The sequence below is a fragment of the Empidonax traillii genome, unplaced genomic scaffold (genome assembly GCF_003031625.1).
Source record: "Empidonax traillii isolate 1590-97213 ecotype Southwest subspecies unplaced genomic scaffold, ASM303162v1 scaffold8:size5222938, whole genome shotgun sequence".
NCBI classification, from domain to species: domain Eukaryota; kingdom Metazoa; phylum Chordata; class Aves; order Passeriformes; family Tyrannidae; genus Empidonax; species Empidonax traillii.
In genome coordinates this window covers 4252419-4324507 of record NW_020955201.1, presented here as the reverse complement: position 1 = coordinate 4324507, position 72089 = coordinate 4252419, and the positions used below count along the sequence as shown (strand labels likewise).

General features: G+C 38.9%; 1 protein-coding gene, 1 long non-coding RNA gene and 1 pseudogene across 5 annotated transcripts; 1 reads left to right on the top strand and 2 right to left on the bottom strand.

Annotated features, from left to right (window-relative positions):
* Positions 1–19310: 19310 nt before the first annotated feature.
* Positions 19311–52444, bottom strand: ZNF366 (zinc finger protein 366). 4 transcript variants are annotated; one of them, XM_027883488.1, is made up of 6 exons: positions 52317–52444; positions 36844–36913; positions 31029–32357; positions 28747–28938; positions 22957–23131; positions 19311–21061 (listed from the first exon to the last, which is right to left on the bottom strand). In XM_027883488.1, exons 3-6 carry the CDS (start codon positions 32325–32327, stop codon positions 20526–20528), a joined length of 2202 nt encoding a protein of 733 aa, XP_027739289.1. In that variant the 5' UTR covers positions 32328–32357; positions 36844–36913; positions 52317–52444; the 3' UTR covers positions 19311–20525. The 4 variants fall into 4 exon arrangements, with proteins under 4 accessions (XP_027739289.1, XP_027739298.1, XP_027739307.1 ...); XM_027883497.1 differs by lacking the exon at positions 52317–52444 and adding an exon at positions 51112–51225; XM_027883506.1 differs by lacking the exon at positions 36844–36913.
* Positions 42914–54514, top strand: LOC114057353. The gene is made up of 3 exons (XR_003571195.1): positions 42914–42924; positions 46815–46818; positions 54433–54514. It is a non-coding gene; the product is annotated as an uncharacterized LOC114057353 (long non-coding RNA).
* Positions 54515–65052: 10538 nt separating this feature from the next.
* Positions 65053–65573, bottom strand: LOC114057536 (annotated as a pseudogene).
* Positions 65574–72089: the final 6516 nt, after the last annotated feature.

Below are 72089 nucleotides of genomic sequence, written 5' to 3'. Positions count from 1 at the left end.
TTGCAAGAACTGATGTCATGCAAGAATAATGTTACAGGAGCTATTATTCTAATACTCTTTCTGCAAGGTACAAGGAAGCAAGAACAACATCCTGACAAAGAATGCCATGAAGATTTGTTAGAGCATATCAGGAATTTACGAGATCACATGGACCTTGGAGACATCACACAACAATGTTAACATTTGTAGGTCTGTGTGGCTCTCCTTCATTATAGGGATCTATAAGGAAACAAATGGACTATCCACACCCTTTGATGTGTTTATAATAATAATAATAGTGACAGTAGAGGTTTATACTGCGTCTTCAAACATTTACTTGAAACATTTATTTGAATAGTTGCAACAAAACTTTGAATAGTGGCTTCATATCAGACTTAGGGTGATATAATTTTTAGAGTGACTTGGGGCATTATATAAAGGGTACATAAGTGTCATTAGTTCTATCTTTGTTTTTAAATAACAGGATTTAATTTTCTACTAGGTTCCAGGGACTCACCATACCTACCCTCAGCTGCCAGATTGGAAATATCTTCTGGCTAAACTGGTTTTCGTGGGAAAACTAAATTTTTTATTACTTTTCCCTCAAGGATTTTGTGTCTTCTATGAAGAAAAATCAAACTGTGTTTTTGACAAATAGGGGAATTCATAAAAATCAGCAAAGGTTTTCATTGAGGTTGAAGTTTATCATATTTCAACTGAAATTAAAGGCCTGTTTTCTGAATAGTGTCTTTGCAAAGTGTTGCTTATTAGCAATGAATAAACCATGTCTTTTATCACACATCTTGGCTATGCAAGCACAAAACAAAATTTTCTTTACTTTTCAGGGGAGGAGAGTACATAGTGCCTTCTCAGAGACTTCAGACAGCCAGAGATCCTGGCCAGTAAAGAAGAATAGCATTCTGGCTGAAAAACGTATCTCAACAGCAACTGTGTTGTGCCAACTAGCAGGAGTCATAACACAGTTCAGTTCTCCTTTCATGGTCTCCTATTCCTCCTTTCACTCTTTCAACATGATTTTTGAGTTTTCGAACAAATGGACAGCAGAAACCAGAAGCTTTAACCAAATACAAATAGCAAGATCAAAACTATAAAAGAAATTAAAATACATGGGCAAAAAACAATAAAATGAATCTTCAGCAGCTCAAAGGTTACTACCACTAAACCTACTGACTCCTAATATGAGGTGATTGCACCACAGTTTGCAAGGCTTTTGACATGATCTCACATAGTATCCTGGTACCCAAGGTGGTGAGCTAGAGATGGGATATGCAGATGGTCTAATGGCCAGTCTCTTCGCGAACGAAGAACCGGGGAAGGTCTTTCCACCTTCCAGCTTGCGCATTGGATTTTTAAGGTGAGACACAGTGTGCGCGGAACTGAGCCCACCCTTTAATCCTAAGGTTCGTCTGCCGGGGCCAAGCACGCTTGGACGGTGGCAGCGAGGTCCTCAGGACGTAGATGGATTGCCTTACAGGGCTAATGAGCTCCATCCGCCCGGGGAGGGGCCCCGACCGGGAATCGAACCCGGGTCTCTGCAGTGACAGTGCAGTGTCTTTTCCCCTAGACCACCGGGGGCTCCCATGCAGATGGTCTAATACGTGGAAAACTGGCAGGATTGCAGGGTTCAAGGGTTTGTGTGACCATGAGTATGAAGTCCAAGTGTCCACAGGTTACTCAATGTGCCCCTCAGAAAACCAATACTGGGACCCATACTGCTTAATATCTCTGCTAATGACCTGGATGATAGGAAGCTCACCCTCAGCAAGCCTACCGGTGATATCTAGACAGGGGACAGTAGACACGGTGAAGGGCATGCTGAGAGGAAGCTGAAATTCTCAACAGGCTATAGAAATAAGGTGTCAGGAGCCTCAGAACATTTAACAAGGACAAGTTCAAAGTCCTGGTAGAGAATAACCTCCTGCAGCTCTAGAGAAAGAGTGGAATAAGTGGTTGGAAATTAACTTTGCAGAGTGTTTTTTAGTGCTATCTGCAACTGCGGCATGGGAAGACATGAGGCATTTGCCAACAGAGCCAGAGCCAAATACTTCCTGGAAGTGCAGTGACAGGACTGGAGGGAACAGGCACAAATCAGAATACAGGAATAAGAAACAATTTTTATTGGATAATTACAATTGCACTGGAATAGATTTCCCTGGGAGACAGTGGAGTCTTCATCCTTGGGAGATACTCAAAACTCAATTCATCAACATCCTCAATCACCTGATCTAGTTGGATCCATTCTGAACAAAATGTTGGACTAGATGACCTCCAGAGGTCCCTTTCAACCTCACTTACTGGGTGATTCTCCAATTCTATAAATACCGTGTCCTCTTCAGCTGCTGAAGTTATGAATACAACAAACTTATATTCTTTGTCAGTCAGACAACTAGTAGTTTCCATGGTAACAAAGGGAATTCCTATTTCTCAATTTTTCCTGCTTATTAGATTAATTAGATTAATTACCATATTTAAGGAGACCTAACTTATAGGAATTCCTGATTACTACAGGATTATATTTTTTATTTTTTCACCATACAGTTACTTTATCAGATGGGGATTTTGGAAGACAGTGTTCAGTAGATTGTCTGCACAGGCACTGTTAGTGCCAGTAAAATATGTGGAGAGACATTTTACCACCTTCATGTTGTTTGTTGCACAAAAGTAGATAGAGAAAAGGAAACTATTATCCTCTGCTTTACTAAAGTCTCATTAACATGTAAGAACAACCCAATATTAAATGAGTTATTCCTGATTTATAGCATAAGAAGGCAATCCAGTTATATTCCTGGATTTAAAGGTGCTAATAAAAATCAACAGATAGTTAAAAGTTTTACATTACTTGCTTTTGAGAGGAGTAAATAGGCTTTAAATATCTATTGAAATCTCTTATTCCATTTCTCTGATTCTATGATGCTTTTAAAGTGATTTAGAAGCTCAGTTTCAGCAGTGTCTGCTGTGCTGTGCAACCAAGGCTTCAGTAATTGCTATTTACCGTAGTAGTTCTCAGATTACATCCCACATAGTTGCAGAAAGGGAAACATCAGCTATATTTACAATGTCAAGAAAGACAACATTTTTTTTCTTAAGCTTTCATCTTGTTTGCTCCCTTAAAAGCACTAAAAATGAATAGAAAAGAATTTCCTGGGGAAAACTCTGAAACACTTAGATAAAATAGAAGGAAATGACAGTGACAGAGAATGACAGGCCTGTGTGTCATGGATGGGGGTGGGAGACTTCAAATTATGAAGCAGAGGGTAAGAAGCAAAGTGTTTCTTCATAGTCAGTGGCTAAGAAGTCATGACATTATTAATCATTTGTATAGGACAAGAAATGTGCATGGCTCTGTACTGTGAAAAATCAACAAATAGAAGGACCTGCCACAGATATACATTTTAAAGGAAGGGGAAAAGTCAAAGGAACACAGTACTGCACATGTAATGTAAGTAATGTAATGGCCAGTCTCTTCGCGAACGAAGAACCGGGGAAGGTCTTTCCACCTTCCAGCCTGCACATTGGATTTTTTAGGTGAGACACAGTGTGCGCGGAACTGAGCCCACCCTTTAATCCTAAGGTTCATCTGCCGGGGCCAAGCACACTTGGACGGTGGCAGCGAGGTCCTCAGGACGTAGATGGATTGCCTTATGGGCTAACGAGCTCCATCTGCCCGGGGAGGGGCCTCGACCGGGAATCGAATCCGGGTCTCTGCAGTGACAGTGCAGTGTCATTTCCCCTAGACCACCGGGGGCTCAACTGCACATGTAACCATCACAGCTTTCAAGTTTTAGAGAACAGTTGAAGTTTTTATAAGGTCAGGAAAATTGAAAAATGCTTTCTGGGTAACTCCTGTCAGAAAAAGCTGTTTCAAATCAACCTATTTCTGTCCTGCAAAGCTGTACTGATTTCAGTGAAAATTTCTGCAGTCAGAAAGGGTTTTAAATCAGGAAAGATTCAGATGACATTTTGAAATCTATTCTGAAACAAAAATATTACTTTATGTCATTAGATGATATTATGTAAATAACATGAGTTGTTAATGCTTCTGGGCACCTAATAGGGACTGGCACTTCATTTGCTAGTGTACCATGTGACTTAGATTTGCTTTATACTGAAACATATTGGGAACGAGAAGCTGGTATATATGCTATAAATTTAACCCGAGTAAGTTGGCTGCTCACGAGGGAGTCAGTCCTCTTGCACAGCCAGTAGAGAAAGTGATGTGTGTGTCTGTTTTCTCTGATAGCACATAACAAGAACTGAGAGAGTAGATTTGGAGGCTGAGACAATTACTGCTCTCCATTTGCTAAAAGGGGATCTAGAAAAGCTCCGGTTCAGAAAGCATTTTTCTAAAGCAATGTTTCATATTACTCTTCAGTGACACTATCAATAAAACAAATATCAAATTGCCACTCTCATTAAAGTGGATTTCAGATGGCTTTAGGACCAACTCTCCTATTTGATTCCCAAAATGGGCTAGCTAGGGATATGACACACTTCCAAGCAGCAAGGCATTTACTAAATCACAGTGTTCTTGAGTCACATCTGAAAACCACTGCTGCTAAGAGCAATTTTGGCAGAGGGATAGCATTGTTATACCTTCTGTTTTGTATATCAGCTGGAGTAATTTTTCAGGACAATGCTGAATGTCTATTACATACTGCTTCAAGCATGTCAGTATGTATTAATATTACACTCACCAGACATATTTCATTTCATGAAAGGAGTCAGGGAAGTTTAGACATAAAATGTGACCTTCAGAGTTGTGAAACAAAATTAATTATAAAAAGTGCTAAGGTAAACTGCATTTTACCTTTTTATGTACTGTCTTTAAGAACTGAATTTTTATGTAGTTTAATTCAAATTCAAAGAGAACTTAATCAAATCAAATTCACAGTACCTTAGCACTTAATAATCTAAATCTGTAAGAATGTTCCACTTTACATGCATACTTCTTTATAGTTCAAAATAATTTTTCAATTTCCATCACATTGGCAACCTGCCAGTTGAATTGGTTTTCTTTTAGTGAGTACAACACTTCTAGGCTGGAAGAAAATTATTCAGTACCCTTTTATTCAGCAGCAAATGAAAGAGTAAAAACTGCAACCCAAGTCACAGATCAGTGAGGTCTTGAGGAAACCTGGTATGTGCCACTCAAAAAGCTTTCTCTGGGACATTCTGCAAACACCGACTAGATCATAAGGATGCATTTGTGTGAGTATGACAAGAACTTAACAAAAATGCAGTCAAAAAAGAGCCAGTGCCAGCCAAGGAAGTACCAGTAATATGGATAGTCCTGGAAAAAAATCCAGAGTGGGAGAGAATGTTCTAATTTTGACCAGAATGCTGACTTGAAACAGATTTGATTTTCTGAACAAAGAAACCATTGCCTGTTGTTTGTCCCTACTGTGTTCAAAGAGAGAGAGTTTTTTGTACTTTCTTTGTAAACAGAGAGCAACACACACCCCAAATCACAAACTTCCAGTTTTAACTTGCTTTCCTAAAAATTCATAGCTGAAAGCAGAATTATATGCCTCAGGGTACTTGATATTTGATTCTAAGCTACTGTTTTTTAAAACCCACTGTCTTTGCAAACTCTGCTCCTCAGTTCCATTTACCAGTTACAAGTGAGTATTTATCTCAGATAGAAAAAAATGGACAATTCAAGAACCTAAATGCAAATTGTGTTTTTCCCTATGCATAGTGTGTATTGACATAAATAGCAGAACAAGTCACTAGATCTTTCTCTCCCTGTGCTGCTGCCTGGTGAGGCTGAGCACACCTCCAGAATCATAGAATCATCTATATTGGAAAAGACCTTTAAGATCACTGAGTCATAATGCTACCTAGTCCACCACTAAAACATGTTCCTCCCTAAGTGCTATGTCTACATGTCTTCTAAATACTTTCAGGGATGGTGACTCAACCACTTTCTGGGCAGACTGGTCCATGCTTGACAACCCTTTCTGTAAAGAAATTTTTCCTAATATCCAAGGTAAACCTTCTCTGGAGCAACTTGTGTACACCTTCTCTTGTCCCATTGCTTTTTACTAGTGAGAAGAGACCAACTCCCCACCTGGCTACAACCTCCTTTCAGGTAGTTGCAGAACATGATGAGGTCTCTCCTAAGCCTCCTTTTCTCCAAGCTAAACAACCCCAGCTCCCTCGTTGCAGAACTTGTGCTGCAGACCTTTCACCAGCTTTGTTGTCCTTCTCTGGACTTGCTCCAGCACCTCAGTGTCTTCCTTCAAGTGAGGAGCCCAAAACCAAAAACAAGATTTGAGGTGGGGCCTCACCAATGCCGAGGACACAGGGACAATCACTGCCCTCTGGCCACACTGTTGCTGATACAGGCCAGGATGCCACTGGCCTTCTTGGCCACCTGAGCACACTGTTGGATTGTGTTCAGCTAATGTTTAACCTGCACCCCCAGATCCTTTTCCAATGGACAGCTTTCCAGTCACTCTGTCCCCAGCCTGTAATGCTGCCTGGGGTTGTCATGACTCAAGTGCAGGACCAGAAGTTTTGAACCTCATTCCATTGGCCTTGTCACATTGATCCAACCTGTCCAGATCCCTCTGTAGAGCCTTTCTACCCTCCAGCAGATCAACACTCCTACTTGATTTGGTGTCATCTGCAAATTAATTGAGGAGATGGTTAACACAAAGTCCTCATTCCAGGGGGTAGCTCACTGGGTGCTGGCCCAGGCTGTTTTCAGACTGTAAACATACATCCTATTGTGCAACACAGCAGCTTTGTGAAAGTGAACTTGATTTCTTGCCTGAACTCACCTCTAAGTCTTCAGGGAAACTACTGGAAATAATCAGCAAGAGGTAAAAGATGCTCATGGGCACTTGACTCAAAAACACCATGGTCACAATGATGAAGAGGCTTGGGTGGGATGTTATTCTGCCAAAAACCTTCTGTTCTTCTATGAATACTTCTACTTTATTCCTGCTGTGGATTTCTTACCTCTCTGGCTTAGACAAATACATTGTACACTAGAGACCGCAAACGTCAAATGATTTTAATTTCCATGAACACTTTCACAAAATCACAGAATCACAGAATCAACTAGGTTAGAAAAGACCTCTAAGGTCCAACATATGACCTAAGACCATCTCATATACTAGAACACAGCACTAAGTGCCACATTCAGTCTCTTCTTAAATACCTCCAGGGGTAGTAACTCCACCACCACCCTGGGCAGCCCATTCCAGTGCCCAATCACCCTTTCTCTGAAAAACTTCTTCCTAACGTCTAACCTCAACCTCACCTGGTGCAGCTTAAGACTGTGCCCACTTATCCTACTGCTGGTTGCCTGGGAGGAGATTGACCCCCACCTGGCTACAACCTCCTTTCAGGGAATTGTAGAGAGTGATAAGGTCTCCCCTGAGCCTTCTCTTACCCAGGCTAAACAACCCCAGCTCCCTCAGCCTCTCCTCATAGGACTTGTGCTTGAATCCCTTCACCAGCTTCATTGCTCTTCTCTGGACCTGCTCCAGCACCTCAATGTCTTTCCTGAACTCAGGAGCCCAGAACTGGACACAGCACTCCAGATGTGGCCTCACCAGAATCAAGTACAGGGAACAAATCACTCCCCTGGTCCTGCTGGCCACATTGTTCCTGATACAAACCAGGATGCCATTGGCTTGCTTGGCCACCTGGGCACACTCTGGCTCATGTTCAGCTGCTGTCAGTCAGTAGTACCCCCAGGGCCTTTTCTGCCTGACTGCTCTCCAGCCACTCTGCACCCAGCCTGTAGTGCTGCAAGGGGGTTTTGTGGCCAAAGTGCAGGACCTGGCACTTGGTCTTACTAAACCCCATACTGCTGGAATTTCTTATCATTGATTTTGATTTCCAATTGCTCAATTGAACAGTAAAAAATATAAGAGTGGTATGGTGTAGACTGTAACAGAATATCTTTGGTTCAGTTGAAAACTAAAATAAAGGCTGCCCATATCTTTCCTGATGCTATTCCAAGCTTCTCCTTTCCCTTCAGACAAGGAACTAAGGAGAGCCTTGTTCAAACACATGACTTACATAGATGTCTTGGTGTTGTTGGAATAGATAATTCTTATAACTTGCTGTCTTCCAGAAAGAGCACTGTATATCAGCTCAAATGACCAGAAACTGATTTGTGAGACTCACTGCTGGCTTCTTTTTTAATAGGATTAATAGTTTCCATGAGGTTGGAAAAGGAGAGGAAGAAAGCAATGTCATATAACCACTTTAACCAACCAGTGATAAAACCCTTTCTAATAGGTTCATATTCCTGACAGCAAGCTACATGTAATCAAAGTCTGCAGTGGCACCTTAAATTCCTCTTTTGATTACCACTTTTCATGGTCCATTTTTTGCCAGGGATTTCTGGACCACAAATTTATATGTGATTATGAAGTGTGATTCTCCATTTCAAGAACTCGATTCTGTCTTTTTGGATTTGCCATGGGTAATGACAGTTTTTGCTGCTGGCTAGCACAGTGAAGTCAAAGTAAAGCCTTGGGTTAAGACCCATATCTTTGCAAGGTCAAATTTTTCTTTATCTAGCTCAGCATCTTTGCGTGCACTGCTGCTCAGACAGAAGGAGAAGGAAGTTTGCATGCCAGGAAGATTGCTTCCTATTGCAGCATGAATAGCCTAACTGGTAGCAAGTTGGCTGTATGCCAATAAAAAATTGAACAGCCAAGTCAAACTGGGTCAGGTTTGCACTCTACCAGGATAATGCTGTCTAGCCAGCACAGGAGCATTTTCAGACCAGAGTCTGCTCAGCCATGGGAGTAGGAAGAGAGAGCAAAGGAAGTTTGACTGTCAGAAACCTTATTTTATCTTCTATTGTAAATAGACAACTGGCAGCTGGTCAGGCATTCAAAGTTGAAAGGTCTAGTGGCACCTGTTTTAGGTACATCCCTTCCTCAGTTGGTGGGCTGAAAGCATAAGCCTCAGGCAGCAGTTTAAGTTAACAGCTAAAGCTGTTTTCCATTTGAATTGTAGGGTGGACTGCCTGATCTGTAAGCTCTGCCTGTATGCCTTGCCTAAGGACAAACACTTCAGGCTGATGTTGTCATTGCCGCTGGATGAGGTAACCACTGCTTTGGTCATCAGGCCAAATCTGCTGCCTGTTAAAGGCAAGAGACAGACCTGAGATGCTCTTCAAGTGTTCTGAACTGTGTCCATGAAGTCTGTTTTACTCTTAAATGTGTAACACTTAGTTTATGGTAAAGCAAAAGTCAGTTCTGAAAGTCAGTTTGACTTTCCCATAGATCATGGTTTTAAAATTTACCCTTTTCAAAATAACATCAATAGGACATCAGAAGGCAAGACTAAAACTGTCATTTAAAGATGGAAAGTGCAATCACATCCATCACAAATAGGAAGCTACTATTACTTTCTTTCACAGTGAACCTTAACATGCACAGTTGGAGCAGCATATTTGCATATAGAGCAAATATGCTCTATATTTGTTCTTATAGTCTGACTAATATAACCACCTACTGCTTCCCACTTGTCAAGAGGATGTGCCAGTAGCAGCTGCCTAGAGGAAAGAATAACCAAAAGGAAGAAAGAGCAGAAAGGAAAAGGTATTGCTAGAGAGGACAGCTGATGGCACTGGAGGTGAATGATGCTATTTCTCCTCTCAGAAAGGAGAGCTCTGTAACAGCTAAATGTATACCCTGAAAGGGCATTATTCAGGTTGTAAAGTCAAACGCCCAAAGGTTAGCAGAAATAAAGAAGGTGTGAGGAGATGGGTTTTCACCAGGCAAGGAGTCATTTGAAGTGCCCCCATCAGCATGGAAACAAGAGAGCTTATGCACTCAGTAAGGGAGAATTGTCAGTGGGAGCAGCAAGATGGAGAGGGGCATTCAAGAGAGCTGGAGGGAAGAAGTCCAGTTTCCCCAGTGCTTGTCGCTAAAACTGAGGTTCTGGTATGTTTGTTTTACAGATGTTGGAAATCCGTAAAAAAAAATAAAAATGAGAGAAGGAGCATAAGGACCGGATATCCTTGTCAGAATGGTTGCTGGAGGTGTTATGAGAAGGGCTTGTACCCTGCGGTAATGAAGGACCTGAGAAAATGGAGGTAGAGTTAAGTTAAGGGAGAGACCAGAAGAAGTAAAATACACAACTGTGTCTTGGTTATGACTGCATGTTTCTCCCCTGATTGAGCTCTGGGACTGGATTTCAACATAGCTGACTGCTCCTGTGTGTATTTATGCTCTCCTAAAGGACATATTTCCTAAAATAATTCCAGCCAATGGACAGAGCAGGTCTGATCAAAACCTTATCTCTTGCATCCACTCACACTGAGCTTTGTGGCACAAATGGTGATGAAGTGGTGACTCGTGGTAGTGACGGCATACAGATGTACTCCTTCCTTGTACACTTTTTGCATCCTTTTTTCCGACTAGTGGGAGGCTGACTCCAGTCTTGCTGTGTGCCTCTGGGCAATCCCAGCCACTTTGTCCTTGGGAGCCATGGCGTCTGTTTGAAGCTTGTCATCCTCTATCATGGTGGGGAAAAGTCTCACATCTCTCCTGTAAAAGCTGCTGCAATGGCTTATACCCCACAAGACCAAGGTGGAAAGCTTTTGGTCAGTAATCAGACTGTGAAATGGAGGAGACTCCTTAGCTACAGGGAATAGGGCTGCATGCAAAGGGAGATATGGTTCCTCTGATGGCCCTGCCTCCAGGCATTGTCCTGTGTAACTGAATTAGAAAGCAGAGGGAGGGTCAGAAATGGGAAAGTACAATACAGCAAAGAAAAAATGCAGTGTAAGTCTTGGAAAGCTACTCATTTAATAAATGGTTTCAGAGGGCTTTCAGGTTTGATCAGTGTAGGATAGCTTTCTACTTGCTGGACAGGTGACCTTGTCTTCAAAGCAGCTCTAAAATAAAAGAAATTTTAAAGATACTTAGTATACATTTGGAAGACATTTAATATTGGTAAAATTACTTATTTTTTTAATCAACATAATCTTCAAAACTGTTATGTTGTCTTTTCCAGCTCCCCTAACTGTTTTTTGTTGGTTTTTTTTTTTTTTACATGACTCATGGCAATTTGGGATGCAATTTTAAAGTGAAAAGTTGAAACACTTGAAAACAAAAAATCAAAATGGGAAAAATCTTCTGATGTACAGGCAATTGCTGTTCTCTTTTAGACAACAGTTAAGGCGCTTGAGCTAGAGAAAAGAGAAAGTAGCAGATAATTTTGAGCAGAGATCTTTAGCTGTGCAAGAAATCACATTTACATGACACAAGTGAGTCTAGGTTTGCTGACTGTGTTGCCATATAAAGCTATTGGGTTTGGATGATACGAATAGGGCGAGACCACCCTTCATAACCTGACTGAAGGATTTTATGGTTGCTGTCAATCCGAAGGTATTTCTTTTCATATGCCTTTAAAGCAACTCACATATGAAAATTGGTGCATTATAAATATACTATGGCTGACTAGACTGTTAATTTGTGAGATATAAAAATAAAAGCGAGATTACCAATCTTTGTCCACTACAAATGAATCTGTATGTTCCCACAGTCTGCTATTACTCACATATTCACTCTGTCAGCTGAAAAGTGCAAACCCTGAAACACTGAAATAGTTTTTTTGAAATAATCTAAAACTGTTCAGATTTTCATCTTGCTTAGATGGAAGGACTAGTGTGCTGCACTCACAGTACTGGCTCTTGGAAATTATGTTGAATGCACCTGGGTCTGTGCACCACCACAACCACTTAGTATCCCTGTAGAAAGGTAATCAGTAATCTATGCACTACAGTCCTAAAGAGTTAATGAGAGCAAGTAAAATGAAAAGAGAAGAAACACAAAAAACAAACAAACAAACAAACAGAACTACCCACAAAATAAAAAAGCAGAAGAATAATAAAATAAAATTTGTTTTTTTGCCACAATCTGTTGAAAACACATGTAAGTACTCATTTACCCTTACTCTCTCCCGTGTGCATGATAGGATCTACACAAAAATTAGTTCTGGATGGAAGACTAAAAATGCAAAATAAGGCTCTGGAATAAAATAAACCTGTAAGTGTGTGATTGTAAGAAACTGAGGAAACAGGTCAAACTATCAACTATACAGTTGTTAGACTTCTGCGATGGAGCAACTGACATGATGGAAATTAAAAGACCCTATATTATCCAACAGGAATGAGTAGCTGAGTGATTTCATGCAGATATTGTATCTGCTAATACAAGTCTATTGACCTCACTGTTGAAATAGGAAGCAATAGTGTATGTTCTTATCAGATATTCATTAGTGAAATCACTGTAGCTATTTAAAATGTTTCTGTCCCACAGCTGCATGTTATGGAAGAGTGTGTTGAACAGGCTGCACAAGCATACCTCACACCCTTCAGGGTGAAATTAGGCAGGTTTGCTTAACCTGGGGATAATACATTTTAAATTAGCTAACTGCACTGGAATGGGTGACATTTGCATGACCCTCTCTTACAATCCATTTTGCCAGCTGGCTGTGGGGTGGTGCCTCCCACAGAGCGGTGCTAACAAGCATGTATGAGCCAATGTGGTTGTGAGCAACCCCAGATATTTCTGTAGGAAATATTTCGGTGAAATTAATTTTGCTGATGTCTAGTCTTAATAGATTGTTCTTGTGAAGTCTGTCTCATGCAATCCTTTTGGACCTTGCAATGTAGTTACTCCCAGTTTAATAAAAAATTTCATTAGGGAACAGATTTAAATGTTTTCCATCTAAGTAAGATCATGTTTCTTTCTAAGCTTCAGGCATTGTTTGCAAGCGCATTCATCAACCTACATAATTTTGGACCTGTCTGATCTTGGTGCTGCTGTCATAGACTTTCAAGATAGATTGTATTAGGCATAATACTGCTTCAATTTTAGTGTAACTTTCTTCACAGCAAGGCTTCACCACTGTTGTCAGTTTTCATTACTTTTATGGGACTGGCTGGAGAGTGGATTCTCTATCTTGCAAAAATGCTTTATATACTGATTTTGCAAAATTATCTTTGCCTATGAAACAAGTAAAAACATCAAGAGTTAGTGCTTCCAGAAAAGTCCTTTAATTTGTAGTAGAAAATAGCAAGGTCTGTAAAGAACTGAGCAATTTGCAGAATCCTCTTGCAGCATATGATTCTGTATCAACAAATATTTTTCTGCATTTATATCTGCCACTTAACTTGTTTAACTGTATTTCTTTTAGAGACATTTTTATGACACCTTCTCTGACACTTTTAGACAGTTCCTATCTCTGTTTATTTTATAATAGCTCTCCACAGGATAATATACATTTCTAGTTTTCACACAACTCCATCATTCTTGTCTTACTACAACCTTTTTTTTTAGTTGTCTAATTAGTGTCTTGAACATAATTTATTCTTTAATGATTTTCCATTCAGAACTGTAAGGGCACTTAAGTACTGAAAAAAGTGTAGTACAAACAGACAATCCCATCTCCAAAAACACAAGTCAACATCTTCTAGTGATGTAAATTTATAGAGGTCTTTTGAATGAAAAGGCTCCTACTACAAAAGATATTTCAGTCCAGGAAGTAATTCAGTAAAGGGAAAATCTGGCTCCATCCAAATTAAATAACTTCTCTGATGGGACTGAATGTAAAGTATTTTTTCAAAGTATTCAGTATTTAATCAGAATGATAGGACACCAGAAGGTTTATTTATAAAGCGGCTGTTTTCTGTTCAACTGTACTTTCATTGCAGTCTGATCCTTTGGGAAATTTGTGCTATATAATCCAATACAGCATCATATCACACATTATCATATCTGGAAACACTATTAGCAGTGATCCCTGTTTGGTATTTCATCATTTACAAGTGCTGAAATGACTGACATCCTACATATATTTTTAGACCAGATTTTCACTTTATGAACCAGTGGGCAAACACACTTAGTTGTGTCACACTACATGAGCCTAAGAGTGTATTAATGGGACAAATTCTGAAAGAGGTTGTGTGTGCAAACTTGTTACTTAAACCAGGATTTTAATCTGTAGGTCTAATACGCTGTAACTTGACAGTGACTTGTTCTTCTTAGAGACATTTCATACCATTTGTATTGAACCAGGATTGGTTTTCCTTTTAATGATCCACCACTTCTTGTCATGTCATTGATAGTAATCTGTCTGTCTCCACACCTTTAGATGGAGTGGGCCTTCCACCATGTCATTACAGTCACAGAAAAGCCCTCTGGGAGCATATCAGAGGCTCAATTTCTCTTCTACCTAATTTCTACATAGGACAACATAGGTCATTTTTCACCCAGAAATTTATGAAAAAGACCAAACAAAGGGGAAACTTCAAGATTCAGTGATACTGAATCACATGGGAATGAACTAGGTAGCTTATAATCCTAATAGTAGTTGTTACCCATCATCAAAGCATGAGGAGGAAAAAAAGAAAATAAGAAAACAGGAGAGAAAATAAAGGCTTAGTTCTTTTTTATTTAGCCTCCTGCATGTAGTTCTAGCATTTACATAAGCCTTTGCGCACTTTTTAAGGCTTTTACCTCAGAGAATTAGAAACAGAGTATCTCTATTTTTGTTATTACTTGATTTGTTTTATAGCAAACATTCCAGTTGTTTTCTCTCTGTGCTCATAAACAGCTTCAAATGCTTTCTGTGAAATCTGATAATGCCAATTTAATCAAGATGTCATTAAAACAAAAAAATTCAAGCCTTTATTCATCACTTAAAAGTGATGCTTTCATTTAAAAACAGTGACAATGGGTTTCTGAGTTCAGTCTCCTGCTTATTCCTTAATCTATAAAAGTATTCATACTTTCTTAACTTCAATCCTACAATACATCTGATTGGTTTTTCCTCTCTTTTTACATCATGCAGGTCTCTAAGATAATGGTCTTTCCTTTTTGGCCTGCCTGAAGACAAGTTGACAAATAACATAATCATTCCAGAGCATTCTTTATGTCCTCTGTGTAGTCAGTAATAATAAAGTGATATCTCTACATCAGAACGAGCCTGGTCATTCTTCTGTTCTGGTCTTCTAATTGATTGTCTATCACTGATTTAGGCTTCCCATTACAAGAACCACTCTTCAGTGATGCTAAGTGAAGTATGACCTTGTCAGATCAGCATTTACTATATAAAATACCTAGAATGCCAAGAACTCCAGATCCATTTCAATACCAAGTACAGCAGCTTTTTGGGTATGTATTTATTAGCTTAAATTAATACAATAAATCATACATGCTTTTACTAATGAGATAGAAAGCCAGAAACTAAATATTCACATATAGCTGGTTGACTTCTTGAGTTGTGACTTTAAATAGGAACTCAATGTTCTATGTGAAATAAATATGCAACACATTGTTCGCAAAATCTGTTAGGAGTACAAAATGTTAGCTCTGTTACATCTTGTTCAGCTAAGCAGACATGGCTTATTTTCAAAACTGTTAATAATTATTAAAAACTTCTTGGAATAATAAATACATTACTTATATTACTTCTTAACTGTACACTCAAAACAGCAGAGTCCAGCAGCACCATATAAAGAGAGATATCAAAGAATAAGTAGTAGAGAAACACAGAGTTGTAAAAGGGTTGGTACAATAGCATTTCCAGGTCTTTCCACTAACTTACTTTAGAAGAAACAGTACAGGATAAACAGCAGTTATAATACTATCATGAAGTTTTTTACCCATTGAGTTTCTGAACAGAGAGCACCTGTCTTTGCGTTCACAGACTGAGGGCTGTCTGGCAGCCAGGAAAACTCTGATTCACAAGGAGATAACTGAGTCCTGGTGACAAGAATCAACATATCGTGTTCCAGGGTCACCTGCAACTCCTCTTTCCCTATAAATATATTTTCTATCTTCACCGTTAATTTTTACTAACTCAGCTTTTAGCTTTTCCTCCACTGTACTCTAAAGTGTCTTGCAGAGTTCTCCCTGCTGCCCTTAACACCAGGAAAGCGTATAATTTAACAAACCACATGCCTTCACTTGCCCAGACTGATTATCGTAGGGTCAGTTTACCTTTCCTCATCATGGCTTCTCGAAGCATCTTAGCTGTACGAGTTTGTGGCCACTCTTATTTGCTGTTATGCTCTCCAAGAGGATGAAGCTAGACTTCATCTAACAATGCAGGGAAATGGTATGTATGGGATTTTACACAGAGATGTTGGAGCGTGGTCTTTAGTTTCATGTGTCACCACACACTGAAAACGCAGGTAGCAGAGAACAGTAAGATAAATACTTTTTTTTTTTTTTTTCCTCCCACAACACAGGAAGAAGAAGGTAGATAAACTCAGGAATCAGAAAAAGAAGAAAACATATCCCCCAAGGTCCAGGACACAGGTAGTGTCTCCACTGGACTTCTGAGCCTCTATACAAGGCAAAATAAGGAAGCTAATCCCTTGAAAAATAGAAATGGGAAATAGCTTCATTATGAGAGCAAATTTCTATAAAGCATTTTCAAAGCTATTAAAAAGCAAAGGCTGTTACTGTCTGTTCCTAAAGTGGTGCCAATGTAAATAGCATGAAAATAACTTATGTTTGAAAAGCAAGGTGCTTCACAATGAAGGCTGTTATTTCACTTTTAATTTGTCCCTTGAGACCTCTTTGTAACAAGTGTCTTAGACCCATTTGTATTATGTTCTACAGCAGAGAGGACTGACATCTCCTAATCACTTTTCTTGGGTCACTTGGCACTGTCTCCTTATCTCTATAGTTTTGTTTGCAACTCCTCTTATTGGTAACTTACAATTTTAGATGAGTTCTTTACTATTCTAGCATGAATTACATTTGGGTGTTTATGAATTAGCTTAGTGTGACTTTGTGACTGGGCAGAATCTCAAGGTCTCACTGTAATGGAATATTCTCTGCTTTCTAGGAAAAATGTGAGAAAAGGGATTCCCATTAGAAATTATTTGCAAATAGTATGTGATTGTCAGGTGTTTTTGCTCCAGTGAGAAGTGCTTCTGTAGAAGAGGGTAAATTGACTGCAGGGACAGTATGGTTGAAAGAATTCAGGTTAACCATTTAGACAATCCAGAGTGGTTTGCAATGATTTCCTTTCCCAAGGACACAACTGGCACACTCTCTTACAAGATCTACAAGGGAACTCTGGACTTAATGCTTCCAGTAGACATAATTCTTGTTGTTACAGAATCACAGCATCACAGAAGCGTTTATGTTGGAAAATATCTCAGATTATTGAGTCCAACCTTTGACTGAAAACCATGAGGTCAACTAGACTGTAGCACTATGCGCCACACAGTCATTTCTTGAACGTTTCTTGAACACCTCCAGGAATGGTGCCTGGCTCATTGCCCTTCTCTGGACTTGTTCCAGCACCTCAATGTCTTTCTTTGAGTGAGGTGCCGAAAACTGAACATAGGATTAGAGATAGAGCCTCACCAGTGTTGAGGACAGATGAACAATCACTGCCCTCATCCTGCTGGCCACCCTGTTGCTGATATAGACCACGATGCCACTGACCTTCTTGGCCACCTAGGCACACTGCTGGCTCACATTCAGCCTCTGTCAACCAGCACCCCTTGGTCCTTTTCTACCAGGCAGATTTCCAGTCTCTCTGTTGCCAGCCTGTAATGTTGCCTGTGGTTGTTGTGACCCAAGCGCAGGGCTCAGCACTTGGTCTTTTTGAACCTCATTCTGCTAGCCTTGTCCCATTGATCCTACCCATCCAGATCACGCTGCAGATCCTTCCTACTATCCAGCACACCAACACTCCCACACAACTTAGTGTTATGTGCAAACATGCTGAGGGTGCACTTGAACCCCTCAACCAGATCATCAATAAGATATTAAACAGGGCTGCCGTCAGTACTCTGGGGAGTACTGCATTCCACTGGCTGCCAGCTAGATGTAACTCCATTCACCACCACTCTCTGGGCCTGGCTGTGCAACCAGTTTTTAACCTAGCAAAGAGTGCACCTATCCAAGCTGTGGGCTGCCAGCTTCTCCAGGAGATCACCATGGGAGTCAGTATCAAAGGCTTTGGTAAAGTCCAGGTAAATAACATCCTGTGATGGGAGCTGAACTCTGCTGGAAATTTCTCCTTTGCTCCATTTGCCTGAACTGCTGTTGATATGTAATGATTTGTTTCTTTCTTTCTTGGTAAAGGTTGTTTAGCTGTCCCATAGCACTCTCCAATGAATAGACAACAAGGCTTTGCAATGGAAGAACTGAGTGCCATCCTGCTTTACCCACCACAGAAGTGAAGAACTTGTTAAATTCAACCCATCTGCATGATTACCAGTCTAGAAATTGCAGATTTCTGATTCCTTGTTTGTTCTTCGTATCATGAGAGCTAATATGGCAGCAAAAGTGGAGTGGACTGGTCTGGAATCATGCATAGCCAGAAACTACACCACCGAGACAGAGACAATTCTAAGACACAGTGACTCACAACCCTTGGCTGTATACACTCTCAAATGGGAGCTTTCGTCTGGCAGAGACAAGATAGTGCCAAGAAGGCAACTGAAGGAGTTGTTCCCATTTCTAAGGGACCATCTCCTAGACTATGATGAATTTTTACCTGATCATTTCCCCTACAGTCTAAGAAAGAATGCAGTTACACTCCTTATTCTGAATTTCTTCTAATTCTTCTGCTGACCACAATGTCTTCCTTGAAAGAAGGATGGCTCCTTTTTCAAGAAGTGTCATTGTACAGTTGAGGCAAGGAAGAGCATATATGGTAAAACAGTTAATTCCTGAAAAAACATGGCTATGTATCTCTGAAGTTCACTTAGTTTCCAAAGTCTTCTTTAATTCTAGGTTTAAACTGACCTACATTCCACATCGGTTTGGCATACCCTTTATATTTTTAAAAGGTATGCACATTTTAGAAGAGTCACTTGTATGTTACAGTTTCTTTTATCAGCAGCTTTTTCTGATCTTCATTTGGAATATTTATTATGCCATGTTTGAGTCTTGGAAAATGAAACCACCTTCTCCAGCCTTGGACTACACAAATCCAATTTTATTCAAGGAATAAAGACTTCTGCACTGTTTTAGTTTGAAAAGTGTGTGTTTTCTTATAGTGGCAGAGAGCTGCAGCTACTTGACTATAGTCTTAGCAAACCACGTATATATGACTGTATTTAATTATAACTTGCTATGTATTGAACATGATAGCAATGTATTTCAAATCAAGAACTTAGCAGGTAAGTGAAGAAGGCAGTAATATTTGGAAGAGAAGTACCATACATATGTGTATATATGTATATACACATACATATTTTTATGAGTATATACATATATACATATATATATATGGATTTTAACTTTTTAAGCTGGGATGTGGGCAGGACATGAGTAACATATTATGACTTATTAAATTTTTATTTAGCAGGGTGCAAAGCTGTTTGTTGTCTATGTTGAAGACGCAGAAATTATTATGCTGGCCAAACTATTCATGCAAATAATGAAAAGTTGAATGGAATATGCTTTAAGCATCTTTATCATGAACATGTAATTGTATGGAATCAGAGGATGAAAAGCTGGGTATGACTTGGTAAAAACAGAGTAAGTGAATTCTTCTGAAAGGACTAGAGCCTCCTCAAGACACGTTGATAAGGGAAAATTTCTGCCTTCAGTAAGAGGAAATTGAAAACCAGTTTGTGAGGTACTGCTTGTCCTATAAGGGTTATTTCTATCTTCTAAAATAAAAATTGATCAGACCTGTGTATTTCAAAATCATCCTTACTAGTCCTAAAAAAAAGGAAGAGATAAATGGCAAAACTGCATAGTTTTTTCAGTGCAATTACTCATATTTCTTAATGTGTAACTATAGACAGGTTGTGAATGCTACATGCTGCTGCTGCCCATTAGATGTATTGGTCTGAGCAGGCAGCAGAATGAAATGTCAACACAGTCTATGCTATTTCACTTACTGCCATACTGACTGAAACAAAGCATGAACATTCCTTGTGCCAGAGGAAGAGCTTTTGTAATAAATTCCAGTCCTTTCAAAGCCTTACAGAATTGCCCTTCACTGCCTCCCAAGACATTAGTATTTCTTCTTAATTTATTTCCCAGTTCTCACTGTAAGTGGTTGAATTAAGAGTCACTTCAGTAAATCAAAGTATTTGGGCTGTGTTAGTTCTGAATGTTGACAGCATTTTCATGCTTGTCATGTTTAATAGTACTCTGGCTTATAATGTGAAATATTTTCAAATGTTTTTGAGACATATGGCTAGAAGTGTTCATATATATCTAGTCAGACAATAAATCAGATGCTAAAGCATGTTGCTTTCTGCTAACTAGAAAATTACATGTAAGTATCTATCCCCATATAACAGAAATTAAACTTCTGTACCTAACCCATTGTCTGCTTTTACATCAAATGGATAAACATAAAAGTGTTATTGTTCAATATCTATTGCATTTCTCATTGACTTTTAATGTACATGTTTTATCCTAAATTATTTTTATTGATTTGCCTTGTATATTTCTAAAAACTATTACAGACTTCCAGGTCTTGGTAAGTTACAGTTCATGTTAAAAGCTCTTTGGTTCGCATTTTCCAGCTGTTTCAAAGTTTCCATTTTACATGCCTATAAGCACTGTTTGTTTTTCCATTTTTCTTTCCAGCAATTCTTTCAAACTCTTGCTCCTGTGCTTGAAATACAAGTAATCAGAGAGAGAGTGGCCAAGTCTGGCCTTTTCAAAGGATCTAAAGCTGAGACACTCTTTGTTGTTTGCAAGCTCTCCCTCTCCTTGGCTCTCCTCTTTGTCTGAATTTCCTATTCTCTTCCCCGGTCCTCCCTCACTTAGCACTTCTTCCTTCTCATTGCAGTAGGACTCTCTGAAGTCCTTCATCATGCTCTCAGGTTTGCCAGAGAGATCTTGAGCCATATACAGCTTGTTGTCATCATGATGATACATGACAGGGCTGTACCGCTCTGCCTCACAGCAGTTGTCTTCCTCTTCTTCCTGGCATGAGCTTCCCTTGGCACTCTCACCATCAGAATGAAATGAAATTCCCTTCCCTTGGCTTTTCTGGGAAAGATCAAAGGGCTCTTCCTGTTCCAGACTTCTCAACACATTTGTTTGGGACAGAGCAATTCTTCCTCTTCCAAAACCTTGCAGTGGTTTGAGGGGAGGAGAAAAGGAAAAATTTATATATGGGAAATTTTACTACTTGATACATGGCTAAAAAACAGATTCTGAGGTGACCTTATAGTTCATACTTTACCTTTGTCTTCCATCCAGCTACCTCCAAGTATCTCATGGCATCTCCTTTGAGATGCTGAAAAAAAAGAGTGCTATTCTATGCACTTCACAGACAGGTCAGGACACACAAAACATTGTGTTATACATGCCAGACTCTAGATGAGGCAGCTAGGAAAAAAGTGAAGTGGTCTGGCCTTTTGTAAGCTATTTTTTGCAAGTGAACCTACCCACTTCCTCCTTCCTATTCTTTTTTAAGTGAAAACTTTGATCTAAAGCATTACAGTCCATAATCCAAGTTCAGGTTTTATATATTATTTTTCCACAGGAATGAAAGATATTAAAATCGTGTTAATGTAGTTGTTCTACGAACACTCCAGTTCAAAGTTAATACTTTAAGAATGAAAAGACAGTAAATTCTCAGCAGTCTGTGACTTCCACTCTCCTTAATTTTTCCTTTCATCCACTGAGAAACCAATCAACTGAAAAGCTCTATGCATTAGATAGTGCTTCAGCTTGAGGAAATCATTGTAGTGTAAATCTGCATATAGTCCTGGATCGGATTTGCCTTAATATTTGTCAGTGTATTTCCTCCTACTGGAAATACAGATGTTACCCAGGAGGCAACTGTGGACTCTAATACACTGCAGGCATCAGGAGGCACTGAACAAGACTGGGATACTGTAGGCATAGACCATTTTCATTAAAGACTGGTGACAGTACTGGGGCGAGGATGTCACCAAATAGTAAATATATACAAAAGCCAGTACTTTACTTGTTTTTGTTCTCTTTGGTTTGTTTTTTCCCCTCAGTAATTGAATCCAATTTCTGAAGAATCTATGCAGTCTCACAAGATAACAGATGCTACTTTGCCAAAGGTTGTATTTGTTAAAGTGATTCATAAGCAGGAGGCAGGCCTTACAAATTATCTTGTCTGATACACCTCAAGGGATGCAGAATCCCCGCACAATGAAAAGCTCTTAGGCAATCTCCAGTTCCAAGTAATTGTCTAACTAGCATGGTGCTTGTAGGAGATTTACAGAAAAAAACACTTATTTCATTACCTATTAGGATGTTTGTAAATTTTATGCCAAATGTCATTAGATTAAGTGTTTTACATATGTGCTGGGCTTCCCTAATGTTTGAATTTGAGGAACACCCAGAAATCTTCCCCATTAAAGAATTATTTATCTGCAAAATCTTACAAAAATTATCTTGGAAAATCAAACTTTCAAAACAATCCTTCTTAATTCCTCCACTTCTTTAGTTAGCATTGACATGTGTGCATACATGAGGATGACTTTTGGAATGGTGCATGGTAGGTGGCAGACAGAAAATGCTTTGGAGGATACCCTGGGTAGTCAAAAATCCTTGTAGATGGGGGAGTAGTATCTCCTGTTTATGTCCTCCTTTGTAAATTGGGTTTTGAGTCTGTGGCCTTCACCTGACATCAGCTATGCCAATACAGTACAGAAGAACCAAGGCTCTTGGATGTAGAGACATTCAGGCTTCCACCTGCATTCCAGACTGGAATCTAAGATGCAGCAAGCAAGACCCATAAATGCTCTAGATTTTGTGCTTCTGCCAATTTAAGAATAATTTATGATTTATTGGGGATCTCTGATCTGTAAGTCTATAGTAATATAGTATATATATAATTTAACTTCCCAGGCTTATGGGATTCTATTACTGGCAATGGCAATGGATCCATGGTATGGCTTCATGGATCTATAGTACAAAGCCCATTTGGGTTCACTGATATGCATCTTCAGATCTCACAGAAAATAACCCTGCTGAAAAATGTTACCTTGAGAATGAAATCCTCTTTCCATGACCCCATGTTTGACTTTCATGTGCCGGGTTAGGTTCCCCTTCAAGGTGAATTTACTGGGACAGTAGAGGCACTTGAAAGGTTTACTATCTGAATGCAAATGCATGTGTCCCATTAAATTGTGCATTCTGTTAAATTCCTTTCCACAGAGCTGTAAAAACAGTAAAAAAGAAAATTATTAGTTTGAATTAGTATTTACAAGGAGAGCTTTTTAAAAGGAAATAGGACACTTCTCTACTTGAGCCTTTGCAGCTTCTGGCTGCAATGTGTTTTTCAAAGTTCCAGGCAATAATCCTACAGACAAGAATGTGTTTAAGTATCTAAGACCCTCTGCACTGCTGGCTTTCTTTTAATTTGGTGACCAAGACACACAGTTAAGGATTCCCCAAAACCAAGCAATGTTATTGTAAGGAAGGGAGAGACCTAAGTGAGTAATCTGGTAGGCTCTTAACTTGGATGACATTCAAAGTATAACTTTCTGCCCTGGCAAAGCATTTCATTTGTAGTTTATAAATCTAACCTTTAATCAAGAACAATGCCAGGCAGAGATGGAGATACAAAATAAAACCACTTAAGGTTTTCTGTGGCACTGTCAAACAGAATATTATTTCTCCTTAAGTGGAAATTAAACAGATGCTCATTTTGCTTAAAGCTTTAAAAAGCAAATCCTTATTTTAGTTTGTTTCTTGCTCACCTTTTTTCTCTGATCTCTTTATCTTTTTTTTTATCAACTTCTGTGTTTTGGTGTCTCTGGTGAGTAAGCTGGAATTTAAATAGTCATGAGGCTGCAAGAATGACTCAGCTTTCCCTGAAGCATGTTCCTGCCAGCTCAAGCCATTGATCCTGCAGTTTTTCCTTTGATGGAACAGTAAGGGTCGGGGTTTTTTCATTGTTGTTGTTTATTTAGATGATTCCTTTTGTAGTCTGGGCTCTTATAAAACAAATATATTCTCAAGACATGAGAGTTTGACATCACTATTAGAAGGGTCTAGTCTTACTTGTCTTCTGGTCTTTCCTTATCAGGATTTATACTTTTATTCACATTCAAGTGGCTATTTCCATCCTCTGCAAATTTCCGTGTTTGCTTTCTACTTCAGCTCCATTTTTTTTTTCCTGACTGGTTCTACCATCAGATTTTAATTTTTTAAAATGTCTTTATTTCTATATGAGCCAGAATCTATTTCTGAATAACTGAAACTTCCACCTAGCAGGGTCATCATCTGGCAGACAATTATTAAAAAGAAATTACTAAGATGCCACCACATTATTTGTATAATCTGAATTCTGATTTTATTTATTTAGATATTATAGAACATCTGATACTATACTTGTAGATTCAAATTCAGAAAGTCATCAGCTGGAACATCTGGATGAAATGTAGATAGTGGAATGATCGTTGGTGAAACAGTACTATGTGCTTTGCTTTTTACACTGTCTCTTGAAGGAAAATTGAATCAGTTCATTTATACAAAAACTTTGCATGCATACTGTTTTACAATAAAAAGTAGAGCTGACTCAGTGCTGCAAAAAGAAAGATTCTGGAAATATTCACTTGTTAGTAAAAAAATTATTTGCTTCAGCTGCATACATTTTCTTCTGTGCTTTTCTCTCTGTGATTTTCCTAAAATGAACATACTAGCAAATAAATTTGTTAACAAAGTGTTCTCCAGGATAGTAGGAGGGGAAAAAAAGCCACTGAAAATGAATCTTTAATTTTTAAAATTAAAATATCTGGTTCCAAGGGTCACCCATCCACTTAGGAAAGAGTACTATCTCTTCTTTGCATTCAAAAAAAGATAATAGGTAGGATTGCTTATATTCAGAAAAATGAATGCACCAAAGAAACACTCTGAAAGTGCTGGGAAGAAACAAACAGGAAAAGTACTGATGAGCCTAGAAAATCTGCAAGGAATAACAGCAGCTGATTGTATCCTGACAGCTGTTAGAACAACCTATAATATGTCAATATTACTCCTGCCACAAGAAGGCCAATAGTAATAGCTTTCTAATACCTCTTAGCTGAAGGCTTCTTGTTATCTGCTTATATTGTGGCTGACCTATATTGTCACCAGCTCTTGCTTTCCTGTAGCTAGGTCTGTATTTCTTTATCTAAACTGGTGGACAAGGAAAATCCAGTTGAATAGGTGAGTGGCTAGAGTACTTCATGCAAATCCATATCTTTATGATAAGTTCTTGAGTATTAAAGCTCAACTAATAGGATTTATTTTCTTCTGCCAAGGTAATATTTATTTGTCTTTCTTTGTAATGAAAAAGGACTTCATAAAGGATACTTCTTTACAGTACAGAATTCTTTGTCTCTGAATAAAGTTGACAGGTTTTCCATTTCCCAAAGTAAGGCATACCTTAGGAATGTGTAATGTGTTCTTGTCATGAAATCTGCTCTGGATACATGAGGAAATGGCACTAGAAGGGGGAGGTGTGGCAAGAAAATGAAAGAATTGCAGATATTAAAATTGTGTTTCAGAATGATGCTTCTGTGTGTCATGGTCTTTGTTTAACTGGTCCTTTTCAAAAGGTGCAAGACACTTTTTGGATGACTGATACGGAGCGTAAAGGAAGCAGTTTTTTAGTCACGTACTGGGAGATTGCAACTCAAAGCTAGTTGGGGTACACAGCTAATGCTTAATGAACAGCCTGAGACTGCAGATCAAACTAGAAGGTTGTACAAAATTTTCTTTCTCTGTGGCATGACAGGGTTGTGAGCACTGGTGATCAGAGTGAGAAAGATGACAGTTGCATGGGACAGAGCTCTAGCAGAACTCACTACAGAGCACCATAGTGCTCAGGGAGATGCTATGGTTTTATGCAAGAAAACTTGGGATGTCAGGAATTTGGGGACTTTTTGTTCAGCTGTCTACTTTAGACAAAATAAAATTAAAGCCTTGAAGAAACAACTGCAAGTCTGCTGAACACACTTTGTTGCACTGGCCGATGAAATGGACTTCAGTATAGTATGTAGAAGAAGCCTGCATTAGTTCAACTGTAGATTTTGTCTTTCTAAGATATCACATGAAGTATCACACCTCTAGATCTGTCAGCCTGTTTTGTTTCTTCTCAAAGTACTTGTCTGTCACATTTTCTTTGGTTTTGAACTCCTGATTAAAACACACAATTTTAGATGGGAAAAAAGTGGAGTTCAAAATATCCACTGCAAAGAGTATTTGCCTGGGCTGGAAAAAAATTCATTGCATTCTTTGTTGGAGGTCTGAAACACTGATTACTCCAGCACTAAAAAGAACAGTAAATTTTCTGGAACCTTCCTCTACAAGTCAGAATTAGCACTGTTGCACCAGTTGGTGTAACACCTTTATAACTCTTCAGTCTTTTTTGTTTTAAAACAGAAATAAACACAGCAACGTGGGCTCAGGACTTAAAATGCTACAGAGAAGTTCACTCTTCAAAGGGAAATCAAACACAGATACAGGCTGCAGCTGAATGAGGAAACCGAAGGGACAACTATTTGCTACTCCCTCACTTCTGATAGTTTGTGCTTAGCTGTGATTAGACTCATAGGAAAGCTCATGTTTTCTTTCGCTGTGAGAAAAAGGTAAAGAAAATTACTGCATGTGGTGAAGTAGAAAGGCTGCTGCTGTGCTCTCTTTCCTTTGCATTCTTCTTCTTTTTTTTTTTTTTCTTCATAAGAAGGGTGTTCCTTTCCTCAAAGAGAGAGGGAGAGAGAGAATGACTGTAAACTGTCCAAAAGGACCGTGAGAAAACAGGAAGCTTTGAAAAGAACAAGAGAAAGCAAGATGAAATCTATTTGCAGGCGGTTCCCCGGGGACATGTGAGCCATTGTTATGCAGGCTGTTCATACAGCTATATCCTTCCTTCTGCTGAGGAGGAGCTTGGTGCCAAAAGGCCGCTATCTGGTCACTGCCTTAACCCTCCAAGTACCAACCAGAAATATTTGCTTTCAAGGGTGTTTTGAGGGCTCTGTCAGAGAGGCAATGTTTGGATGTTCCTAATGCCAAAGAGCAATTGCTGATTGTCTTTGCTTTTTGCTGCAATCTCCTGCTGCAATCAACTCTCAGGGGCACTGATGTTGATTCATACCCCTTCAGCCAGAGGAGAAAGAGGTTCACTATGCTTACTTGTTTCTTTCCTCCTAGGAACACTGGGTGGGGACAGAAAAGTGAAAAAATAAGAAAAACAGGTGTTCCTGCAGAGCTTTTGTTACTGGCTGGAAAACATTCTAGTGATACTCCATTTCCCAGTTCCAGTTATTGCCATCTCTAAGTTTTAATAGTCTACTGTCATCAAACACTAAGCTGAACACAACCTTCCAGCTAATCTGCACATACCCAAAAAATAGTGTTGGTCCACATACTGCACCCACCACAGTTTATCAAACAATTGAGTTTCTTTTCTGAAATTTGAGGAGTCAGAAGAGGACTTTGACCACATGGGAACAGGAACACAGGTTTCCCGATGTTCTCAAAGAACAAAACTCTCCAGCAGACTTGACATGAAACTCCCCAAGCATTTCAGTAAAAAATTTCTTTTACCAATATGGAACAATGTAAGCCTGAGTATATAAAATAGTCATAAATTAGAAAAAACCCAAAACACTAAACTTAGAAAACTTCGCTGCTATTTTTTCAAAATAAAATTACAGAGTAAAATGATGAAGTCAGAGATATTTGTTTTTACATTTTCTTATTAAAATTAGCACTGAATGTTATGTATTCCTATGACATTTTGAAGTTCTAAATTTTTGAAAGTGAAATCATACCATTTAAAATTTTTCATACATCTCTGTTTCTTGATGAAATTTTCCTTTTAAGAAAATATTCAATTCCATAAAGATGTAGGATGAAAGAGTTTTAGAAATTGCTTTCAGATCAATCTTATGCATAAAATGGGTAATATGTTCAGCTCTGTATTTACTATTTATTAGAGCAAATTAAATTTGGAATAAAATCCACAACCTTTAACTTCACAAGATATGGCTACAGTAAGGAATCATATAGGCAGAAAAAAAGGAATTAAGTAGTGTTCAATACTGAGTAAGAATATAAACATGAATCATTCATAAAGAACATATTAAACAGGGTCAAGAAAGTTTTAGATTTTCATGGGGAGGGAGGAGAAGAGACATGGAAAGGGAATGCCAGCCTCCAATGTACTACATAGAAGCAGCAAACTGGAATTTGCAAAGAATCATAGAAAAGCCAGATAGTCTCAGATGTTGTTCTGCTAGCATACTGATGTGTCTGATAACTACATTTGGCCCATTCAAATCCCTTCTATAGATGTAATTTGCTGTGGTGTTTTTTGACTAGTTTCTTGAACTGTTGCATAGCCTCACTGTGTGAAGTCATGGCTGCTGCTTTTCTATGATCCTCTACAGGCTGCATGACTTGAATTATGGTTTTAGTCAGTATTTCAAGCTATTAAGGACTTAGACTTCTGTTTGGATGGTTGTACAAAGAAAATGTCAGATATTGGCTTGTCCTCAAACCTCTATGGCACTTAAATGCTCACAAAGAAAAACAAAACCTAAACTATGTGAGGATGAAAGTTACTGATGTTGAAGAGGAAGGGAGTAAACCACAGGTATTTAGCTCTATTATTTTGTACTACATAAGAAAAACCTGGATAAAGAAAGAAAATCAGGATGCTTTATGCTGATTTAAATGCAGTATGTGTTAACAACTTCTGTTTTTCTAATTCTGTGATATCACAAGATGATAATATCAGAGAAATATACAGTGGATTAACACCTCTGTCACCAAATACACTTACCTTGCATTTAAAGGGTTTGACATCAGAGTGAACAATCATGTGGGCCTTGAGAGTCTGCTTTTGCACAAAGCTCTTGAAGCACAAATGACATTGGTAGGCTCTGATATTGGTGTGGATCAGGACATGTCGTTTCATGTTGGCCAGCAGAGTAAATTCCCGGCCACAAATTCCACATTTGTGCTCTTTCACGCCCTACAAGGAAACAAAAACTCTAGATGGAAAGTTTCCTGGATCATTTAATCATCACTACAGCAATGTATGAATTGTTCATTCTGCATTAGGAAAGTAAATAATTAATTATTTCAATTTTAACATTTATTCAAGTAATAGGTACCAATGTAATTTTTCCTGAGAAATTCTTACAAGGTTCTGAGAAGCAGAGAAGTAAACAAAAATATGAGCTTAATGAAATAATGGTTTACAAATTGATGAGATAGTCCATGTCAGTGCTTTTCGGTCTTACTCTGCTACTTAAGTAAAGTATTGGTCAAATATGTATATTTATTGACCAAGAATAAAAGCTAACCAGTCATAAGACTAAAGTAGTACCTGCCTTTGATAATTTGATTACCAGCATTGGATTATGAAAAAGACATAACCCTGTTCTGCAGAAAGCTATAGGAAATAGTCTGAAGTAACTGAGAAGTTGTCAAGCAATGGCACCAAATAAGATTATACATTTTACATTCATAGAAGAGGAGAAAACATGTTTATTCTTAGTGGGATTTGCAGTAACTCTAATGGAATGATCTCCTTTTATCTGAGGTTTATAGAGCATTTTTATTACCCTTTATACCATACACTCAATTTTCTAATGCATGATTCAGTCTTTTTATACCCATGTGATCTAACTGTCAGCTTCTCAAAAAGTGATTCAGATATTATGAAAATCAAAGAATTTGCCACCAAACATCTTAATAGTTTGAGTATGACTTACTGAAGGTAATGAGGATTTACTAGTGAGGTGCTGAGAGCAATTAATCCTCCTGCAAGGTCTATTTACAAAGACATGAAGCCACTGTCAGTGTTTTTCATAGTTAATTTAAAAGCTAAAACTGTGAACATCACCAGCAGTTTTGTGTGTCTCCTTATCTGATGTGAGGCTTGGTTTCATGAGCCAAGTATTGTAAAGTGTGTTCACAACACAGAATCCACCTGCAGCTGTGGACAAAGAAGCAGAAGCTCTGTAAAGGCTCAGGGGCATTTCATTTCCTGTGACTAAAGTCTTCAACTAGTAGAATTTTGCATGGTAAATCCAAAGACCAGAGAATCTCCAAGAAAAGCAGAAACCCTAATCATTAAGGAGGAAAGCAAATGTTATACTAGAGGTTGTTAGTTTTTAAAAGAAAACATGTCCCTAAAACTAAAATGCTGTAGCTTTCTGTATTTTTTTATGTTTTTCATATAAAAGCCAAAATTCAAGAATTAAAGGAAAAATATTCAAATCTGGGAGCAATTTTTTTTAAAAGTGAGAGGATTTGACTTGTCTTAACAATAGTTTTATAAAGGTGGATAGTCAATTTCCAAGCTTCTTGAACAGAACAATTACATTTTCCCTATTTCTGAAAGCAATCTTTCTGAAAGTGTTCCAAAGTTTACTACTACTCTAAACTAACTCTGTTGTCACTATTGTCAGCAGTGGCAAGACCACCACTTGATAAGAATTGTCTGCAATTATGGTCCTGCTTGTCCATTTCTATTAACTGGAATTCTGGATAACATATGCACAAAGGGGAATTTTTTCTTAGGATTTTTGGGTTTAAATTCTCCCATTATAATAGTTCTTCAAAATCTGATGAGTAGTAATATACTTTATTTTCCTGCAGTTTACTGCAAGCTCACCTAGTTCCCGATTAAGAGAACAAAGCAGCAGAACTGGGTTTCAGTAAAAAATTTCTTTTAAATTTTTGGGTGCAGGGAGGGTGGTGGTTACTATACAGATCTGCAAAATTATGTTATGTTACAGAAAAGTCATTCCAAAGATAGAAGCCAGAAACAGAGAGATGTGAATACAGTTTTGGAAAGTAATACAGGTGGTTTAATTGAACTCCTGTTTATAAGGAAGTCAGTTTGTGCGTACTTTCTTAAGACTGACAGAGACATCTGGATTGTAGTACTGCCAACAGTGCTGGGGTTTCTGCTCTGTGTCAGTATGGCAAAAGCTGGCAAAAGGCCACATGAGGCTGTATGGTCTCTCCTCTTTCCAAAGAGGTAGATACTTTAGTAGCCTGTAATAGTCCTGCTACCCTTAAATGCAAGATGAGAGTGCAACCCGTGCTTACCTTGTGAGTTAGGGAGTGTTGTTTCAGGTGGTGGGGCTGCACGAACTCCATGCCACACTCCGTGCAGATGTATGGGCGGATGTCTTTGTGCTTCATCATGTGGTTTTGCAGCTGACTTGGGTACTGGAAGGTTTTATCACACTCAGTGCAATTGTACTGTATAGGGCCACGGTGGGTGGTTAAGTGTCTCTTCAGCTGGGCCAGAGTTGGAAAGTCCAGACCACATTCCACACAAATGTTCTCGCGGCCACTCTCGTGCTTAGACTCATGTGCTTTCAGCTCACTGGGGTAGGCAAAACCTCTGCCACAGATCCTACAGTTGTAAGGCTTGATGTCACTGTGTTGCATCATGTGTCTCTTAAGGTGACTGGTTTGAGTGAAAGCCTTGTGGCACACCTGGCACTTATGTGGCCGAGTGCCCTGGTGTGTCAACATATGTGTGTGCAAGTGGCTCAGCTGCTTGAAAAGCTTGCCACATCGGGTGCAAGCATGTGGCTTAATGCCACTGTGCCCCAAGATGTGGGTGACCAAATTGTATTTGGATGTATAGGACTTCTCACACATGGGACATTGCCAGCGTTTCTGTTCGCCCCCCACATTGACATAGTAACTGTCATCTATCTGAAGGTTGACATCTACTCTTTCAACTTTCTGTTTGTTTTCACCACTTTCTCTTACTTCAGCCCTCCTGAAGGATGGTTCTGGAGGTCTTTTCATTTGAAAGGGATTCCTGAAATGAAAGTTTGGTGGTACAATGAAAGGAAACATTAAGCCAGGGTGGACTTTAGGATAGTAAGTGTAAGGAGCCTGCATGAATGCTGGGCTACTGGGCCATGCCATGTTGGGCTTCACTGGTTCTTGCTTAATGGGCTTGGCTCCAAAATGCTCCAGAGTTCGGTAGAATTGAAAACCAAAGTTGCAGAGGTCAATCATCTGGGAGCTGTACTTGGGCTGTGCTGGCTGTTCGAACACCAAGGGGAGACTGGAAGGGCCTATGTTATTGTGATCTTCAGATCTGTCTAGTGGTGATGAGGAATCCTCAAGGGTGATGGAAGGCAGCATTTTTGTTGGCATACTCTTGCGTTTCCGAGACCCTCCTTCCAAGGAGCCCTGGAAAGATTCCATGTTTTCAAGAGGAGGAGGACCATAGCGGAAATGTGAAAGGTGTGTTCTGAATTCTTCATCAAATGGAGTTGTTCTGTGTGGCTTTGTAACGCGGCTGAGTGGCTGCAGGCAGCGGGAGAAGGGAGAGGCTTGGGCATTGTCCACATTAAAACTCGATTCTTCGTTCTTCATCATACTAGATTTTTTTCTTTGTGGCCCAAATTCCTTAAAATAAGCAAAAAACCCAAATCCCTTTATTTCTTTCTGTTCTTCTGGGTTTAACATTTTATTGACTATTTTATTTTTTTGAAAGTTTGAGGGTTTTTTAAATTAAAAACAAACAGGAATGTCTTCAACCTATCTAAGACAAAGGGTTTTTGAAGAAGAACTAAGTTGCCTAGTGAAGAACAAAAAGGCTTTGGTCTTCTTGCAGCAGATTTAGTTGTTTAAATCAAGTCTGACCCACACAACATCCTCACAACAGAAATATTCTGTACCATGACAACTACTTCACAGATGAATCTGTATGGCAGTATTTCTGCTTAATTTAATTCAGTCAGGCTGTTTGTGGGCAAAATTCTGTTCTTGGCTGTGCAAGCACAGGCTCTAGAAATTGGCGGTGCATCTAAAGGATATGGCAATACAAACAGCAATGTGGACATTTATTATGGTTGTGACATGAAAGGCCAAAGCCAAAAAATATTAAACTTCTTTGTATCATTAACATGTGCTACTGTAAGAGAAAACAATGGCCAAGTGATCTAAGGACACTGTGTACCATTAGATTTTGCACTGTGTTTCCTGACTTCTCTCACTTTGTATTGTAATAAGAAGGCGGAGATTAATTTATTTTCTTTGTTTTAATCCCAGAGATATTTACCTGGCAGATTTAGGGGAGGAAAGACATTTGACAACTCTCCAAATTACATTCACATTAATAGGGGTTTTTTGTTTCTAAACAGGTGGGCAAAATCTCCACTATAAAACCAAATATAGAATTAATATCAACAAAGGTAGATTAATAATTTTCTTCTGCCAAAATTTTAGGTTCCACTGATCATTCAGATGTCTTCTTCTGGATCTGGGGTTCATCTAAAACACTGGTTGTAAATTTTGGTTCATCTTAAATAAGGATGCTACCTTTTCCCTTGGCTTTCTAGAATCACTGCATCATGGAATCCTTTATGTTAGAAAAGACCTTTAAAATCATCAGGTCCAACCATTAACCCATCCCTGCCAAGTCCACCACTAAAGCATGTCCCTAAGCACCAATATCTACATCTTTTAAATATCTCCAGGGATGGTAACTCAGTCATTTCCTTGGGCAGCCTGATCTGGTCCATGACCGCTTTATACATGAAGAGGTTTTTTCCTAATATCCAATCTAAACCTCTCCTGGACCAACTTGAGGTCATTTTCTTTTGTCCTAAGGCTTGTTACTTGGGAGAAGAGGCCAAGCCACACTTCACTAACTCATTTCAGGTAGTTGTAGAAAGTGATAAAGTTTTTCCTGAGCCTCCTTCTCTCCAGGCTAAAAAAACCAAAAAAAAAAAAAAAAAAAAAAAAAAAAGAGGCACTCCTCCTCAGACTTGTGCTCCAGACTCACCACCATTTTACTCCTGTGGACAAGCTCCAGCTCCAGAAGGTGCTTCTTTCAGTGAGTGGCCAAAATTGAACAGGATTTGAGGTGGGGCCTCACCAGTGCCAAGGAGAACCACTGCCCTGGTCCTTCTGGCCATACTATTGCTGATATAAACCAGGATGCCACTGGCCTTCTTGGCCACCTGGGCACACTGCTGGATCATGTTCAGCCACTGTTGATGAGCACCCCTAGATCCTTTCTTGCTAGATGTCTTTCCGGCCACTGTGTCCCCAGCCTGTAGAGCTGCCTGGGGTTGTTGTGACCCAAGCGCAGGACCCAGCACTTGGTCTTCTTGAAGTTCACCCCATCGGCCTCAGCCCATCAATCCAACCTGTCCAGATTTCTCTACAGATCCCTCCTACTCTCCAGCAAACCAACACTCCCACACAACTTAGCAAATGTACTGAGGGTGCACTCAAACCCCTCATTCAGTAAAGATAGTAAACAGGACTCGACAAAGCACTGAGCCCTGGTAAACACCACTGTTGACCAGCTGCCAGCTGGATGTAACTGCATCCAACGCCATTCTCTGGGCCTGGACATCCTGACTGTTTTTTAACCCAGGAAACTGTCCACCTGTCCAAGCCATGAGAAGCTAACTTCTCCAGGAGAATACTGTGCAAAATTGCATCAAAAGCTTTCCTAAGTTCAGGAAGACAGCATCCACAGCTTTTCCCTCATCCACTAGTAGGGTCATCTGGTCGTAGAAGGAGATCATGCTGGTCATGCGGCACCTACCTTCCCTAAACCCATGGGCCACATCCCCTAGTTGCCCTGTACATGTTGTGTTACGGTGCTCAGGATGATCTGCTCTGAAACTCTCCTTCTAGCCTTTCTTGTAGATGAAAGTCATATTTGCTGACCTCCAGCCAACTGGGACCTCCCCAAATAGCCAGAAGTGCCAGTAAATGATGAAAAATGGCTCGGTGAGCTTTTTCACCAGGTCCCTCAGGACCCGGGGCAGATCCCATCTGGTCCCATAGACTTGTAGAGGTCTAAGTGGTGTAGCAGGTTGCTGACAATTTCCCCTTGGATTATGGAGACTTCATTCTGCACCCTGTCCCTGTCTTCCAGCTCAGTGTCCTGGGTTCTTTAGGAACAACTGGTCTGACTATTAAAGACTGAAGCAAAGTACCTCAGCCTTTTCTTCACCCTTTGGTGCTATCTTTCACCCCATATCTATTAAGAATGAAGACTTTCTTCAGCCCACTTTTTTGGTATAAGTGTATTTACAGAAATATTTTTAATTGTCTCTTGTAGCAGTAGCCAGATTAAGTTCTAACTGGGCTTTGGCCCTTCCAGTTTTCTCCCTGCATAACCTCATGACATCCTTGTAGCCCTCCTGAGGGATGCACTCACATGAATGTGTGTTTGTGTATACGTATCTAGCCAACCAGGTAGAGATTAGGCTGGAAAACTAGACACATTTTCCCTTTACCCCTGTGAAATGTTGATGCTATTTATAAGATCATTCTTGGAAATACTAGGTGGAGAGTAAGAAGGTGAATGGAGTGCTAAATACACTCCTATTTCTTTTTAAGGAAGCTCCATGCTTGATAAACCTTCTTATAAAGATGGATAAAAGCAGATCTCTGTGACCTAGTTAGGCCATGGGGAAGAGAAGACATTTTAAAAAACTTCCTGCAAACACATTGTTTCTTTAGAAGGCATAGACTGTGGAATTATCTTTGAGATAAAGTGTGAAGCTCAGTGACAAAACCTTACAACAGAAAATTTAGACAAAAGGATCAAACAATGGACAAAGAAGGGGTATTAATTGAAGCAAAAATTGAAGGATCTCTAAATTTGCGATTCAAAAATACATTGGATAGAGGAAAAAGTTTAAAAAATTTTTACATCTTGGACAAGTATCTAATAATTATACCATAACTTGACTTTCAGTTTTTAGCTCACTGACTTGAAATAGCATGCATATATGTACACAATATAGAATAATAGAATCATAAAGAATCCTATTTGGAAGGGCGCCACAAGGATTGAGTCCAATTCCTGGCCCTGCACAGGGCACCCTGAGAATCACATGATGTGCCTGAAAGTATTGTTCGAACACTCCTTGAACACGCTTGGTGCTGTGACCACTTCCATGGAGAGCCTGTTTCAGTGCCCAGCTATCCTATGGGGAAGAACCTTTTTCTAATATCCAACCTAAAACTCCCCTGACAAAACTTCATGCCAATCCCTCGGGTCCTGTCACTGGTCACCACAGAGCAGAGATCAGTGCCTGCCCCTCCTCTTCCCCTCACTAGGAAGCTGTGGACTGCAATGAGGTCTCCCTTCAGTCTTCTCATCTTCAGGCTAAACAAACCACGTGACCTCAGCCACTCTTCATCAGGCTTCCCCTCAAGACCCTTCACCATCTTTATAGACCTCTCTTGTGCACTCTTTATTAGCTTTGTATCATTCTTCTATTGTGGCACCCAAACCTGCACACCTATGTTTGTGTGTATGCATACATATGGAATATATATGTGTGCATGTTCAGTCGGAGAGGACTTTGATTGAGTGTTCATTCTACTATGTTTCCTTGTCACCCTAACTCCCTGATAAAAATAAGGAACACTTAGATCTTGAAAACTTTAGGAGAAAGGAGAAAGACAAGGGAATTCCCCAAATATTGAAAAATTCTTCACTTCTTTCCAAAAGAAAAAAAAACCACAAACTTTAAAAACCATTTTTAACAAAGTAAAACACCATTTGAACACAAAATACGCTTGTAAACCCAAAATCTTCCCTTCCTGGGTCTGTCCCTCAAATATCTTTCAACTTGTGTGTCTGATTTTTTCTCAGCAATATGGGTATATTATTCTTCAGAATCAACTGAGAACCAGCTATGTTACTTAATATTTTTGTTGGATTATTGAAATGCTGCCAAAAATACACTGAGATGACAGTGAGTTGTGCCTAATTGCTCTCTTGTCTGCCTATTACTCCCTTCTTCCACAACCAGTTTTGTGCAAAGTTCCATTCTTTCTGGAATGCACAGTTATGGCAGAGGCTGTAGAACTCCTTGAAATGACTAAAAAGAAATAATTTCCTTGCACTACTAACCTTTGAGTGCTTTCACTGAGCATAGGGGTTAATTCCACTGTCCACAGCTACATGCACCACAGGACCAAGCCTGCAAGGGAAAGTGTTTAAATAGTCAGTGACCAGCACAATCAGAGAGGTGCTATATAATCCAACACAAGAGCACTGAAAAGGAAAGGGGAAGTCTATATATATGGATCACCGTATTGCTTTGTTTTCCCCCTTTAATCTGCCAACACGTATAATGTACAAATTAATTCTTTCTTCTTTCATTCTGCCGGCAAAACCTTGCTAATTTGAAGGGAGGTGTGATCTTAACCTTGTCCAGAACTGAATTCCATAAAAACATGAGTTCTGATGAAACCATAGAAGAGATGACAGATGTGATCACGATGCAAGAAGCAGTTAAGGAACAGAAAGACTGAGATTAGCTCAACTGGTTAGAGCATAGAGCTAAAGACAGCAAGGTTTTGAGTTTAAGCTCTTTATGGGCCGTTCACTTTAGACTCAACATTCCTTGTGGGTACCTTTCAACTCAGAATATTCTCTGAAATGAGAGGAGAGTCTTTAAATTACTTCAGTGGAGAACTTCAAAGTTTTTAATAGTTTCCCAATACTTTTTTTTCTATCTAACTGTGCAGTAGCTGCTCTCATTTTAATACTCTACAACAAATTGGCATGAGGGGATGAATTTCTTTTTTTGTTAATATTATTTTGGTATTTCTTTTTATTTAAATATTTTAATATTTAAATACCACCTAGGGGCCTACTATAAAGTGCTTGTTTCTTATACAAGCACTTTAAAACATCTTTCTTTCTATAGAACTTCATATTTAAAATGTAGTGCTATGTAGAGTGATTCTAAACATTGGATGGTCATTAAAAATTCTAGCTTTCATCAGTAATATTTCAGCTCCTAGGTTTTGAAAATTTGGTCTGGAAAACTCATTGAGACACAGATTTCCATGCTGTATAATCACTTAAATATAACACTCCCCCAAAAAAACCTAGCTCTCCAGAGCTTATTAAAAAGTCAATGTCTTTAGAAGAGACAGACATTCTCACACTTTCTTTATGTGAAAAAGTATATTTGGAAATACACTATTTTGAAAAATAGAACCACAAATTAGCTCTTCCTGTCCTTTCAAAACAACAAAAGGAATGTGACAGTGAGTTCAGAAAGTTGTTGAGGTATTTCCAAAATAGAATACCTATGCAGCAGCTAATAATGTTGTTGACTTCCATCAAAGAGGAAGAGAGTTTAATAAAGAATATGAATCACCATTTACTTTCTCACGTTCACTCATTTCTACAGACAAAGAATTTTAAAAAGTATGGAAATGCTGCTAATTACTCTACAAGGATTGTTACAGTGTCCAGCTAATACTCTGTAGTGGAGTCAACAGTAAATTTTCTTTGGACTTCAGTAGAACCAAGATTCTGCTTCCTGTATGAAAATGCCTTCTGTCTGTAGATTAATAATATGTCCAGACACAAAAATGTGAGGTTGTGAAGTTTCTTGAAGTTAAACACTGCCTACTACTGTTGTGATCTTGCTCTTGGGCAACATAATTATAAAACCAGGAGGGAGGCCAAGATGAGCAAAAGTGGTATGTACCCTCTGACAAAAGGAAACGGGTTACTTTGTCAGGAGGTTCATTCTTGTATTTGTTCTTTCAGAAGAAGGTGAAACATGAAAGTGGAGGAAGTCTAAAGGTGGCTGAATAGGTTAAAAGCTTCTCCTAACTGGAAGAAAGGTTCCAAGTTTAATTGAATGTGTAGGACTACAGAACCATGCCCCTTAACAGCGCATGTTTACTCTCCTCTTGAGGCCTCAAATACTGGTATCTATAAGGAAAGAATGAAAATTACAGCTGTTAGTGTTGGATGTGGGAAGGATTAGTGACAAATTTAACATTATTACATTTCTTGAGCTAAAGTTGAGCAGTTTGTGAGCTTCAGCATTATTGAACCACCGTCTGGGGCTTTTTCAATCACTGGTTTTTTTCAGCTGTTATTATGGTAATAATTATCATTATCTTAATATGTTTAATGGGCTCTCAGTCTGTACTTCCAAATATGTTATGTTTTTAGATGTATTCAGTCATACAGCTGTTGAACTAAGCACCAAATTATTTATATAGTTTTCTCTCATTTGCTATTCATGCAAAACTTGCATCTGTCTCAGGATCTGACAAAGAAACTTTACTACAATGAATTCATTTAATGTCAGTAGTGAAAAAGTCTTCCCTAACAAAGCACACGCTGCTTTGAGTTATCTGTCAGACTTTGAAATGCCAAAAATACATATATAAATGTGAATATATCCATTACTGATAACCATTTTCACTTAGTACACATCTGATCCCTACTTACAATTTTCCTTTCCTTCAGTGGCAGCATGAACCCTTCTAGGTGGAAGGTAAAAGATCATGTTCAAACCCATACCAGAACTTCTCTAAAATCAGTGTCAACCCTACTGTCCTATTCTTTAGAGAAGTCTGTGCAAGCTGTATTTTCTATCCATGTTCTCTACACATAAATATCCACATTTCAAGCACACAGTTTTTGAAAAATTGACTCTATTAACGTATACTGAGTGTATGTTAATATATTCAGTCTGAGTATATAAACTGTGTGCATGTTATATATAAACTAAATATATGTTAACATACACAAATCAGCCTTGAAGTTTTTATGCTACAGTCTTTGAAGCTAACCTAAAATATTATTTATATTTTAAATTAAGATAGTGCTTTGTTTGCCTCAGTCTGGAGATGAGAGAAAACAAAACTTTGGACTACCTGGTAAAAATAAATATGGATGTAGGGAAAGTATCCAGAACCAGTGAGTGCACAGACTGATTACAGAGAGACACAAATGTTGTAGAAGCCTTTAGCAAAACAAGCCTGAGCTGGAAATAAGAGTCATTGAGTTTAGTCAAATCTTTTTTGATAACACTTCTACAAAGTTTTCTCATTTTCGCATGCAAGTAGGCCTGGTGTCAAATGAAGTCCATGATTTAACCATTAGCTTAATTGTCTACTGACATCAGGCTTCTTGCCCCTTGCTTTTTGTAAGACATATGTCTGCTTAAATGGAGAACACTATCAAGATAAAAATACTGTCATATATATCCCTCTTCCCTTTTTGGATTACCATCACTAATAGAATTGGAATTGAAAACAAGTAAACAATTGTTCATGAAAATGACTTGGAATGACTGAAATGAGAAGTGGCCCAGATCAGGGTTTTTTTTCCTACATTAGTTTGATAGTACTAAGGAGCTTGCTGTCTTTTCACTTCTCCCTGGGAAGTTACCTTCGTCTACTGGTATCAGGCTTCAAGCTAAAACTTCTTTCCACCAAGAAATGTGGGGGGTTTTCTTCTCAGTAAATGCTTAGTAAAGTGATCACCTTTATAATTCTTCTTAGGACATAATCAGAGCTCATTAAGGTTTATGGGAAGACTACCAATGAAGTCTGAAAGTAATTCTTAGAATTTTTTTTGTTATGGGTTCTATTGTCCAATGAGATATGAACCATCTATGCCACAGTCAAATGAAAGAAATACTTATATCCTCAGAAGGTAAAAGATGGTAATATTTGTAGACAAACAATGTAAATCATGCAATTACACAACAAGGAGACTTAGATTAAAAAAATCTGACATCTTAACATGACACAGCAAACACATGAAACAAGCAATGAACTTTCAAAGATACCTTATTTATTAAATAATTTTTTTCCTTAATTTACTATTTTGGCAACTTTCTTGCTCCATGATTGAAGTTCTAACATTTTAGATATTCCTTCTGCTCCAAGGGCTTTCTATCCACTGTAGTTGCATTAATATAATCTGAGAGATGACACCAATACAAAGAAATGTGTCTTCTCTCAGAAAACTGTGCAATAGAAATAGCCTCCCTGCACTGTCTTTGTTATTCCCAAATTTTAACATTTTACTTGCACAATTTTTGTTTTATTTTAGCTGGGAAATACAGGAGTTTAGTAAGCATACTCATTTGTCTGCACTGCCTTGTAAAGTAGCTTTTGAAATCATCTTGGATATGCATGTAACTTGGTTTTGTACTCATTTTGGAGAAAAAAACACTATGAGCATTATCATTGAGTACAGTTACCTTGGTATTCATTGTAATAAAGCAAATACTTTAAAATAATATCAAAATGAATGTACATTCACTTTCCCATAACCTACACGTCATTTTTGTTCTGGTAATTATTGAAAGCGTTAAATTAGATTTTGAGATTTCCTCTGCTGGAAGTCTAGAGCAGTCCCACTATCCACACTGCCAGAGATGGGGCACTGTTGTAGCTCAAATATGTTTATAGAGTGATTTATGGCATAATTTTCTTTTCAATGGTTTCATTAATTGGATATAAAAAAAAAAAAATTCAGATGCCATAGGGAGGTAGCTGCAGATGTATTTCATCTCTCCACAACAATGTGCTATGCTGTCTGTTTAGCAAAATGGTTTGCTATCCTCTCAACTGCTTTTATGTGTGCTCTGTCCCTACTTAAGGGAAACCTTTTGCAGTCATTCTCACTACTGCTCCATTTTCTAACAGTACAGAAGATAAAGGTCTCAGAGCAGAATGGCTGGGCTAACCACTGACCATCTGCTCCAGGGCCTTGCTAGCAATGCCCTTAGCAGTACTTGAGCCTCATGGACCTCTCTAATCATTTCTGGGTATGTACAAAGTGGGTTTTGAGTACAGTTTAGGCTCACTGCTGTTTCGGTTCTTTATTTCTCTTCTTCTTATCTTCCTTTCTCTTTTTTTTTTTCTTTTTTTTTCTTCCTCTGTATGAGTTTTCTTAGTTCTTCTCTTATATGTCCTTCCCTCTTCACTTCTGTATTCCTTCTGTTGTTCACTCTGCTCTGTTTGCTAAAAGGTCAGCAACACATAGACAACCTGCATAATGAAGTGGGTGTTAAGTTCACAGGCTCTGAAGTGCTAGCTCTTTACACAAAGTCACCCCAAACCCCAGCAACACACTGTGGGAGACTACAAGGCAGAGCAAGTCTGAAAGTGTCTAAAAATGTGATGAGGGACAAAGCACCTCCATCTACTTGATGTGCTGGTACCAACATGGAATTCAAGGCTTCTTTGGAGTGGGGAGGAAGCAGGAGGGGGAATAACTGTTCACTGGCAGGTCTCTCCCTCTGGGTTCCCAAGACAGCCATGCCCCATCTCTGCCCACAACAGAGTGGGCTCTGGCCCCAACTCTCGTCTTTGTTCCTCCACAGAAACCTGTCAAGTGTAGCCTGAAATGGAGCAGCTGGTAAGGCACAGGCTGATGTAAAACCATACATCCCAGCTCAAGTTAGCAGTGTAGCTAACTCAAAATCCTAATCTTGTGAAGAATGCAAGGGATAGGACATAGTACCATGTCAACTTTCCAACATGGTCTTCAGGCAGGTTCTCAGGTCTGCGGCTCAGAGCTTTCCTGAACCAAAGATGTTGCATTCTGATTTTTTCTTATTCAGTGAACAATGGACGTGGATAAAAGTTATTTAAGATAAAAGCACAAAGAACTATTTCTTGCGAGCCAAGGGACATAGAGAGTTAGGTACTGTGTCCTGGGGAAGTGACATGCTTCTCAGTGGTTTGATGGAAAGCCTTGTACCTCCAGAGATTTGGAGAGGAGCCCGGGCACTGACAGCTGCACTATGCAAGAGATGATATGCCCACATAAACTCTTCTTGATCTACCTTTCCCTGAAGCACTTCTATTTTTTTTATCGTAAAATCCACTGAAGCCTGTGTATACTGTTGATTATTTCACTTACGCCTCACTTTCCATTTCCCTACCAATTCTCTGAACAGCAGATCCTCTCATGCTTCCATTTGACTCATCTTTAGAAACCATTATTATGTACTGTAAAGATGGATCATTTTTGCTGGTAATGGTTGGACTGCATAGTCTCTATTAGTTAGGGTTCTTAAATGTATGATTGCTCTCCTTTTTCTTTGTTTTTCCCCTAGCCCCCCAAAAAGCAGGAGAGCAAAATACATTCATATTCTGACTAGAAATCTGGAGGATATGCAAGGGTGAACTACTGCCTCAAGCAGACTAACTAGTGTCTGAAGGTGCTCTTATGTTCATATAAAGAAAAAGTTGTATTAGGCTAATTACTCCAGACTAATTACACCTATTTTGAAAATAAAACAGAAAAGAAAGGCTGAGTGCCAAGAGCTGTCATCCAGGAAATGCATGCAGGTCTGAGTTTAGAATGAGGATGTGCCTAAAGAAATCTCACTAAACCATACTGGATCCTCAGTCCCTTCTTCTGGAGTTTTAGCACTGCAGAGAAGGGGTTACAATGCAGGATGAACTGGAAGAAGCCTGACACCACAGCCAAGCTAAAAATGCAATCACTCAGGATGGTGAAGTGTCTTAAACTTTCAATAAACCTGAAGAAGTGACACACCTGGGAGCAGAACAGACCTATCTCTAAAGGCATGGAGTTTGCAGCGCTCAAAAACCACATTTGACCTCTCTCTGCTCCCCATCCTTGGCACTTGCACTTTTGTCTGTCTAAAGTCTGTCTCCAGCCAAAGAAGACCAGGGTCACCCCCACAGGCTTTAGACAGGGGACACCCTTAAGAGAATAGAAATGTGTGTCCAAACTCCTCAGGAAGGAGGAGGGAAATTAATCTAAGTCTCCCAGCTTGTGGTTGTTATATTTTGCCCTGAATTTGATGTCATCAGTGTATATTGAGTTACATATAAGTATTGTTACAGGACTGGGTCCCCAAGAGCATTTGGGCAATGGTATACTGAGTTTGAGGTGACCAAAGTTCAGGGCTGACAAGATCAACCTGGCCATGATGGTGACATTTGGAGCACATGTAGTAGAAGAGTTCCAAATGTACAGTTTAACTGGTGCCAGAGACAGGGTGAAAAATGCAATTTGATCCTGCTATCACTAGGAATTGGAATTAATGGTGAATTGGCCAGCTCAGTTAATTATTCAATTAAACAATTCATCATAAGCAACTAACTTAATTCTCTCTCTGTTGTCATCTCTGTTGTATTGAAATAATCATGGAAAATCTGTGGTGTAGCTGAGAACAAGATCAGGTATTTGACTGTTATGGGGTGATGTCAATTAGACAAATTTCTTCCTTTTCTTAAATGGATAAGGAGATTTCATGTCATAGGCTGGAACCATGGATGTGTCCCTTCCTTTATAAAGTATGTGCAGTCACTTTAATCACAGTTTATAGAAGTCCTATCATTCCATCCCTACTTCCTGTCTGTCACATATTTGCCACTGCAAATTAAAATAGTACATTTTTGGCACCACAGGATTCCTAGGTATTAAATAGTTTTTCCTCTGGAAAATTATTGAATAACATTAATGGAACTTCAGGAATTTTTTCTCACTATATAGGTATTATAAGAGACAGGATCAACAGAAGAAAAAATAAATAATAAAAATATTAGGAAGGATCTGGTAGTAAAACAGTGATTTTTAATAGAGTCTGGAGTCCTTTAAGAACAGTTTGGGTAGAATCTTTCCACCTATAATGCATAGTCATTAAACACGATAAACAGAACGGAGAGGTTTTGAGCTGTATAGTGTGCTATTTTAAGAAAAATAACAGAGTTATGCAGAACATCCAAAATTAGAATGATCAAAAAAGGCATGCCCTTCCATAACCCTCATGCTGTCCTGCTTGGGCTGTTGTTTTGGAAGTAAACCTTTCACTGGCATTCATGACCTTTAAAAAGGAAATGCACTGAGCTTTTCTTCCTCTTGTAGTCCCAGTGTCCTTATCATATGTGGAGGCCAGAGAGATGGTCTGTTCTCCTCCTGTCTCTTTGTTATCTTAAAGGGTAGCTAAGAGCCACCTTCAGCTTGGTTCTTCAATCCAGTCAACTGCATTGCATTAGTATTTAATTGCATGTACCTCAAAATTGCATGTCCTGGGCATTGCAGGTACTTCAAAAAAGAACGTGCCATGTAAAATGTGCGCACATGCTTGGAGAAGATTGTATGGGAGAGATTTCATAGAAAGTTTCCAAAACACATTAGGTTTTAATGAAAGTCTAGTTTTTCTTAAACACAGAGGAGTATTATTAGTCCCCAGGGCAGAATGGTATTCTTGACTGATCATATGAAATGTCTGCAAGGAAATAATTTAAGACACCTTCCTCTCTATCTTTGCCCTTTACCTGTGATGCCAAACTTGAATCTTCTCCTTGACTGAACAGTAAGGAAAAAAAAAACACACACACACACAAAAAAACCCAACCAACCAACCAACCAAACAAAAAACACAAACAAACAAACAAAACAAAACAAAAACACATACAAAAACAACAACAACAAAAAAACACTTTCCCTCTCTGGTCCCCAAAATGAACCCTGCATATTGCTTTTAATTATTTTGTTAATTTCCAGAAAATTTTAAAAATAAGTTGCCACAACTACAGAAAATATGAAATTCAAAACAAATTTTTATCTTAGTTCTGTGATTTTCATCAATTGAAAAACAAATTCCTATGGTAAATAGAGGAAAAAAATTCTTGAGATTAATTATTTTAAGCTGAAACATATTTTAAATGCTGATTTAACTGAATTCAATAAACTAGTATATGGAGCAGGAATGACAGCTAAGACTTAGCCAAATGTTGTCAGCAGATACTGGAACAGAGACTAGAGCTACAAAGAAGAAATTATTTTTTGCCAAAGGGGGAAAAAAAAAAAAGAGTGAGAAGAAATTCAACATAGGTTGAAATCTGAGATTCTGAACATTTCCCAAAACCACTCTGGCACTAATCCTCCATGGTAAATGATGACAAAGACTTGTTCTGGATACTAACTCAGTTCAGATTTTCATCACAAGGAAAAAGGAAACCAAGAAACCCCATCAAACCACTGTGACTCTACACCATGACGAGTGTAAGAGTAAGAATGGCCAGCCAGCAATATAGAACAAAGTTTTGTGAAAAACTACCTTATACATTAATATAACTCTATCAATCCCAGCCCACACCCCTATGATGCCAACCCCAGTCATTCTATCCAGAAAGTTTTCCCTAGAAAAAATAAACAAGTATTACTTTTTAAAAAATGGGAAAACTTGATAGAAATTATTGCTGTGTTTTGTGAGGAGTAGCAGGTAACGCTGTGGTCTGGGCAGGGGGACATTACCCAGTGAATTTTGTTACAACTTACTCTCCTAACTGTATTCAGTGCCTTCCACTGGATGCCTATTCATGTATTTTTAAGTAGCGAACAAACTAGTGAAAATCCCCACTTCAGGTCATTAGAATCCTGAGTCCTGATCATTTGCCTACGGAATCCAGTGATATCTGTGATATCCAGCTGAAGTTTAGGTGGGGTTTGCTTTCTGTGTGACATGAAAAAATCAGTTAATGTATTTGGAACCTAAGGTCATTAATTAGTATTTCTGTTTTTCTGGCAGCAGAAAGAGGAGTTGGTCAGCAGCATTCCTCTGATGTATGTGACAGCTTCTGTAGCTTCCCAACAAAATTCTGCCTACAGACATTATTCTGGAAATCTTGGTGACTTCATATTGTGAGTGCAGCACTATGCAGGAAAACTGTTTGATATAACATTCATGCTGGTGTGATTCCTTGCTGTGGTGCTGTGGAAAAAACATTTTCCTGCACATTTATAAATGGATGGGTTTCATTTCTGGTAAACTTACGAGCACACTTTTGTCATCTTGCTCTTCCAGGAGGTTTACTACAGCTTTCTGGAATTTCTATCAAAGAACAATAGTTTTGGACAAATACAGGATGATCTTCATAGCTTCATGAATCTGCACTGAGGAACTGACCCAGCACGGGTTGGTATCTACCAGATGGTTCAAACAATTTCTGGTATTCCTTAGAAGCTAACAGATGCTCTAAAAACAGGTCATCCCTTCCTTTTCCCCCTCCTGATATTGTTTTCATTACACATGTACTCTAAATAATTTCAAGAAAAAGAAGACAAGTAGAGAAACAATATGCTAACTGAAAATACTGTATGACAGACAGCCCATTTTCAAATAGTGCATTCAAATCATTTTTACCTGGAGCAGAAGCAGCAAGATGAAACACTTTGTGTTTTAGAAAGCAGCACAGAGGAATGTGAAACCTGAAACTACATTCCAGAATGTTCTCCCTGCATATCTTTAGAGTTTGGTTTAAATCCAGTGTATTGTGTGTTGGTAAGAGCACATACTCTCTCCAATTTACAAAGTCTTTAGTGACAGATCCAGCATAGAGCCCTTCACAAAACAGGTGGTCTTTCATCACTGAAAAAAGAGTCTAACAGTGACACTGCAAGCCTGAACAGGGAAGATTGAAGTATAAGTGACACTTGCACAGTCACAAACAGCAACAAACTAGTGAGGAGGAAGGCTGGAAGTCATCTTGTCCTTCACAGTCAAAACACTTGTGGCTTATCAGAGGGGCTGCTATCAGAATAGGCTGCTCCCCAAGAAGGGGCAAAGTTATATGCTTCTACCCTTGAGACTAGTTCAGCTGGTTAGAGAATGGTGCTAATAATACCAAAGTTGTGGAATTGATCCCCATATGGGACACTCACTTAAGTGTTGGACTTGAAGATCCTTGTGGATTGCTTCCAACTCAGACTATTCTGTGATTGATTAATTTTGTGATCCCAGAGCCTGCTCCTCCATTCTAGGAAGACCACCTTTCAAAATTTCTTCTTAGAGAGAAATTAGGTGATTTCTGTTCTTCATCAGGCCTCTGGACAGAGGACTGTGTTGGTAATGCCTACTTGCTCTGCATTAGTGCTCCTTCCAGAATCATCTTAGAAAAACAATTAAAACCGTACAACCCTTCTCACAGCCCTGCTTTCAATTTCAAATCAGTTCTACCTGTTGCTAATTCATTAGCAAAAGGGGATGTTATCAGTGTAGGAGACTCAGATTACCTTGTAGCTTTTTGTAAATAAATGAATTTTCAAATTCAATAACACTTGTATTTTTCAGTGTTCTCTGAATTCTAATACTGCTAATTAGCGTATGCAGATGAAAAGTTGGGTGTTTTCAGGTTTACAGTTTTTGAAGACCGGCAATGGGAAAATAGGTTTTTCCCTTAAATCAGGTGAATTCATGCACACCTGCAAAGTAGAAGGAAAAATGTGTCTATGTTTTTGCTGTCACAGTAGAAGAGAGAGGGAAGAGAAATTAAAAATAGGGTGTTTCTTTCATCCTTCTTTCAAGTAATTAATAAGTGTTTTAACATAGAAAAGCAGGAAATAAAGAATGAAAGTTTAAAAAAAGGGCAACTATTCACATAATTTCTTCCCATTACCTCCAAAGCACAGAAATATTTTCTTTTACTGTACGATTTCTTAATTTAATTACTACCAGCCGTATTAGAAGTTTTTACAGTACATTAAGCATTATTGGTTTAGAAGGAAAGTGCTGCATTCTGCTTATCAAGAGCAGAATAATGCTTGAATAAAATCATTTGTTTTACAAAAGAAAGTCAAAAAGGTATTAAGTTTAGAAGGAACTAAACCAAACAATAAGTAATATTTTTCACTGGATCATTAGTAGTTTAGAAGCCAAGCAAGAAGGACAAAAACCAAAAATCAGGTATCTAGCTTGAAGGTCAATGGGTATTTTAAATAACTGCTGAGTACTAACTTAGGCCTCTTCATTGGATAAAAATCTGAATATCAGTCATAAAATACCTCTCTATCTGCAGCAATGGAAAGCTGCTGTCTCGTTTTCAGAATATGAGCTTTTCAGCAGAAAAAGGATAATCCCAAGCAACTTATTGTTTTTTCCCAGATTTGTTTCTTTCTTTTTAAAGGCTTTGCATTGTGCCTCTATAATTCTCTCTTCTCCAAGATGACATTCATTCCTTTTCAGTTGTCTTAGAGGATGGAAAACTACAATGTGGAAAACTACTGCACTTGAGAAGAAAACTACTGCTTGGTTTTAACAGGTGGTCTATTTTTAAAAATAGGTTGGGGTATAAAATTAGTCCATCAAACAAATGAAAAATCTGTAGCAGTCTCACAGCACTTATAAGGCCTGTTTGAAGGAGCAGTTTGTTTCATTGCTGCTGAGGAACATACATTAGTGCTCGGAAGCTGTAGATCGTTTTTTGTCCACTTGTAAGATGTTACCTAACACAGCATTGCCTGACTAGTGTCCTTAAACCACAGCTATAGAAACCCCCTATTACCTTATGCAGCCTTTACTGCTTTTGTTTCTCATGGTGCTGTTCTGCTGACACGTCTAACAGAGTGAAGTGGTCCATCCAGATTAGACATATTTCTGCATTGAGTCTTTGCAACTTAAAAGAATAGAAAAAACTTAAGTGTTCTCTAGGGTAATGCATGCTCTTCTGCCTCTGTATTTTAGGCTTATCATGGGTTGCTATCATGATTCGTCCCCTTGTGCTTCTCCCATTCTAAATCCTGTATATCTATTTGTCACTACTAGAAACAGTACTTTGAAGACATGGTGCTATGTTTATCTGTGAGATGAACATCATGTCTTTCAAATCACCAGTATCTGCTCTGCAGATAGTCTTAAGGCAAGGCTCTTATTGATAAGCTTGTTTAAAAGAATCAAAACCAATCAAAAAACAAATAAACAAGCAAACAAAACCCAAAAAAACCCAACCAAAAATGAAAAAATACACCTCAACACCAAACCTTATTAAGATTCAAAGATTCAAATTAACTGCTGGTCAAAGTCTCTACATTTGAGAGGCCAAAATGTTACTAGGAATGTAAATCAGTGCTACTATTCTGCATCCAAAACTCCCATTCTCAATAGTATTCACCATTAAAGGAGCTGGCCCTAAATATAAAAAGGCAACGGACATTTACACAAAAACTTCTCTCAGTTTCTATGCTGTTTGAATTAGATGTGTTACCTTGGGATTCCCACAGGCCATAACCTGTTTCTATAACATTTGCCATTACTGGTGTGATTTTATTTTTCTATTTCTGAAAAAAAAGCAAAATTCCTCTACATTTTATTTCATTATACTTGAGAACAAAACAAATGGAAATAATAGCTTTAAATAATACTCTGTGAAAATACATACACTGAGTGACTATATTTATGCTATATACATAAATATGGCTCTTAGCAACAGAAGCAATAACACTTTAAGCAAAATAAACACAGACTGCCTCTTTTTATTTTTGGTTGTTGTGCCAACATTTTTTATAACATTGAGGTAAATAACTGAAATTTCATTTAATAAATATTTAATTTGTGCAAAAAGATGGTAGTAGATCTGTACTCAGACTATATCTTTCCATGCTTGCAAATATCTCAGCAATGTGTGATAAAGATAAGGTGTCAGCCAAAGAATCATCTTCTTGATACCTTAAGAAAGATATTAGCTCTGTTACAGATTTCTGTTATATTGAATCATGTTAGAGCTGTCCTAGCAATAAATTACACAAAGTGAAAACAAATAAACTCCAAATGACTACAAAAACTTATCATTTGAAGGAAAAGTAAAGCCAATAGGTAAAATCTAAGAATGAAGTTCAAAATTCAAGCTCTATTTTTTACTGTCAAATGACTAAGCACTTATTTAAAAAAGTTTTTTCTCTCTGCTCAGTATTGGGGACTGGGTTTTAAGATAGTATGTACTGCTTTTGGTCACCTACTATGATTTTGAACACACGTGTTCTTATTTATATATTTTTGACAATGTCTGAGAGAAAGAATTTATTATATACATCCTAAATCAATAAAACATTAATGTTTATCATCTTCAGAAACAAAATCTGTACTGAAAGGCTGCAGCCAGCTCTTACCTACATGACAAACCAGACTTCTGAACTAACCAGACCAAAACTTACAAGTGATTGCAGTCCAGAGTAACACTCTGCAGTTTGAGCAAATGCAGAGCTTATGGGGCCCTTTTTTTGTGTTTGGAAGACTCCTCTGCTTCTCACTTGAACTAAAAAGTAGTATCTCAGATGTTTAACATGTAACTGTCAAAATAGATGTCCAAATCATCTATTAAATCTGGATCATTAAATAGTCACAAAAAAATAAACCGAGATATCCCAAGCAAAAAATGTGGCAACTGGTTTTCACAGCAACGCCTGGCATACACTTTCTATTAGCTGAGCATTCTTTGTGGGTTAAGTATAACCAAATAAACCTAGCAACTGGTGCCAAACTAAATGCAGTTGCAGCATTAAGCTAAGTTCAAGAAACAAGTTATTTTAATCTCCTTTGGCAGAACCCATCAGCTGCTTCCAAAGCAAACGGAATCTACAACTTACCCAGAAATTGGGCTGAATTTGTGGTACATCATTTCTTCTTATGAAAAAACTTGCAGAAAGACTCCAGAGAGAATGGGGCAGAAAGTCCTTTCCACTAGTTGGTTCAGTGAGGGGTGGGAGCAGAAGGCTGTCCCAGAGCAGAAGCACAGCCCAGGGACCCTGGTGGGAGCAGGAGCTGGAGCAGGACAGCTGGAGCTGCCAGCCAGCTCTCTGCCCTATCTGCTCACCGTTTGTAGCCCCTCTGTCTGGGCTCTGGGCATTCTGCAGAAGACCCTGCACTTCAGAGAGATGCAGCTTGAAGAATTACTGAATCATAAGAAGAACAACTCTCCTTCTGCAAAGAAATGGACACCTGTCTCAATTCTTCCCCTACCTCTGCATTCTAGTTCCATAAACGTGTGCAGGGGGGGATTTTTCTCTTCCAATATTTGAAATATGCCATTTCATTCAATCACTCCTTTCACATGTCCGTTCTGATTGTTATGATACACTTTTGAAAAACACGAAAAATGCTATTGGTGTCTACAACAATGCAAGCAACAGATAAACAATTGAGTCCATCCTATTACTGAAGCAGGTAATCAGCCTTACTGTTGTTATGTCTACGTGACATGCACTTTTTGTTTTGTTGTTTTCCACGAGAGAACCGGGAACTGTTTTACCACATCTTAAATGTTGCTGTTTCTAGACTAATCATATACACAGATAAGTAGAGACAAAAGTGTAATCCTAAACACAATACAGTTAGAAGGAAAAAAACCAGCGGCCCTGGTAACTCTTCTCCTGATATAGCACAGGTTGGTGGATGGGAGCAGACTTCAGTAAATAAATGAAATACATTGATTTGCCTGTGACACAGCTCCTCTCTATATTTCAGCAGTGGCCCAGTGACTCTTGCTGAAACTGCACAGATAAAGTTAGTGAAGCCTGTAACAAGATTCTGGTGGGACTTATATATGCGACATTCACTGCAGATTATGTTATGTTTCCAGCCTTACTGGAAAATTCTTTCCTATCTGCATAGATTAAACGATCTAAAAACCAGACTGGAGGTATCTATAGCATAAATAGACTGCTTGTCAATACATATGATTATTATCCTTTTATCAGTTAAATCTGTCTCTGATTAATGCCTTTTCTTAATACAAAAGCATATATATTGCACTTCTAAAAAGTTAACCATAAAAGCATTTTACTTAACTTACCAATAGTTGAAGCTGGAAGGAGTGCCTTAAACTCTACCTGATCTCAAGTTCACAATATCTGTGTGTCTCTCTCTCTTTCTCCCTCCCCCTGTGCAGAGATTGCAGTAAACTTAGAAAACTAGCAGGGACAATGTTTCAAATGACTTAAGAAACAGAACAGGAACAATCATTTCGTTCTCTTTTTTTTTCAGATGAGTACAGTACCTTCAGAAAGAAGGAAGGAAGGGAGGGGAGAGGAAGTCAACAACCCTTTGCTTTCCTGCAAAAAAATAAGGAAACAGCAGATAGCAATCTCGTTTTCTCTCAAACAAAATGTTTGGAAAAATAAATACGTCCAATCCAAAAGGAATTCCTCAAGTATTATATCTGCATTATTGGCTTCATAAAACCTTCTTTACAGTTTGTTATGTGCAACTACATGAAATGAATTTCCGAAATAGTGGGTAGGAATAAGACAACCATCTCTTATGCAGAACAATTAGCCATAAGCTTGCATAGATAATGAAGGTTTTTACTCTGGAGAAAGACGGACTGTAGATGTATACACAGATCTTGTTTCCATGGTGATATATGTAAAAAAATGCCTAAACCCCCTCTTTACACTGACCACAGGAAAATAGCACATTGGATGCTGATAGAAAGCTGTGGAAAAAAAAGGGGGGGGGGAGTGAAAGGGATGAGAAAAATATTAAGACTCATAGCTTGATATTGGAGGTGCAGCAACAAGTAATTTATCTCGAAGAATGGCATTATAAAAGCCATCCTGATCTATCCAAACAAAACCAATGTGCTATGTTTTAGAACAGATTTCGTACCTTATTTTATTTCTTTCTTTCCCTATTAAACTTATTTTGACAAGCAGATACTGGCCAGCTGGCTGGAGTTATACTTGGGATAAGTTTAGTTCATTGTACTCCACTGTGGTTTTGTTTGCTTGTATCTTTTCCCCTAACTGTATCATCTGAAGGTCACTTACAGCAATTAGATGCTCCCCTTTTTTTTCCTGTTAGTTTTTTTCATTCTAACATTCTTGCCAGTAAACACCTTCACACTGTCACAAAGTCATGTTATGTTATGTTTTCAGTTAGTGTGGTAGTGCATTGAAGATGGAGCTGCTTCTCTATGACCAATTCAGGTTGAGTTCTGTGAAAGACAAAAAAAAAAAGCCTTTTCAAATGGTCTTATCATATACACTCTGCATCCAGACTTTGCCCTGGGAGTAATAACTAGTTCAATGCTACTGAAATTTAGTGGGAAGGGCAAGTTGGTATGTTATTCTTTTGTTACACAGTAATGAATATTGATAGGCTATAAACCAACATAGGAAGTAGCTCTTCAGCACCTGTGTTCCTTCATGTAATTACTGGTACTATTTCCAGAAGATATATAGCAATTATTTGGCTGGATAAGAAGCAATTATCTGGATTTTATTTTAATATTCAGAAACTGAAATCTTTGATAATGGATATCAGTATTTGACAGAGCAGTGCAGGTGCTATGAGCGATCTCTGGCCTTACTACATCACCAGGGTTTTCTAAAGTGGGCAAAAGTGTAACAGAGGCTGAATTTTAAGAGCAAAAGAATGCAATGCACTCATGTTATATATTGCAAATGAAGTCCTTAGTTCTCCTTTGGGAGTGGAGGCCCTAATCAAATAGATCTCTTGTGCTTACTGAGCACAAGGAAAGTGAAGAGGCATGGAAAGCCACCAAAGTAATGTATGGTCCTGCAGGGTCAGTCTAATAGCTCAAAACCTGTCATTTTGTTTTGAAATTGTGTTTCAAGATCTTGAAGATATTTGCAGCTTCCAGGCCTTTTAAGCTCATTTAATTTATTTATTTGGCCAGTACAACAGGTTAATGAGACCCTCAAGACTGACATTACGTAACTTTTGTTTCTCTCCATTGGGAACCCATTGCAGAAGTGTAGTTGAAAACCCGTACTGATCAAGTTAGGATCATTCTTAAGTAAGTTACTAAGGGTATGTGATATGCTTTGTAGTCCTCTATGAGGGATGTAATTGTCGCAGCAGTACTTCTTCAAAGAGTAGCTTTCCCTTTCTTGAGGACTGAAAAACTAAGCAGATGGGCACAAATATCTACGAAGCGTCTTCAGTAGGTTAAAAGACTTTGCTATTCTCATTGAAGGAGACTGTGGGAGCCCCCTGCTTCAGCAAGGACAGCAGGAGATGTGAGGTCTTCCTTCACTTAAGCCTACCTCGAGTATCATTGTCAACAGCCTTTCCACTATCCAAGAGGTCAGAACTTAATTGTCCAGCCAAGTGTGGGTAATGTAATATTGCTTCCCAGCATGCAGCCATTGAAACACTTGACCTGTTCTCAGTTTTATCAATTTCTCCCAACTGCTGCCAGAAAATCACAACCCAAGGAGGAAGAAACACTGAAACTGTGATTTTTCATGAGAGAAAAATACCTTGCAAGGTCATGCCTGTGCAATGACGTGGAGATGTGGAGAAAATAAAAAAGGTATGACCAAAATCACTGGTATCTAGAGTCATGCAAATCACATAATAAGAAATGACATCATGATATTTAGCCAAGTTTTAAGGGACAAGTTAATCTTCTTTTCAGAACACTTTTTCTGGAAGAAGTGTTTGCCTTTTTTTTTTTTTTTTTTACCTTTTCTCAATCCACTGTTACCAAAATTAAGGCACTGATATAAATTCAAACAGATACAGTGCCAACCTCAATGCAGTTTGATGAACAACATCAAATGTAAGTATTTCCTGGGTCCAGTACATAATGTCTTGTAAGGAGTGGCCACGAAAAAAAACATTCTTGTGTTCATGGTCTCAGCGTTGAGGACCAGGAAGATTCGTCTAATAGCACTCTGTATGATCACACTAGATCTTATTTCTTTTATTTTTCCTTCTTTCTTAGTTTTCTTACTGCAGTAGGGAATCTTTCCAATGACAGCAGAGATGCTGTTTTTTTCTATTTCCTTATTTTGATGCTTTTAAAATAAGAATGAAATAAAGTAGTTCAGCATGCTAAAACCAATGAGCCTCTATCCAGCATAGTAGGAGAGAACACAGACGTAAACGCATCAGCAATAGTATTCCACTTTATCCTGAGAAAATGAAACCAATGGCAAAACCCAGCAATATTTAGTGGTTTTCTTAATTGCTTTAGGGCAATAATCATATATATCTGAACTGTCTGTGAAAAAGTAAAATTAATATCTTCCTTCTGGTCTACAGTATATCTGTGGCATTTTAGCTGAGTAAAAATAATGCAATCCTCATTCAGAAATAAAAAAAACTGAAGGACACATTATTGTTTTCCATAAGTCACTCTGATCTGTGTTTTTCCTAGGTTTTTTTCTGTATTGCCTGTTTACCATAGATTGATCAGGAACAAGCTGGCAGAATACTAATGGGACCAGAGACAACCAGAGCTGAGTCGAAAGAACTCCTCTTCTGTTCTGCAGTGTGTAGAGAATAGATGTCAATATTAGGTCATGTTTGCAACTTACTGTATTGCAAGACAATAAACCTGCATACACTGATATGTATTTTGTTCAGTTTCTCAGGTTATAAAACACTGGAATATTGGTTGTTCCACAGGTTTTACATTACTGCCTGTCTTTCATGATTATGGTATGATCAGAGTATTCTCAGGAGTATGTGCTTTTACAGCCAAACTTATTATTCTTGAGTCTACTTTTTTTTTTTACTCTTGAGACAGGTAATACCTAATCATCACTTTAACAAACTATTAGCATTTGCAGACTACAACCTTTGGATCAACCACATTATTTTGGGGAGAGAAATGTGGGAATTTTTATCAAAAAGAGGAGCATTCCTGGCAATAAACACCTTATTATAAATTCAAATGGCCTCTATAACTTATCCTGGGCCAAGCTCATTTCTGGTAAATGGCATTGGCTGCAGTCTTTTAAGGACATGCTTTTCCTGTACCCTGTATGCAATCATCACAACTACCTTTACTAAAACAATACCATCAAAAGCTATTTTCAAATACGATGGTATGATTAAGAGGATGTGTTTTCATCTTTTGACATGACATTAAGTTATAAGAGCAGGATTGTGAGCCCTATGCAGGTCAGAGGTGGACAAGAACTTGGCTTTAGTCAGTATGTTTGAATTTGATGTCACATTGAAGATCTGTAACATATGGAAATGTGCCGAAGTATCCACCAAGTTTTTTGGTGGTTTCTCAAAATGGTCATTTGACAGCACTAAAGCTGCAGTTTTACATCTGCTTAGACTGGGAAATAAATCCAGCATTTGTTCTTGGCCATCTTGCTCAATTAAGTGTGTTTATGTACTCTAATGTTTGACAAAAATAGTGTAGCACCTGAAATTACTTAATACATTTACAGGTGAAGGCTGGGCATCTAGTTTTGTAAAATGCGTAACTCTTCAGAAAATATCAGGAAAAGACAGGTTTGCGTATTCTTCCTGTGCAGTGCTAACCTTGTTAGCTCTGATAATACGACTATTTCTTCTGGAAGCCTGATATTCTATTTCAAGATTAATTAGAAATTAAAATGAATTTATCTTTTTTTTTTATCTCTTTTTATCTGTCATTTTCATTTTAATTATTTAAGTCACTTAGCTAATGTAGTCTCTGTCTTATATGAAGTAAATTTCAGTATTGCTTGTTGAGATATGCTTTGTCCTTTAGTTTCTGATATTTTTTCCAAAGTATCCTGTGACTGTGCTACAGCTGAAGTACTGTGGACACTTCAAAAAGGCCCTTCCTGGGAGTAAAATAGTAGTGCACCTCTGATTTATAGCTGCTAGGCTGCAGAGACAAGAAACACCCTGGGAAATCTGTACTCCATACCCATGTGAATGTTGATAAATTGTGTCAATAATGCTTTTATAAATTCTCAGAGAGGGGAAGGTGGAGGGAGAGAGGAAGAGATAGAGAACGAGAAAAAAGGAAAGGAAGGAGGGAAGGCAGGAAGGAAGGAAGAAAGGAAGTAGGACATAAGGAAGGAAGGAGGAAAGGAGGGAGGCAGGGAGGAGGGAAGATTCCTTCTAGTTGGAGAGTATTTTTTTATTTTTGATTTGGGTTTGGATTTTTATGGAATTTCGGATATTTTTTGTACCTCGATGCCTAGGAAATACTAGGCAGAACAAACACTGTACTCCCGCAGTCCTCATTCATTTGCTGCTCACATTGACTGCTGTAAGACTTCCCCATAACTGGAGATAATTATATTAGGTCCCATACTTACTAAAGACTACAGACAATAGTAAGACAATGTAAACTGGTTGACTGCATGTGACAGAGCATGTGGATTGACACATGAACTCACAGGAGTTCAAAGCCGTTATCAATAAATAAAAAGTGAGTGTTAAGATATCTATCCAAGAATAATTAGGGGAAAAGAAAAGCAGATCTATTAGGTTTGTTATATTTCCTCTCTTTTTCAAAAAATTTAAATGGATTTTGGTTTTGGACCTGTACTTTTTTATTTTAACAAAACAGATTTGCTGAGATTGCTATTGTTTTGCAAAAAAGCATCTGGTTATAATTTAAAACACAGGGAAAAAAAATCTACAGAAAAAACTTCAGACTACAGTAGAAGTCTTGCCAGTGAGATGTCTTCAACTGTACATTCACCTTTGGCTAATCAGGGCTGCTCTCTTCAGTTCCTGCACCAAAAAGCATACCCTGATACAACTCTGCTGGTGATTATTCTGTATAAGCATACAGCCAGAGTATACCTTCTGGGAAGTTTTTACTCAGTCAGCTGTGTTGCAGAGTTCCTGAATATTTCTGGAGAATCTTCTCTGTGTGTGCCTGTGTGTGAGTGAGTGGGTGACAACAAGAGCAATTTTGTGGGGCTTGTTAGCTTGTTATGTTACACAGTGCAGTAAATCACGTTCACAAGCAGTGAGCATGAAAAAGGGAGGAGAGGTTGGACTTGGACAGCCATCCCGTACGCAGAGGTTATATCCACACAGTACACGATCAAGTGACTCCAAATCAGAGGGTTAACATACAATCATAACATAAGGAGTGTCTGTCTTCTCTGTTCCTTAATAACTTTAACACCACAGTTCAAGCTGTGGGAGTGAATCAGCACTTTAGAGGTCATACTATGAGTAATTGTCAATGGGGTAAAACTGGTAGTGACATAATTATTGTGCTCAGCTGCAATATTGCTTTTGTTCATTTTGCACATTGAAGTTATAGAATGGATTAAGATTTCTCTAATACATGTCAAGATGGTTCCAGCCTGTCCTACATAAATGTGAAGATGATCCTAATCTCTTACATCAGCAGGAATCCTGTGAAATCCACCAAGTTATTGTAGATTTACTAAGAGGTTTGGATTTACTTTTCTGCTCAAACATTGCAAAAATTTTCATCACTTGTTTTTCTTGTAGTCATTGTTTTTCTTTACATTTTAAGAAAATAAAATTGCAGGTATTAAAAATGTATTTTATACTGCAGAAATAACATAGTAATAAATCCAGGTTTTCTTTGGCTCCTGAAGTATTTACTTCTAATGGAAAATTGTTAAATCATTTAAGAAATGTTTCCTGTTTATTCTTTTGTCTTTAAGTATAAGGTGAACAAAATTTTAAACTTAAACTGCTAAAACATAAAGAGCTAAAATTTGTTCCATCCCTCTAATCATCCTAGTGGACCTCCTCAGGACTCACTCCAATAGTCTGATGTACTGATGTCCCTCCTGTGCTGGGGACCCCAAAGCTGGAGACAGCACTCCAGGTAGGACCTCATAAGGCTGGAGTAGAGGGGCAGAACCCCTTCCCTCAACCTGTTGGCCATGTTGCTCTTGATGCAGCCCAGGATACAATTGGCTTTCTGAGCTGCAAACACACATTGATGGGTCACATCCAACTTCTCATTCCCCAGCACTGCCAAGTCCTTACTGTTAGGCTGCTCTTGATCATCATGCTGTTCATCTCTCAGTCTGGATTGATACCAGAGGTTGCCCCAGGTGTTACAATCCAGCTGCAGCACCTCACACTTGGTCTTATTGAACCTTGTGAGATTCCCATGGGCCCACTTCTCAGGTTTGTCCAGGTCTCTCTGGATGGCACCTCCACCTTCCAGTATGTCAGCTGCTCCCCTCAGCTTGGTGTCAGCTGCAAATTTGCTGAGGGTGCACTTGATCCCCTTCTCTAATGAAGACATTAAATAACACTCACCCCAGTATGGACCCTGAGGGACACCACTTGTCACTGATGTCCACTGGGACTCTGAGCCATTGACAACTACCCTCTGGATGTGATTATCCAACCAATTTCTGATGCACCAGGCAGTCCACCCATCAAATCCATCTCCTTCCTATTTACAGAGAAGGATGCTGTGGGGGACTGTGTCAACAGCTTTACAGAAGTCCAGAAAAGCCCTTCCCTTTTCCACTGATGTATTCAAGCTGTCATAGAATGCCACTAGGTTGGTCAGGCAGGACTTACCCTTGGTGAAGGACATCTCTGCTTAGCCAATCTGGATGTCTACTTTTAATGAGGATTGAGCTCAGTGAAAAGTTCTGTTCTGTTATGATTTTTCTTCCAGTTCATGTGTGCACCAGAAACTGCTCAGAGCAACACTGATGGTTTTTCCAACTGCTAGTCTAGACAGCAAATATGATGAAAGAGCTAGCTGAATTTACTGAAATAAATTATTTTCATAAATGCATTCATGAGGAAACCAAATCAGAAAATGAATGCCTGATTCTGTTTAAATCTTTATTTTCTTCAATCTAAGTAAACAGAACACTTCTGGAGTCATGCTGGAAAAAACCTGGAGCCTTAAACGTCCCACATGTGGGTGGGGGGAGGTCCCAGGAGGGAAATGAGAGGTTTCTATTGAGAAGAGAACTAAAAGGCAAGATTGTTTAGAGTTTTTCTGATTCTGCTTCAGACTCTAGGAAACAGATTCTCCACAGGTGAAGTTTGTCATGTAGTGTCTCAGAAGAAGAGCAAATATACCCTAAATCTGAGTGAAGGAGACAATATCAAAATTCAATTATCACAATACCATCTGAATATCTTCAGGATCAGTGTAGCTAAAGAGAAATATCAGACTTTGATATTTAGATCTAAATCATATTCAAATCAAAACATGATATTGCAGGGGTGGAAAAGCAGTTAAGATCAGGCAAATATCTACAGGGAAAAGAGAGACTATTCTTGTAAAAGTATATGATTTGGATCTCTTTTCACAGGATGGCATTTTCAACACAGGATTAAGAGAAAAACACTCTAAGAAGATAACCTTTTTTTTCCCCAGTAGCTAGAGTCACTGGTGAGCTCAGTGGTCCTCTGAGCAGGGTGGGTGGGGGACAAAGGGTTATAGTTTCTGGCAGACAGCTGCCCACACCACACCAATGCCTTGCATCCACATCATACAATAGCTGCACCACTCCTTTAACATGCATGGCCAGAGGGGGAAAGCAGCAGGTATCATGGGAACACTGCTATGTGTCAGTGTAATTGAGGATCCCTGCTCGCTAGGGAGGGACAGTCAGACATTTCCATAGCAAATTCAGTTTACCATGTTTGTGTTGGCAGATCTATAATTTTGTCCTCGAATGTCAGCGGTATTTTTTTCAAGTCCATATCTTGTTCATTATTTCTCATGTTTGCTCAGTCTTCACCTTCATTCAGTTCTGAAAAATAGAATTAATCAGATATATCATTCTTATAAATAACCTGAACACTTATATAACCTGTATCCTTTAATGGTTTTTACAACAAACAGGCTTCAGTCCCTGGTGCATCTCATTTTTGCATAAACACGACATCCCTGAAGGCTAAGATTTGAAGCACTTTGCAATTGCAAGACAGATCACAACCTATTCAAGAATAAAATGACTGCTAAGCACTTTGTAAATACATCACACATTTTTGGAGAAGACAAAAAAATGCTCATTTTCTAGGCTTTTTATATCATCCTGTGTATCATTGATTAGACTCATGAGTACCTTTGCCATTCCCTTGGAAGACTGAGGAAGGTTGAAATGGTCTCTCCACGTGAGTACCATAAAGAACATGTGAATGTAAACTCACAGCAGTGCTTGCTAACAGGGAGCCCTCCTCGTGACCTAGTCCCTCCCCCAGCAGGGGCTTGTCCACCAGTAGAAGAAATGCTGGGAGTATTTTGTTTCCTGCACTAGCTAGAAGATCCTGGTGATGGAGTTCAAGGAAGTGGAGCTTGTGCAAATGTGTGATCTCAATACTTTTGTCCATTTGGACCTTGTAACATCAACAGACAATGCAGAAAGGGAAAGCCTGGATACCTGAGCTCATGACAGAGCTAATGGAGAGAGAGACAGAGCTGTTCAGAAGACTAGTCAGAGCACATACACTAGATCTCTAAAATTAGACAGTGTGAACACATCTCTAGGGAGCTTATGTTGCCTTAGATAAGCTCTAATTGTCTCATGAAGAATCCTAGGGGTTTAACACAGCTCAAAGGAGAAACTGGACCCACAAGAACCCCCACTTTTCTCATGGTTGTTTCACTTCTCTCTTCATCTGGACCTAAAATGTCTCCATGCCCTGGGAGGCCCTGAAATATGAGGAAGAGCATGACAGAATCTGTTGTGTGTATCTGACCTCCCTAGAAGCCTCCCCAGTGCTAACAGTTGTTCTTCCAGCCGGGGCTGTGGTGGGACAGAAATGAAGATGCTGCTGACAGAATGAAAAGCTAAGACAGTCCTGCAGTGCTTTGGGCAGGAAGGGTCCCACAGCCATAGTGAGGTGTATAGACTCTATGGTTAAAAGTTATTCCTGGAATAATGATTCATCCATCCCAAAGTAAAGAAACAGTCTCTGTTTTTCAGGTCACTTAGAAACTGCAGCATTGCCAGGTGTCATGCTTGTAGGGTGGGGGAATGAGGGTGGCAACACCTTGAGCAGGCTCTGCCACCAAAATGTCATGTCAGGAAGGCACGGATTCATGAATTAACCACCTTCTGAAAGGTAGGTGTGGCAGAAAGGGGAGAGGTGACATTTTAGTCCTTCATCCCAAGGCCACCTTGCAGTCCTGCAGAAGACTTATATCAACAGCTCTTCATCTTCAGCACACAGAGCTCCTGGGATTACCAGAGACTCCCAGTCTCTCTTTCCCTTGGGCAAGTGTAGAGTCAACTGGTCTTTAATTCTCCCTATCCTGAGCTGTCTTGTTAATTTGCTGCTTGTGTCCTGGGACAGCCAGTAGAAATGTAGGGACTTCCTACTTTTATACCCTTGTTTTCTAAAGCAGAACAGTTGCATCTGATTTAAATATACTGGTGGGGCATTCCCTAATGAATCAGTAAATTTCATTAACGTGTTTTGGATAAACCCCCAGATAAGTAGATTACAGGATATAGTCCTAGTTCTTGCAATATCAAAAATTTGACTTGCACTATGCAAATAATTCTCCAACCAGAATTTACTGAAGGCATGTTTTCTCAGCTTTACAGCAAGTTACAAAAGACAGCACTGTAGTTCCTCAAACATTACCTAGTTCTTGCAAGGTGCTGAATTCACCAGCCTTCATTGAAAAGAAGAAGTGAGGATGTTCAGTCGCGTGCTTTGTAGGGGCCCCTGCTATTCCCAAGCAAGGAAATTGTGATTTGAAGAGTCAAATACTGAAGTTAGTACTCCAAAGATGAGTCACTTTCTTTATCACCACAGCAAGTGCCCATGCTTCAATATTTTGCATAAGCTGCTCCCAAGCTAAGTCATTCTCACCAGCTTTTAAGAACTGTTCAGCTTGTGATTTGAAATGCAAAATTCAATACTTAAGTTAACGGGTTTTGTTTATGTGATTTCCTATTGGAATACAAAAACATATCAAGCAGAGGTGATCTGTATAAGACTCCTATGCTAATTCTTCCAGCCTCTGACCTGCCTCTGATGAGTTGTCCCGTTTGCCTTACTTTAATACATCAGGTGTTTATTTTGTCCCAAAGTCATACACTTGATAAAAATAGTTCTCTATCACTATTGGGTAGAAATCCTGTAGCTTAATATTTATCTTTCTCTTATGGTCCATCTTATAGAAATTATGTTAAAATAAACATAATTGTTCATTGAAAATCATTTTCTAAGTAGTATGGGGTGGGGATCCCACTGTTAAAAGTCTATTTCTGAGATTCAGATGTAACAAAACACAGAACTTCTGACAGTGTTTTATAGAACTTTCCCCTTTTTGCAATGACATTTGATGGAATTAATGGGGCACCCCTTATGATTTGAAATGGGTCACAATGATAAAGTATAACAAATCTATTAAAACCTACTAGCATAAAAATACTACTGGTAAAGCTTGTGAAAACTCACATGAGAAAATTGTTTCAACCACCAGCCTCATCCTTTACATGCTTCCCTTGTTGCATCACACCCAAGGAAGAAAAATTTTAATATATAATTATGCTATTATTATACCCGCTTTACACGTGACTTGTCTGAAAGACTCCAAGAAACCAGATGTTTTCTTTCTGTTTCACTGCCTCCTTGGCTTTTCTCCAGACAAGACCCTTTCCAATACATTGGTAGACCATGGTATGATCCACCTGTAATCCACAGAGGCCACGACCTGGATACGTAGCTTCCTTATCCATCCTGAAATCAGGGTCAGCATCATGTTACTGCACACCTCTAGATGAAATCCACCCTGCTGAGATGAACTAGGGTGGATAGTTACACAATGCACTTCGGCATGCCTTAGGACTAGAAACAAATCCACAAATCCAGCTATGCATGGTGTAGGAAAAACTGTGTTTCAGCCATTAGTTGTGTGGACATTCTCTGTTCCAAGCAGGAAAAGGAATGACAATAACATATTTTTTTTGGTATCCCAGTTAACAGACTTAGGAGTCAGTAGTTGGTATTTGCTGGGCTTCCGTGTGCTTTTTAAAATTGAGCCATTTCTTAAGACACATTGATCTCTTCCCAGAGATCTTAAAGAAAAATAAAAAACATTTGAAATGTTTGTTATTTCATTTAACTTGGAGCATTTCTTAAAGTTTCTTTTTATTTCTGTAGGGTTCTGTGAAATGTTGTTTTAGTCCTTTGAGGTCTCAGTTGATACTGTTCTGACTTTTCTGAAATCAAATCAGAGATAAATTTGATCCGTGAAATAACATGGGTTTCTGAAGAACAAACTTTGTGAACAGCTATGCATTTTAACTTAGAGGTGTCTATACAGCTAAATTTCTATGCGGATAGAACTTTCTGACTTCCTGCAGAGTATTTAGGGGTTGAAGTATCTCACTGGTTATTCCACTCAGTGTTGAGGCTCAGTGTCTGTGACAGCTGCAATATACTAGCAACCATTTTTGAGAAAGGGAATTAAAAACAGACCTCTCAGTTTGAAACCAAAGGAGAACTAAATGTCAGCACAATAGAGGTAAATTATCATAGAATCATAGAATCATAGAGTTAACTGGGTTGGAAGAGACCTCTGAGATCATCAAGTCCAACCCTTGATCCAACCCCACTGTGATTACTAGATCATGGCACTCAGTGCCACATCCAACCTCGTCTTAAAACCTCCGGGGACAGTGAATCCACCCCCTCTCTGGGCAGGCCATTCCAATGCCTGACCACTCCCTCTGTAAAGAACTTCTTTCTAATATCCATCCTAAACCTCCCCTGACAGAGCTTAAGCCCGTGCCCTCTTGTCCTACTGCTGATTTCCTGGGAGAAGAGACCAACCCCCTTTCAGGGAGTTGTAGAGAGTAAATAACAAAAACAAAAAACAAAACCAAAATTTCCCACGTTCCAAATGTTTATTCCTCCCCCACCTCTCCCCACAGGTGTCAGAACTTCTGTAACTGCTTCTTGGTGCCTTTGTCACCTAGAGCACGTTGAAGTGCACGGTCTTGCTGAGTGGGTGGCACTCAACCACCGTCACAATGTCCCTGATCTACACGTCCCTAAAGCATGGGAACAGGTGCACGGACATGCTCTTGTGATGCTTCTCAAAGCGGTTGTACTTGCAGATGTAGTACAGGTAATCGCAGCAGATCACAATCACGTGCTGCATCTTCATCTTGGTCACCACACCTGAGAGGATGCGTCCCCAGATGGAGACGTTCCCAGTGAAGGGACACTTCTTGTCAATGTGGGTGCCTTCGATGGCCTCTCTGGGGGTCTTGAAGCCCAGCCCCACAGTGCAGTAGCAGCAGGGTAGCTTCTCCTTGCCGCCCTCACACAGCAGCACTCGCTTCTTATTCTGGAAGATTGTTGGCTGCTTCTGGTACGCGTGTTCCGTCTGCATGTCTGCCATCTTAGACTTTAAACAGGACAACACTGAGTAATCTCTTATTATTGCACAAAGTGATGATGAGTTTTAGTTAAATCTCTGAATCCAGAGTTTCTTCCAACCATGCCTGAGTGCAAATCCATACTTTGAGGAATAACCTGTTACTAATAAGTTACTCTCAATAAGATTTTACTAACTACTTCAGAAAGTTGTTGTATTGGTCAGGGAGTTTCACAAGAAGCTCCACAGAACAGTGGGGATGCTTAAGTGTGGCAATGTGTTTTCAAAAAAAGATTGAAAGACGTATGTGTGACACCATATATTATGAAACAGCATTAAGGTTCTTGAAAAAGCCTTTAGGTGAAAATCCTCTCCACCTTTTATTTGTCTCGAACTGCTTATTTATTTTTGTTTTGGACTCACATTTTTTACAGCTTCTGAGTTCAAACTAACTCTATATATTAGCATGTTTATCTCTTCAAATTTGAAAGAATTTTCTTTAAAGAGTCTCTTGTTGCTGGTTCTGCATTTACCTCACAGGGAAAGGTTAAATTCAGTTTCTCTGTTTCTTCTTCAGCATGTGCACCAAAGAACAGCCGCAACCTGGCTGTAGTTGTGGAAGAGTGTTTAATTAGCAATAATGAGATAAAATTAAGAGAAGGAAATTTTAGGATGGATGTCAGGAAAACCTGTATGACAACAAGATATTTCAAATTGTGAAATAGTCTCCTAGAGGAAATGCTGGAAACAAGCAAGCCATGCAGACAGAAAGATGTTAGGTATAAGCTAATGCTTAGGTTCTACATCTGCATTTCATTGATTGGAACTGCATGATGCTGCAAGCTGAGATCTAACCAGAATTATGACAGTCAATAACAGCATGAGCACACAAGACCTCCACATTTATCAGGGAACCACAGCACTGCTGGGAATGTAAAGACACCCACCAGGCCACTTCTAGCATTTCTTGCTTGTTATGAAAGAAATATTTCTGTGCCTCAGTAGAGATATGACTGTGCACAAGTAGAGCTGCATTTCCACAAATGCACGTATTACCTTGCGGTCTATTTTGACTGCTGTAAGAATGGTGAAAAGTTTATTTCAAGGTACTTTGTTTGGAGCCAGTTCTCTTCTGTGTGGAAGTTATAGGTGGTGAATTTTTACTTCAGGACATGTATGTATACAAAAGATTATTAAAACTAATGAAAAAAATGGTGTTGCTGCCTCTGAATCTGGCTTTTAAATGAACTCTGTGGCCTTTCCAAGAGCACTTTGCCTCAGCTACAAAAATTTTGTGTCTCACTTTTCCTGAACTGTAACTATTGTGGTACTGAAAATATAAAAAGAAGAGAGCACCATCCCTGAGATATCTGCACAGTGGCACTCCCCATTATGGAAAAAGGTAGAGCTTATCTGATGCCTTGAGCATTTTTTTTTTTCAGATTCCTGTTGGAAGCACAGAAGTACAAGGCCCAACCTAAGACTTCCCAGCAAATCAGCATTTGCACTGTATACTGCAAAAATCACATCTGTTCCTCTGCGAACTGTTAAACATTCATAGGTCATTAGTGAGTGAGCTAGTGAGTGAGTGATTGTTTTTCTCTTGGATGTGCTCTGCAGTATGCTAGTAGTTATCTAAATATGACCCCTAGTGTTCAACTTGTGTAGTAATAGTTTAAGAAAATTATGGTCCTTAATAGACTTCCCTTAAGAAGTGGATCATCTTTTTTGGTCATCCTAATATCTTATCCCCCACATAAAAACTACTAAATTATTCCTGCTCAAGCAGTGAAATTTGCTGAAGATATTGTTTTCAAAGCATAAAACACTGAAGAATCACTTGAGGATTTTAGAGATAATTGTTACAGACAGGGAATAATCTATATTGAAAAACTGGATTGCAATATTTTCCCATCTGCATAAAAAAATGTTAAGCAATGAAACTGTTAAGGGTAGAGTGTCAGTGGAAGCAGTTGTACACTGCTAAGCATTGCATTACAGAGACAGTGATGAAGACTCTATGGTACAATGGCTGGTAAAAGATGACTGGTGAAAGGGGATGTTTTAGTTTTTGTTTCGTTCTTGATGCTGCCAGTAATCTTCTGGTATGCTTTTCATTAGGTCATTTAACCTCTGCGTTCATGTGTTTTCCTCTTGATAAAATGCACAGATACATTCTTTCCTTTGAGGTTTGTGAAAGTTATTTTATTTTCTTTAAACAATCAGAGACATAATACGGAACCATAGCCGGCAGAAGGGTGCAAGACCATTATATAACTCTGCAAGTTACATGATGTTAAGGGAGGAAGGGAAAAGGTGCAGTGCTTTAAAGTCCAGGCTGGTCTGCTCTGAGAAAGAATTGACACAGTTAAACTTCTGCTTGGTGATGTTCCTTTCTTGCTGCTCTGATATTTGCTATATTGCCAAATGTTCTTTAAAAGGACAAACAGTAACGATCCAGCCAAATAGAGGTCATTGAAAACTTGGAGGATCAGCAGTGACAAACTGGTTTGCAATGCAGTCCTTTGGTGACTGTTTAAAAGTATGTGAGTCTGTGGATATATACAAATGATTTATCACATCATGATATAAAGCATTACGTATGACATGTATTGTGAAAACACATAATAGAGAACCTCCTGCTTCCTGATTGTGTTTGTTAGCTCTGAGTACACAGGCATCTTGCAAACTACTACTTTACATCTTGTTCAGGTAGGGAATAGCTCCAACAGACTCATTTCTGCTCTCATCTGAACGCCTTGAGCATTAATGCATGTCTTGTATGTGCTCTCAGAGCCCTGTGGTTTGTTTGCTTGTGTGTAACTATCACCAGAAATATCAATGCCACTTCAGCTCTGGCCTACAGACTGCCTTTACACTATCCTGCTTCTTACAGTCTTGTAAGAAACAGCATACCTTCTTACTATGTGAATGTTTCTTTGTGCCTCTTCAAATTTGATCTCCCCAGTAGAAAAGCATGCATCTCCTGGGGGCAGAATCAGATATTGTTTTTAATTTCAGTGCCATACACCTCTTAATGCTTTCGAGCTTAAAAATGGAATGTTACCATTTCCCACTGCTCCTGTCTTAACTGCCCATGGCAGTGAGGCAGGAAGAAGGTCTAAACTGTTGCTTTGAAAATTTGATGGTGGATGTTGTAAAGGCTTTTTTCTAGATCCCTCCTGCCAAAATGGAGAGGGACCACAGAAGCATGCACAACCCTTGTATATAGATGTGAACCAGTCTGCTTACAGACAGAGTGAGCATGGTTTGAAGGCTGGAGTTTATTTTTCCAGTTGGCATAGTCAGTGTCCTTTCTGGGTGCATGTGGTTTGAGAAACCTTTGCCTCCTTGGGGCATGCAGCTTGTGGGTCACATCCTTCAAACTGCCTGTGGCACCAGAGCCAGAGCAGGGAACTGTCAACAAGGACACTATTTGTAGTGGCCTTCTCTGTAAGGCAGCACTGTGCTATAGAACCAGAACTGAGGGATCTGCAAGGAAGATAACCCACTCTGATGATCCCTCCTGACCTGACCTGATCTGACCTGACAAAATGTTATTACAGGCAGTGCTGGTGCCCCAGAGTCACTGAGAGTGTAAAAGTGAAAACCAAGAAGGGGCAAGTATGACTTTAGGAGAAGGTACAGGTCCAAAGACAATGGGAGAGCATTGTCATCAATAGGACACCATGGGTTCACTGTGCAGAGTGACACCAAGTTAAGGAGCAGTGTCTGCACTGGGTGCCAGCTCCAGGACCAGAATCTGTTCTTAAGGTGTCATGGGATTATGGCTGTGATCTATGCCTCAAATCAAGAGCTTTTAGGGAAATACAGTCTGCTGCAGAAATACGAAACTATTTGATTAAGTACAGGTCCTGACACTTTACCACTGAGGGGAAACTTGCTGTAGGCTTCAAAGGCAGCAGGAAAAGGTCCCTCCTGTTTTTCTCTTCCTTTAGGCAAGAATGATGAAAAACACTCAAAGCAGCAGCAAAATTAACACAGTTGGAGGGTATCAGCAGAATCTGCAGTTCTGTGCTCTGGCCCTGTTGCAGGGTAGCAGGCAGCCAGTAGGGTTTTTTTGCATTCCAAGCATTCCCAAACATTGTGAAAAAATCTTCCCATCCTTTCTTTCCCAAAGCTTCTAGTTTTCCAAACAGTGATTGAGTGTTGGCAATGTGTTTCTGACTGCTCGGACATGAACAGCCCTCTTTGTGCTGATGCACTGCAAGGTGAAAGGAAAGCTTTTTTTTTTTTTTTTTTTAGAGGATAAAAATGGTAGGGCTTCAGTTCTCACTTTCTCTCAGTCTGGAACTTCTATCACTAATGAGTGTTATCAGACTGTCAGTAAAGGTCCTAGAGCAGCCCCCACCCCCCATATAAAATGACTATCTTTTTTTAATATTTTCCAGTTTCCTATAAAATATACAATTTGTGAAAGTTTGGAACACATTTGTGCTGCTCTCTTCTCATATGATGTTTATGTCTTGTCTGTACTTTTGCCCAAGCGCTGAACTGTTGTGAGTTTCTTGCCTCACTCCAGTTACAGCCTTTTGCATTGTGCTTATCATTGTTAATGCCTAATAATGACAACAGTTGTGACTAAGGTAGGGTGAAAAATATTATAGGAGAGACAAGTCATAAAACATCCCATGCTGACACTGCAACTCAATGACTGGAAGTGCCTCTAATGTTTACCAAAATTTTGGTTCTGCCAACACGTGTCTGCTGTGAATCTGGTCATCTAACATCTTCATCACTGAAAGGGATGTGAGGTCTGTGGGTTGTCTGAAAAATTTCTGCCCACAGCAAACTCTCTGCCTGTCCCTGAGAATCCCCAGCACACTGAGAAATGGAAAGACAGTTCATGCATTAAATTTTGAGGACTAGAGATAAAAATTCTGCTACACACTTAATGGTTTAATGTTTAGAAGCAGACAAAACAAACAAAAAAATATGCTTAAGGTATATGTGAACTTCTTTTTAAAAGGATTGGTTTGATTTGTTTCCTTTTTTGCTTTTCTGCCATAGTGCTTTCACACTCCCAGAGCTTGAAATACAACCTCTGAAACCTGCACTTTGGCTCTTGAAGAAGGAAAAAAAAATTGGGTGTATGGATTTGTTATTTTAAGTTTGATTGAAAGGTTCTGCTCATACAAATTAAGCTGTTCTGACTTATACTGGAATATTTGGCCCAACAGCTTAGTATAACATCACATATGACATATTCTCTGTGATTTGACAGTTGTTTGCAGTTCCATTATAGTGCAAACCACAGTTAGTTAAATAAGACATAAAAACTACATTTTTCTCAAGTTCCAGAAAAATGAGCAGATGAATTTTGAAAATAATGAGTACAAAGACAAAGTGGTTATGTTCTGTTCAGCATTAATAATAATAAAAGAGATTTTTACAGAAGCAGAGCTCCTGTACATCTTTTGGCTGGAGATTGATGGCACAGATAAAAATGTCACAGAAAGCAGGATGTCCTGGAGCAATACAAATGAGAAAGACATGAAATTAGAGTGGCATTGCATTCAGTTAGAAGGTCAAGCTCAGTGTAATGTTTTCCATTAAACAAGATCAGAAGTTATATTGTACTAAGCCTGTACATTTCACAAACAATTTAGAACTTCATTAGCCTGCATTACCTGCACCTCTTTATAGCGGGCAGCTTGGAATTGGGACTAATGCAGATCTTAGGAGTCTGACAACTTTGTGGTAAAGCTTCTGAGATGGTGTCAAACAAGGCTCTGAGACCAGTAGGTATCTGAATATAAAAGTGATGGAGACATAACCCCACGGAGAAACACCAAAATGGAGAAATGAAGGAAAGGAACTCAGTCACTAAACTCGATGGCAACCAGTTTTCCATCAGGCCACAACATGAGGTAAGAAGTGGAGGAAGAAACACAACCTCTGAGGAATCAAAGGCTGCTGCAATGCCTGGCTGCTGCTGTTCCTGTCCTAGGTTCCAGCAATGGTTGTACTACCCATGATTATTATCAGAGTGGCCACCACAAAGTTCCTGTCTCTCACCTAGTTGTTAAAGAACACTTTGGTCAAAGAATCTCTGGAGAGAAATCCAGAAACAAGGTAAGATGAGTGTAGGCAAGAATGAATGCTTTCCATCTCAGATCCAAATACCAGTGATCAGAAGAACAAAATAAAGTTATTTTGCTGAGAGCAGCTCAGATCACACATCCTTCTGTTAACTGGAGTGTGTTTAGCATAGGTCCATTTAGGTCATCACTTTTTCTGTATGTACTGAGTTGTAACCAAGAAAGGAGAAATTTCCCATGTTTTTTAATCGTGTTTTCCTCTTCTTTCCTCTGTGATTCTCTGCTCTTCTCCTCAGTGTTGCATGACCTTACTTGAATCCTTTGAGGCTCTTCAGGTCCATATCAATATTGAGTACTCCAAACAAAAAAGCTGAGATCTCTTTCCCAGTCTGTTAGAATCGGTGCTTTGCTGAAGGAAGCATCCTCATCTTTCAACTCAGATCTCCTTAATCACAAAATGTGACAGACCTAAAACCAT

What these genes read in the sequence shown, in the direction of transcription:
- ZNF366 (XM_027883488.1), bottom strand. Translation starts at nt 32,327, where the DNA reads ATGATGAAGAACGAAGAATCGAGTTTTAATGTGGACAATGCCCAAGCC. An exon ending in AACACTCCCTAACTCACAAG is followed by an intron (nt 28,939 to 31,028) that starts GTAAGCACGGGT and finishes GTTTCCTTGTAG; the next exon opens with GGCGTGAAAGAGCACAAATG. An exon ending in AAGAGGATTTCATTCTCAAG is followed by an intron (nt 21,062 to 22,956) that starts GTAACATTTTTC and finishes AACCACTGCAAG; the next exon opens with GTTTTGGAAGAGGAAGAATT.